At 34.8% G+C, this 72,089-nt stretch overlaps 3 protein-coding genes across 5 annotated transcripts; 2 read left to right on the forward strand and 1 right to left on the reverse strand.

The window, feature by feature from the left end:
* The first annotated feature begins 1,212 nt into the window (after positions 1–1,212).
* Positions 1,213–2,318, forward strand: LOC120151983 (dof zinc finger protein DOF5.4-like). 2 transcript variants are annotated; one of them, XM_039164285.1, is made up of 2 exons: positions 1,213–1,742; positions 1,785–2,318. In XM_039164285.1, the coding sequence occupies exons 1-2, from the start codon at positions 1,280–1,282 to the stop codon at positions 2,207–2,209; spliced, it is 888 nt and encodes a 295-aa protein (XP_039020216.1). In that variant the 5' UTR covers positions 1,213–1,279; the 3' UTR covers positions 2,210–2,318. The 2 variants fall into 2 exon arrangements, with proteins under 2 accessions (XP_039020216.1, XP_039020215.1); XM_039164284.1 differs by having other exon boundaries at positions 1,213–2,317.
* A 2,733-nt stretch (positions 2,319–5,051) lies between these two features.
* Positions 5,052–30,197, forward strand: LOC120151979 (protein MICROTUBULE BINDING PROTEIN 2C-like). Of its 2 annotated transcripts, XM_039164279.1 has the most exons (7): positions 5,052–5,062; positions 24,242–24,249; positions 27,688–27,963; positions 28,131–28,214; positions 28,663–28,986; positions 29,456–29,674; positions 29,769–30,197. In XM_039164279.1, exons 3-7 carry the CDS (start codon positions 27,757–27,759, stop codon positions 29,928–29,930), a joined length of 996 nt encoding a protein of 331 aa, XP_039020210.1. In that variant the 5' UTR covers positions 5,052–5,062; positions 24,242–24,249; positions 27,688–27,756; the 3' UTR covers positions 29,931–30,197. The 2 variants fall into 2 exon arrangements, with proteins under 2 accessions (XP_039020210.1, XP_039020211.1); XM_039164280.1 differs by lacking the exons at positions 5,052–5,062; positions 24,242–24,249 and having other exon boundaries at positions 27,687–27,963.
* Positions 30,198–31,964: 1,767 nt separating this feature from the next.
* LOC120151985 (cytosolic sulfotransferase 14-like) lies at positions 31,965–34,308 on the reverse strand. Its single transcript, XM_039164287.1, has 3 exons — positions 34,139–34,308; positions 32,542–32,995; positions 31,965–32,288 (listed from the first exon to the last, which is right to left on the reverse strand). The coding sequence occupies exons 1-3, from the start codon at positions 34,306–34,308 to the stop codon at positions 31,965–31,967; spliced, it is 948 nt and encodes a 315-aa protein (XP_039020218.1).
* Positions 34,309–72,089: the final 37,781 nt, after the last annotated feature.

Below are 72,089 nucleotides of genomic sequence, written 5' to 3' on the forward strand. Positions count from 1 at the left end.
AAATTTTCTTAGTGATGAAATATTGGTGGAACCATTAAATTTTGAGGTTGATAACAACGTTGTACATTGTAAGCACCATAAACTGTGGTTGAAGAACTTAGTTGATTACTACCCGCTACTGACCCAACTTCACTACTTCTAGGTTCAACAACATACAATGTAACATCATCTTATTGCAAAACACAAATGTAAGTAATGAATCGTTCAACATCTTCATTGTCGGTTAACAAATAAACTTTACATTTTCTCTGATAAGATAGCCTAAATCCACTTAGAGGTTCTAAATTCAATTTCTTTGCAACAAGTAACATTAGAGTTTCATAAGTTAACTTTTTTAATGACAGTTTTAGTTGAAGATTCATGGGTAAAGGCACATATTGTAAAATACCATGAACATTCTCCCATGACCCTCAAAAACACAAATCTATCCAAACATGATTAACATTAGATGATTTCATTCTACAAATTGTAAATTAATTTACTAAACAAACGAGTTATAAACTACATATCATCATTAACTTAGAGAAAACATACATTTATTAAGTTGATAGTTAATAATTTGGGAGAGAAATCATTGGAAAAATTATATAGAAATAAAATTATGTAAAAAAAATTAGAGATGGAGAATGATGTCATTGGATATAGAAACGGATGTCACCGGAGAGAGTGATAGATGGAGATGAAATGAGTTGCGATTTAGGGATTTAGGTTATGAGTTGTTGTTGCTGCGTAGTTATATACCCAAAACATTTGTGTTGTGAAACTAAAACCTGTTGCGAAATTAAATTCGTGTTGCGAATTCGAAAATCAAATTGCGAATTTGAAATTAAGTGTTGCGAATTTGGAAATTGCGTTACGAATTTGACTTATGTGTTGCGATTTACATGAAAACTGGGTTGCGAAATTGGAGTTCGCGTTACGAATTTATTGGTCATTTTCGTAAATAAAAAAATAATTAAAATTATATATTATAAGACATTTTCGATCACGGAAATTATTTTCTCTTTCAAAAAAATACGTATACGTATGGATCACATATATTCATCATACACACGTAATCTCAATCCTGATGCCCAATTTCGTACTTTCCTAACTGTACCATGCAATTCACGTAATTTATTTTTTCGAAAAGGGTTATTTTAGTAATTGACATTTGTTACTAAAGGATATGCAAAGCGATATTTACGGGACGATCTTCATTCTTCACCGAGTTAACCAGAAACTTTGCTCTTGATTTGTTTTCTTTTTAAAATTTTGGAGCGAAAAATTGTTGCGAGTAATGCAAGAAATCCACTCGATCGAAGGTGGCTGCATACTTAGCGGCAGCCACGGCGGCGGAGATAGAAGGCTACGGCCGCACAACCACCAAACACTCAATTGTCCACGTTGCGACTCCCTCAACACAAAATTCTGTTACTATAACAACTACAACTTCTCTCAGCCACGTCATTTCTGCAAGAGCTGCCGTCGTTACTGGACGAAAGGTGGCATCCTCCGTAACGTCCCCGTGGGCGGTGGTTGCCGCAAGGCCAAGCGGACGAAAACCAAAGCTTCATCGGAAACTACAACGGCTGCCTCCTCGGCTTTGCCGCACCCGGAGCAACAACACCGTGAGCAAGCTAAAGCGAATTCTCATTCTAGCAGCGAGAGCTCGAGTCTCACCGCAACAAATTCCAACGTTGCAGTGACTAACAACAACAAAAGAAACATTAACAACAACGGTTATGGTGGTGGCACAGCGGAGGCGGCGTCGGCGGTAACATCTCATGCTAACTTGATAAATGTAAGTGAGCCGAAGTTTTATGGAACCCCTAATAATTTAGGGTTCGAGCCAGGATTGCTGGAACAAGGATCGGACTGCGGAATATTTTCAGGAATTGGGGGTTTTACGAGCTTGATTACTTCATCCAACGATGAAACGTTGTCTTTTGGTTTCGACAAGGTATTAAATGATGAAGGACAGTGGCAGCAACAGCAGCAGCAAAAGATGATGAGTATGGGAGGGGAGGAAATCACGGGGGGATTGCTTGATCAGACGGTGCAGGTTGAACTATCAAATATGGCTAGTTCGGGGAATGGAGTTGGAGCGTTGGAATTGCAAGGGAATGGAGATCAAGGGTTGTTTGATCTTGGTAACGATGTTGATAAGACATATTGGAGTCAAGCTCGGTGGACTGATCAAGATATTCCTACTCTCTATCTCCCGTAAATTATTTCTGATCCCTTTTTCTTTTTTCCCCTTCAATTATTTATTTCAACTACAAAGCTTAAAGAATAATAAAAGAACGCCTCAAGGGTTAAGGCTGGATTTAACCTTATTTTTTCTTTATTAATTGTGATAATATCATCAAAGTGTGTAATTTATAGAGTTATATGGGTATATGAATGTAACTGTCTCTCCTTTTTGTAAATTTTTAAATATTTTCTTCCATTTTTATAGTATTGAAGTTTTATTTGGGTGGTTTCTCTCGAACGAGTTTGATTCTTTCTTGTGTTTACATGCTCTGCTTCATTTCTTCTGTTGTCTACATGTTATTACTATGATTTTTTTACTATTTTGATGTATCTGAATTCTAAGTTAAATTGATCACCGAATTGAGAAAAATAGTGTCTGTTGTTTTTCTTTCAATAGTTTTATTTGTAGCTTTGTGCTTGGTATTAATGGTAGTCCTCATCATCACTAATCTCAGTTTTAATTAATTAATTAATATATTAGTATATTAATGGAGAGGAAGAGATAGGATAGGATAGGATAGGATAGGAACTGTTGAGAGCGTACGACTACTCCTATGGTCCTTTTGTATGAAAGATAGAATTGGTAGGGAAGAAGTTGTTTTTGGCGGGTCCTGGAAGAGTTAGTGACTAGTCCCATGCGTGATTATGACTCCACCATGGGCGGTGATGAGACACCCGGCCAGGTTGACCACCTCGACCCCCGACAGAGCGGAGGGCCGGTTTATCCTTCCTTCACCCGTCTTTGTAGTGTTCGTCCGGCAAAATCGTTCAGGTAGGGCAGTGATTTTTTTTTTCAAGTGTGGTCAAAATTTTTTTTATTTTCTCAAATAGGGAGAAAGCTATAGTGCTACCGGAAGATGGCCAATATAACATCTTTTTGAAAGACGACCGAATGACACGGCATCTTTCCTGTAGAAGTATAGAAGTATAGAAGACACGTTGTAATTTCGGTGTGTTCTCCGATGTACTGTAGACAACATTATTTGAGAAGATCATCCCTGGCGGGCACTATTTTGACAAATATTTTTACGCACCTCCCTACTTGGCCGATTTTGCCTGTTCGTCCTGGTATGTAGTGATATTATCATCGTTATTTTGTGATTCAATAGATACGGAACTAGAATTAAATATTAGCACAAGTTAAAATATTATATTATTTAATAAAAATATAAATATTTATTAAGTATTTAAACTCGAAATTTAGTATGAACCAAACGACCTGATTAAGTAATTGTTGTTATCCTTAAGGTGTTCAAACACGTATGTAAAGGTATGAATGTTCATTGTCAAATAGTTGAAATTATTTATACAAATATTGTTTTGTATTCGCTTTAAATAAAAAAAACTCAAAACTCAAAAGATAAATTCTAATTTGTCTAATATTTAAATTTACAATGATTTAAATTGTAATTAGATCAAAAATTTGAGAGTTTGGCTCCTACATGATTAAATATTTAATATTTTTTTATATTTTTTAAATTTAAATATTTATTTTTATATGAACAAAAAAATTATTAAACTAAAAACATATTGAATATATAAATTTTAACGAGGTCGGGATCCCTTAGCCCTAAGGAGCTCCGTCCCTGGATTCAATATATTTGATGATGGTGGTGTTGATGAATGAATGAGGTCAGTTCCTGGATTCAATATATTTGATGATGATGGGTCTGGCCATGGGGAGAAGTGGTATGAGTTCTCATTTCGCCACCTCCAGATGAGTCATGAATCAGTTGTGTTCTAAACTGTGATGAGTCATCCCACACGCCATTTTGCAAGCCATTTTGATTTTTTGAGTACAAGATTTATTATGGGAAAGTGAATTTCCCATGTCACAGTGTCGCATTGCATCTTAATTATAATTCAATGCCCTGTCGATGAAAGCTTGCTTGATTGATGATGCACTAGAATGGGATGGGGTTTCAGTGGTTTCTTTGCATGGTTTTGAACCATTGGACTTTTGGGTAAGGTGTAGAAGTAGTGGGGTTTAGATTAGGTGAGGATTTTTGACTTGGTCCCATATGGGTATGGAAATCGACATCTTTGCAATGTTAGACTTGAGGGGTTGAGTTTTGGGCTGCTATCTCCTTACCAAAACAAGGATAAGAAGATTGCCTTTGCCACGAAGTCTGAACTTAGGGAGGGTTATCATTCGTCAACTTGGCTAGAAGGAGTTTAGGCTGGACCACCACTGGTCCTGGACCTGCTCCTCTGCTGTCCTTCAAGTTTGGCCTAATGTTGCTGCTCATTGGTCCTGTGATCGGTTTAAGTTTACAGCTCAAAATTACATTTGCTTATTCGAAACTGCATTTGTCCAATGATTGGTCTATTCGTTTAAGCTCGAAGGATCATATTCAATTTAAGAAGAACTTCGAACATAAATTTTCATTATAGTATATTTATAATATATGTTTTTTCTCTCAAATCTCAATTAATTGTACTCTTTATCATACATGAATAATTTTGCATTATATGTTATTGTCCTTTGATGTAGTACAATACAACATTAGTGTACCATCAATCTCAGGGTTGTGTAAATTTAATTTTAGAAAAAGGACAAGAAATTAAAACGTTGGCCATTGCTATGAAACGCCCTGATAGGGAAACATGACCGAGTTTGGCTTGACAGTTTATAATCATGTGAGCTGCCATTGCCAATCTGCCATTTTTTGTTTTAACCAGATACCCCCAACCAGCAGGATATAGACGTCCTTCAGGAGCAGCAAAAGTCTACTGTCAACTGATAAATGGAGGAGATTTTCCGTTCGAGTTTCGACCTGGCTCGACTTCAGAATAGTCAGAATTTGGGGTTTATTTCTCTCTCTCTTTGAATCATTGATTTTTCACAAGGTCAAAGATTTCTCCATTTTTCTTAATAGATATTCTTTGAGTTTGCTATTATTGGTGAAGTAGTGAAGGTGAAATATCTGAGTAAGCAGTCAATTGAAGACCAACATGGATTGTTTGGCGCTGGTCATGTACATTGCCTCGATAGCCAAAGGGAAGGATCATTTAGAGATTTCTCTCAACACCGTGGCCATAGATAGCGACTGAAAGCTAGCACCTCAAAACTGTGCCACATGGAGGTGGTCCTTCACTCAATGACTCCTTCCTACATGGTCTTGGTCACTGATTTTGATGTGCCAGAAGTTAGTAAGCATCCCCACTTGATGGATCATAGTGAATATACTGTGTCTGATGCAACTGATCCCATGTCTCCTGATTCAATTTCTTACACAGATGGCATAAACTTGAACTGGTTTCATTTTCTTTTCATCAAATTTAAAGAATTTTGATCATCAACTTGTTGACGTTACAGATTTGCAGCTGAGACCAGCAAATGCTCAATTCTACAGGGGTAATTTTTTCTCTTTTAAAAATCGGGTTTTGATATTGGACGAGTTGTTTTTTCATTAAAAGTTTTAGGGTCAGGTCGAGGTTGGATTTAAGTAAAACTCGCTCCATCCCGCCTAGATAAATTCAAGGCTAAATTGTTCTGTATTTTTATCGATAAAAACCGGGTTGCTGTTGGTGTGAGCACAAAACCGCCCTTTCCGATTTTCGTCCCTATTCAAATGAGGAGAGGATGAATATAATCATTTGCTTTCTGGGAAAACAATTGTGAATCTCACAATATCCCAATGTGTACTAAGGTCTGAAAGTAAAGAGGCGGTGTTTATTTGCTTGTCAAAGGCGACACAAGTTACCTCATCTTAGCTGGACATGTGAGAGGAAAGCATAGTTATGGCATGAAAATGAAAGGAAGAAGCAATGGACTTTGGGACAATGAACTCTTCCATATGGAATGCCGTAAGCAGCAAGGGATTTTCAGCCTTGCTTATGAACGTCTGTCTATGTCCATTTCCGTCATAATCGAGCATGACTGCCGGTTTTCTTAAGTCACCTCCTGACTCAAAAGCACCATTGATGAAAGCCTGGAGAATGATCCTCCTAATACCTACGTAGCTGGGTAATCAAACCCATTGAATAAAATCAAGGACATTATTGATTCTCAGGTAAAACTTGTCAAGCAAATCTGGAACAGCAGATGAGAAACGTAGCAGTCGCTGACAGTACAAAGAGACAAAAGACAATCTTTGCCTTTTTTGATTTTTGCACCCAACTTACTGAATGATAATGTTGGAAGGTAAAAGAACACTTTGTATGACAATTGAAAAGCACCATTGATAAATTCATCATTCAATATCACACCATTGTTGAAAAGCATGATGTTTTTGGAATCCTGCGTAGTACACACATGGAAATTGAATGTCATATTAGATTTACTGTTGTAGGAAAGAAGCAATGGAAGAGTCCCACACAGCAGTGAAAACAGGTTCTCCAACTTTGGTGCTTCCTACTTCCTAGGCCGTCTCGGGTCAGCTTCCGCCATTCTTACTGGGCTGCCATCCCATTCTGATGCCAATCTGTTTCGTAAAACGCCAAACAATCAGCCATTGATGTTTTTCGGGATAACTGAGAAGCACAATGAAAAATCATGTACAGAGAACAGGTTACATGGGAAAAGCAAATGAATGGGAGCTGGCAGTGCTACTACTTGACCGCAGAGAAATGCTACCGGTACATGGTATCGGTCCTGAAAGATGATTTGCTGCAAAGGAACCACAATCGCATTGAGCAATTTCATTGACAATGATTTGACTCGAACCTGTTAGGCTTCTCGTCGTGCTATCTTCAATCCCCGGTAAGTCCTCAGTTTTATGAGGCTGTTGACACCTTGAACCTTGCATAAATTCCTCTAGGCTACTCATGGTATTGAAAGATGAATGTTGATTCCACTCTCTGCTTTACTATTTGAAGAGACCTTGCATAAATGGTTATTGTCATCAATTGTCTTAGTCACAGATGCTTTCATTGGCTTCAATGTAATTGGATCTTCTTCACCATCCTTCATTAAGTCCTCAAGAGCATGTCTTTTCCTTGCATAATTCTGAAAATCCCGTTCAATCTCACCGGAAATAGATGTCATTATCCCAAGAGATTTTCCGGATTTTTCACTATCACTATTCACATCTGTATGATACTTGGAATGGAAAACCTCATACTTCAATCGACTCCGTGAAAGAACTTCCCTGTCAATGAAAATATCCCTGATCGACTGATAATCACTCTCATGAATAAATACAACCACCTCCGGCGCATGGGATGCAGGAAAGGTCTCACTCGTATCACAAACTTTGTTTTCTTCCTTACTAGGACTTGCAGTATACAATGCCCCCTGTATCGGATTCTTCCAAGCCATGAAATCATTAACTCCATAAATTCAAATCGATTTTGTTTAAAAAATTTCAAATTCAAATCGGGTTATAAAGTAGAATAACTCGAAAATTTTGGTAACTAGTGGATTAGTTTTCAAGTTTAAGTCGAGTCCCTTAATTTGTATAATATATGTATATCACATATGAAAAACTATGAAGAAATATCTATGTATTGTATATGATTATAGAAAACGATTTAAGTTATAATAAAATGGTACAATAATATTATAAATATTTATAATTAAATTTAAATGGTTGAATTTCTCAAATAATGCAATGGAAAAAATTATTTGCTCGAATAATGCACTCTACAAATTATTTCGTGAAATAGGGTGAATGCTACAGTGAACCCCGAAGACGCATTGGAGTCCAAGCGTCTTACCTTTCCCGACCAGCCAGCAACTGGTGACGTCAAAGCCCCTTGAAGACGCATGGCAATCCATGCGTCTTCCCCCCCGGCATGTGTTTTCCTCACGTGCATGGGCCATGAACGATCGATGAAAACCCTCGAAGTCGTATCCCCCTCCATGCGTCTTCCCCATCCCATGCATGTGCCCGTATTAGCGAAGAGAACCCCTTGAAGGCCCATGGCTTTCCATGCGTTTTTCCCATCCCCTACATCTGCCTCTTCCCCCTCTCTGAACGCTTGTGGCCCCTTGCATGGTATGCCCGTGAAGCCTCTGCATACATGGCAGCAGTAACAGAGGGGAGAGAGTAGGGGGAGGGGGTCGGTTCCTACGTAGGTGCATCTCCAGCATGCGTCTTATGGGTCCCCTGGCGTGGCCGACAAAGTCGCATGGCATTGAAATGATAAAAGTGTAACCCATACTCTTGCCCTCCTATCCTATCCTAACCTATACCCTATAAGAACAAGTTGAACATTAAAAAAATTCTTTATACTATATATATATCTAAGAATGAAATCGGGGCAATTACAATTTAGAAAATTGATACAGGGAGCAGAAGCAATTGCAATTCAGAAAATTGATAAAGGAAACATAAGTAATTGCAAAGAAGATTAACAAAGTGAGCATTTAAGAAAATTTGGTGTGCTTTTTCTTTTGTTATTCTAATTTGAGTATGTTTTATATGGTAAATTTGTTTAAATTTATGTTATTTTGTATGAAATTAGTTTAATAGTTTATTGATTTTTTTTGTAAGAACGAAGGTAAACTAAGTTTGAAGAAATTTTATTTGATGTATTTTATAATTATTTTTATAAATATTTGTTAATGTTACGATTGTTGTTATGTTTATTTTTATATTGTTGTTATATATATTATATTTTATTCTATTCTAAATACAAATTTTGATGTTGTTGAGAAAATGAGCAACAACTTTTTCACGATTGTCCATTATAGTGGACATATTATGGAAAATGAGGTCGGAGATGTTTTCCAGTCTGAAAGACCTATAAATATGATGTTCAAAAGATATATCACATTTGTAGAAATAAAAAGCAGAGGAAATAAAGCAGAGGATATAAAGGAAAATCCGAGCTACAGTTGATGGTTTGAAGTACAGGTTCATGGTACGTCTCAATCCAGTTAGATATGTTGCAGTACCAGTTGAAGAAGATGATGATATTGAAACCATGATTGTATTACATGAGTCAACAAATATTTCAATTATTGAGTTATTTGTTGATGTGCGTAACATATCTGATGTTCATGGGTCATCAAGAAATGTAGCTGGAAATTCATCTCAAATGACTTTCGGAAGTGAATTTGAGGACCCAATATACAGATCGATAAACAATTTAATGGCGTTATTGGAAAGTGTTGAGTTAATCGAATGACGAAATTGGCCAAGAGGGGGGTGAATTGGCAATAAAAATTTTGTGGAAGCTTTTTGCAGAAAATTGAAAGTAATTGCACAGCGATTTACAGTGGTTCGACTTTCTCAAACAAAGTCTACGTCCACTACCTTAGCTATCCACACTAAGGATTTTCCAACAAATTCACTAATTTGTTCTTTCTTTTGAGGCCAAAGAGATAACCTTACAATTCCCTCAAGAGTATACCCCAACTCTTGAGAACACTCTTTTCTCAAAGAGAAGATTACAAATTTGCAAACTTACAAGAAAACCTCACAAGGTAAGATGTTTGCACAATTCTAGAACAAAGAAAAGAACACTCAAAGATGAATACAACTGAGCACAAAAAGTGTTCTTGAAAGCAAAATGAATATTGAATGAAAATGAGCTTGAAATGCTCAAACTTGAGGTTTGATGCTTTCTCTTTGATTCTCTCTTGATTCTAGTTGCTTGATGTTTCTTGTATTTGATCAATGGCTTCTAAGCTTGCTTAAATACACCTTGGATCACTTCTGAACGTTGGGGATAATTAGAGAAGATATTATAGCCGTTTTAGTGTGAAAACATTTAATAAAACAGCTTGGACAGTGGGGGGAATCGGTTCCCTCTCATAGGGAATCGGTTCCCTAAGTGTAAAATTCAAATATTTCGACCGTTGAACAAGGGGGAATCGGTACCCCCTTGGGGGGAATCGGTTCCCTCCGAGCATTCTGGAAATCTCGGAGCCAAACCATTCAGGGGGGAATCGGTTCCTCCTATGGGGGGGAATCGGTTCCCTCTGAGTATTCTGGAATTTTTGGCTTTGAATTGGTTCGAAATACTTTGTAAAATATTTTGAAATTGTTTTATGATTAAAACTTAATTTTACACTTAAGTAAGGATCAAAAATGATTTTTGAAATATTTGGAGTAATATTTTGATATTCGAATAGTTATATCGAATATACTTAGAAAATCATTTGGAAAATCTTAAAATTCATTTAACTTAATTTGTTATATCAAAATCTTAAAATGTTTCAACAATCTCCCCCTTTTTGATATAACAAAACATTTTAAGATTTTTGAAATCAAGTTTTGAAATTACTCCCCCTTACTTTAACACTTCTTCAATTTATCATGTAAAACATTAAACACTTATTCTTCTCCCCCTTTTTGTTAAATCAAAAAGACATTGTAAAACAAGGTTTTGAAAATCATTTAGCCAATTGATTTATTAATTATAAGCTTAAGCTGCTAAGATCACAATCAAAAGAGAGGTTAGCCATTAGTTTCATAAATCAATATTCATAAATAATGTGATATGGCAAAATTGGTCATATTGCTAATGATAATGTAAATAATGCAGAAATGTATAAAACACACCAAACATATAAGTTCACACCATTCATATATCCAAAATCCACAAAATCAAACAAATCAAAATGTTGAAACAATATTCATTTTGTTCAAAGTTTTAAAGCTAAACATAAAATCAAGCATCCGGATCGGTAGGAGGAAAACGGGCTCGCATAGCGGCCATCTCGTGTGTGAGTTCATTGATACGAGCGTTGGTTGATTCATTGTTTGCACGCATCTCCCGAAGAATCTCTAATTGTTGAGCTCCCATTGTGGATAAATGAGACTCTATAGAGGAAAAACGCGAGTCCATGGTAGCGTATCGGAAATCGAATGTCTCCATAAAGGATTGAAAATATGGAGGCATTTGATGCGTTTGTTGAGCTTGCTCCTCGGGCTGCTCTTCGGGTTGTTCAGGTTCTTCTTCAGCTTCATCAATATCCCTCATTAATTGTTCAAACTCGGGATCTTCGTCAGCCTCGGGTGGAGCTTGTGAAGAACTAGCTCCCGGAGTAGAAGAACGAACCCATTCACCGGTTTCTTTGTCCTTTACCCATCCCGCTCTCGTTAAGGAAAGAAGATTTATTTGTTTCTTAAGAGGAAAAACGGCATCTAGACCGACTCTAAGCCCAGCTTTGGAAAACAGATTACTCAAAAAGCAACCGTAAACTAGAGATGAACAGTGTTTCTTGTTAGGAACAAGATTTACGGTTTCAACAATTTCAGCAAAAATAATCTGAGGTAGGTTAATTTTAATACGGTTTTCGAAACAATGTAACCACCAAAGATCCAAAGCTCTAAGAGTAGAATAACGACCTCCGGATGGTCGAAACCACCAAGAAATCATTAGATGAAGAAAACGCTCATGTAGGTCTAAGACACTCGCACTATCTCTTCTTTTATAACGAGAACCTAAGATTTGTTTTTCATTCGAAATACCATCATTATCTAATCCAAAAGTATTGGCTATATATGCCGGGTCAATATATAAGAATTGTCCTAGAAGGTAGGAACGAATTCCTATGGTTTCGGTTTCAGCTTGGTTTTTAACGCATACGGCATTAGAGTAGAATATACGAACAAGTTGATGGTAAACGATGGGTTCAAGATCAAATAGTTTATCAAATTTCCATTCTTGTAAAATGGGAAGATATTTAAAATTGATAGCTAACATAGCTTGACGAGAAGGAATACGTTCTTCCCGGATTTTGTAAGAATCGAAATACTGATAATACCAATATCGGTGATTTCTAGACCCAGGATGATTGAAACACGAATTTTGGATAGTCAAGTTAGGATCAGTGGGATTGGGATTAGAAATTGGAATAGAATGAGGATTTGGAGGTGGATTTGGTTGACGACTGGAACGACTAGATGAAGACCTAGGACGTTTAGGATTTGACATGGTGAAGGAAATCGGAATAGATATAATAACCTGCAATTTTAAAACAAGTGTATGCAATTCAATTAATCCCAAAACTCAAATGAGTCCTCAATATTTCAAGATTCTCTAAATCAATCCTAATGGGCAAAGTTTTTGAAAAGCTTTTGAAAAATATGGTTTTGAGACACAATATATGTGTAACAACAATATAATTTGATCAAAACACAATAATAACAATTTTTTTTTTATTTCGAAAATTTTAAAAATTTGAAAAATTCTTGTGTTTTTGATGAAATTAGTTGTAACATCTAGTTTCTAATCACTAAATAATCAATGCCCGATCACTATTTCAACCTAGAACTAATTGAAACTATCATATGTTCAAAAATAATGAAATAAAGAGTTTAGAAAAATTTACCTTGAAATATGAAGATTGAGGGGATTTAGATGTTGTTTGCACGATTTTAATGATTCCAACAGGTTTGGAAGATGATTTATGAAGCAAATTCCGATTAATATCGTTGATTTGAGGTAAAAATGGAGATTTGAGGGGTTTAGAGGGTGAGAACGGCGGAGAGAGAGAGAGGAAGAGGGTTTTTGAGAGTTTGGGGTGATTCTGCCCGATTTTAGCAGAACCCCAGGGGGGTATCGATTCCCCTGTGGGGGGAATCGGTTCCCCTTCAAAGGGGGAATCGGTTCCCTCATTGGGGGGATCGATTCCCTCTGCACCAAAATGCTAAAATCCGATTTTTTAAGCACAAAATGCTAAATTAATCTTTTCTAGTGGTATTGGCAACTCATATATCAAACATTAATTATGTTCAAATAATTAAAATAGTCTTTAATTGTTTTTGAACATAAAATTAATTTTCATTAAGAATCACAAACTCCCCCTAACTAATAGCAAGAATGCAATCAAAAATTATTATTATAAGCATTTTTCAAGATTTATTAAAAGTGCTACAATTATTTTAAACACTAAGTGAAGATAGGTTGGTCAAACCTAATTCTCTCCTAAGTGTCCAAAATCTTTCCTTGTCTAAGGGTTTTGTAAAGTTATCCGCTAATTGGTGCAAAGTATCAACAAATTCTAGAACTACATCTTCCTTAGTGACATGGTCTCTAATGAAGTGATGTCTTATTTCAATGTGCTTAGTTCTAGAGTGTTGGATGGGATTTTTAGTGAGACAAATAGCACTAGTATTGTCACACTTGATAGGAATGGTACCTACTTCAATTCCATAATCAAAAAGTTGTTGTTTCATCCATAAAACTTGTGCACAGCAACTACCGGCTGAAATGTATTCTGCTTCAGTGGTAGATAATGCAACACAATTTTGTTTCTTTGAAAACCAAGAAATCAACATATTTCCAAGGAATTGACAAGTACCGGAGGTGCTTTTCCTATCTAATTTGCATCCTCCATAATCCGCATCAGAAAAAGCATGCAAGCTAAAGCTAGAGTCTCTAGGATACCAAAGTCCTAAACTAGGAGTGTCCTTAAGGTATCTAAAGATTCTCTTAACAGCTAGTAAATGTGATTCCTTAGGACATGATTGAAATCTAGCACATAAGCAAACACTAAACATAATGTCCGGTCTACTTGCAGTTAGATAAAGCAAAGAGCCAATCATTGACCTATATAATTTAACATCTACACATTTACCTCCTTCATCCAAGTCAAGCTTTGTTGAAGAGCTCATTGGAGTGTTATGAGGTTTCCCATTTTCCAGTCCAAACTTCTTGAGCATATCTTTGACGTACTTAGCTTGATTAATGAAGATGCCATCTTTCTTTGCTTGATTTGGAGTCCCAAGAAAAATGAGAGCTCCCCCATCATGCTCATCTCAAACTCACTTTGCATTAGCTTAGAAAATTCTTGACAAAGAACATCATTAGTAGAACCAAATATTATATCATCACATAAATTTGAACTACTAATAAATCTTTACCTTTTCTCTTTAAAAACAATGTAGTGTCAACCTTTCCTTTTAAAAAACCTTTTTCAATTAAAAAATTTGACAATCTTTCATACCAAGCTCTAGGAGCTTGTTTTAAACCATAAAGAGCTTTTGTCAATTTTAAAACATGATCCGGAAAATTTGAATCTTCAAAACCTGGAGGTTGTTCCACGTACACTTCTTCTTTTATAAAACCATTTAAAAATGCACTTTTAACATCCATTTGATATAATTTAAATTCATTGAAACATGCAAATGCTAATAACATTCTAATTGCTTCCATCCTAGCTACGGGAGCGTATGTTTCATCATAGTCTATGCCTTCTTCTTGAGTATAGCCTTGAGCAACAAGTCTAGCCTTGTTCCTCACTATATTACCACTTTCATCAAGTTTATTTCTAAAAACCCATCTAGTACCTACAGTAGATTTATCACTAGGCCTTTCAACTAATGTCCATACTTTACTTCTCTCAAATTGATTTAATTCTTCTTGCATAGCCATAATCCAATGTTCATCTTTTAATGCTTCTTTGATGTTCTTAGGCTCTATGCATGAAATAAATGCAACATAATTACAGATATTTCTAAGAGAAGATCGAGTAGTTACCCCTTTTGATGGATCACCTATAATTTCACCATCTTTGACATAGTTGTACTCTCTTGGAAAAGATACTTCCCTTTCTTCAATGGTTGGATTCTCGAGGGGATCATGAGTTTCCTCATCTTTGTTTCTTCCTTTGATGATGATTCTCCAACGTCATATCTAACGTCATTTGCTTGTACAATACCTACATCATCATTAACAGAAGAATCCTTCCTCGGAAGGGGATTATCATCGAAAACAACATGTATAGACTCTTCTACAACTAAAGTTCTTTTATTAAATACACGATAAGCTTTAGAGTTTAAGGAATAACCCAGAAAAATTCCTTCATCACTTTTAGCATCAAATTTACCAAGATTTTCTTTACCGTTGTTTAAAACAAAACATTTACATCCAAAAGGATGAAAATAGCTAATGTTAGGCTTTTTATTTTGAGAATTTCATATGGAGTTTTCTTTAAAATTGGCCTAATCATTACTCGATTTATAACATAACAAGCGGTATTTGTGGCTTCCGCCCAAAAATATTTTGGCAAATTATTTTCACAAAGCATGGTTCTAGCCATTTCTTCTAAAGTTCGATTTTTCCTCTCAACAACTCCATTTTGTTGAGGGGTTCTAGGTGCTGAAAAATTGTGGCTAATACCATTAGAATTACAAAACTCAATAAATCCAAGATTTTCAAATTCAGTTCCATGATCACTTCTAACACTAGTGATAGAGTATCCTTTTTCATTTTGGATTATTTTGAAAATGTGATGAAATTTTCTAATGCTTCATCTTTAGTACTTAAGAATAGAACCCAAGTGTATCTAGAATAGTCATCTATCAAGACAAATGCATATTGTTTTCCTCCCAAGCTAGTAGTTCTAGTTGGCCCAAAAAGATCTAAATGGATCAATTGTAATACTCTACTAGTTGATACATCATTAATAGATTTAAAAGAAACTCGTTTTTGTTTTCCTTTAGCACAAGCATCACAGATTTTATCATTATCAAATTTAAGCTTAGGCAACCCTCGAACTAAATCACCTTGAATTAGCCGTTGCAGAACACTCATACTAGCATGACCTAGTCTCCTATGCCATAACCAACTATCATGCTCATCCTTAGCAACTAGGCATAAATTAGTCATATCAATAGAATCTAAATGCACCATGTAAATGTTTCCTATTCTATGACCAATAAGCATAATCCGATTAGATGCAATGTCAATGACTTTACAACCATTAATTTCAAATAAGACATTGAATCCTTTGTCGCATAATTGACTAATACTCAATAGATTATGCTTTAATCCATTCACATATAAAACATTTTTAATTTGTATGGAAGAGGTATTACCTATTGTACCAATACCTTCAATGTGACCTTTTGAATTGTCTCCAAAAGTCACTTCTCCTCCATTTTTGGCGTTAAGCTCAATGAACCGGCTTTTGTCTCCGGTCATATGTCTTGAGCATCCACTATCAAGGTACCATGAGTTTGAATTTGTTTCCCGTGCCTTGTAGCAATGCTCCTTTCCCTACAAACATAGATTAATTTTTGATTTTTGGTACCCAAATTCTTTTGGGTCCATATTCATTAGTTTCCAAAATCCTAGTTCCCTTAGGTATCCATTTTTGTAGGACATCTTATCTTTAGTAGTAATGAGTCCTTTAGGAACCCATATACTTCTAAATATTTTACCATTTAAGGTTCGTTGAGGATTTCTATGATTGTAGTTTCTAAAATCTTTTCTAACAAAGTTGGATTTTGAATTTTCTCCTTTTTCAAAATGTTTTGTTCCAACTTTTTTAAAAGAGATTTTAAGATCATCAATTTTCTTTTGATGATCATCATTGACCTTTGAAAGTAAATTTTGCAAATCTAAATTTTTCTTTTCAAACTCTTCTAGTTTGATTTGCAAATCTTTAATTTTACTTTCAAGATCATTGTTGGTTTTGGATATGAGTTTATTTTCATTTTTCAATTTTGAAACATCATTTTTATATTTTAAAAATAATTTCTCATAATCCGAAGCCAACCCATTATTCCTCTAATAGCTCATCATAAGATAAATCATCAAAATCAGATGAGTTAGAGGTTACCTTAGAATCTTCCCCGAATGCCATCAAGCACAAGTTTGCTACTTCTTGTTCCTCTTCATCGGAACCTTCTTCATCGCTCCATGTAGCCACATGAGCCTTGTGCTTATTCTTTGATTGACCCTTTTTCTTCAATTGTGGGCAATCATATTTGACATGCCCCGGCTTTTTGCATTCATAGCAAATGATTGGGTCCTTCTCTTTTGGTTCATTTTTGAGGCCTTCGTTTCGTTTGAATTTTCTTCCTTGGTAAGGTCTCATCATTTTTCTGAACCGTTTGGCAAACAATGCCATTTCCTCGTCATCATCATCATTAGAATCACTCTCATCTTTTGTGGATTTGAGAGCAACTCCAATGTTTTTCTTCTTCTCCTTCTCCTTTGGTGTCTCTTCAACTTTATCAAGGTCCACCTCATCTTCAAGCATCATCTCATGAGTGAGGAGTGAACCGATAAGTTCTTCAAGAGTTAAGGACGATAGGTCCTTAGACTCGATGATTGCCGTCTTCTTTGATTGCCATGATTTTGGGAGGGAGTAGACTAACTTCCTCACAAGCTTTTCATTTGAGATGATCTCTCCATATGATTTGAGACCATTGACAATCGTTGAAAATCTATCCGTCATAGCTTTGATGTCTTCATTTGGTTTCATCCTGAAATTTTCATAGCTATGCGTTAGAATACTAATTTTTGATTTCTTTACCTCATCTGTACCTTCATGTGTGACTTGAAGTTTGTCCCATATTTCTTTGGCGGTTGTACACGATGAAACTCTTCTGTATTCATCTGGTCCAAGAGCACAAAAAATAATATGGATGGCTTTGGAGTTGAGCTGGAACATTCTTGTCTCTCCTTCACTCCACAACCTTGGATGAGTGAGAGGTTTAATGTATCCTTCTTCTACAGCATTCCATGCTCCCATGTCACTTGCTTGAATGAAGTACATCATTCTATTCTTCCAATAGGCATAGTTAGCTCCATTGAAGAAAGGAGGCTTGTTGACGGGCATCGAATCGAGACCGGAGTCGAAGTTTGAAGTGGAGGCCATTGATGACTTTGTAATCGATGTAACTCTTCCCGGATCGACTCAAGAGGCGATTAAACCTTCAAATGAGTTAGGCTCTGATGCCAATTGTTGAGTTAATCGAATGACGAAATTGGCCAAGAGGGGGGTGAATTGGCAATAAAAATTTTGTGGAAGCTTTTGCAGAAAATTGAAAGTAATTGCACAGCGATTTACAGTGGTTCGACTTTCTCAAACAAAGTCTACGTCCACTACCTTAGCTATCCACACTAAGGATTTTCCAACAAATTCACTAATTTGTTCTTTCTTTTGAGGCCAAAGAGATAACCTTACAATTCCCTCAAGAGTATACCCCAACTCTTGAGAACACTCTTTTCTCAAAGAGAAGATTACAAATTTGCAAACTTACAAGAAAACCTCACAAGGTAAGATGTTTGCACAATTCTAGAACAAAGAAAAGAACACTCAAAGATGAATACAACTGAGCACAAAAAGTGTTCTTGAAAGCAAAATGAATATTGAATGAAAATGAGCTTGAAATGCTCAAACTTGAGGTTTGATGCTTTCTCTTTGATTCTCTCTTGATTCTAGTTGCTTGATGTTTCTTGTATTTGATCAATGGCTTCTAAGCTTGCTTAAATACACCTTGGATCACTTCTGAACGTTGGGGATAATTAGAGAAGATATTATAGCCGTTTTAGTGTGAAAACATTTAATAAAACAGCTTGGACAGTGGGGGGAATCGGTTCCCTCTCATAGGGAATCGGTTCCCTAAGTGTAAAATTCAAATATTTCGACCGTTGAACAAGGGGGAATCGGTACCCCCTTGGGGGGAATCGGTTCCCTCCGAGCATTCTGGAAATCTCGGAGCCAAACCATTCAGGGGGGAATCGGTTCCTCCTATGGGGGGAATCGGTTCCCTCTGAGTATTCTGGAATTTTTGGCTTTGAATTGGTTCGAAATACTTTGTAAAATATTTTGAAATTGTTTTATGATTAAAACTTAATTTTACACTTAAGTAAGGATCAAAAATGATTTTTGAAATATTTGGAGTAATGTTTTGATATTCGAATAGTTATATCGAATATACTTAGAAAATCATTTGGAAAATCTTAAAATTCATTTAACTTAATTTGTTATATCAAAATCTTAAAATGTTTCAACAGAAAGTTAAAATGAAGTCGGTGAAACATCCACAGTAGCAGAGTTCGAGGAGAGAAACATATATAACTTGGAATTGATTGTTGATGTTAAAAATCGATGGGGAGAAATCCATGATGATTCCAGCGAAGATGAAGAAACTGAGGAATCCGTTTTACCCGACAATGATAATTTTGGCTGTGGTGGTGCACCTAACCTGGCCACTGATGAAGTTCTGACACTATATCAACCTACTCCTCACATGTACGAGATTGATTATAATGCTATGAGGGCACCAAAATTCCCAAGCATGCCACATATACCTCCATACCATATGGTTGAATCATTCGAAACTTCTGATGAATTTTCGGTTGGGATGCAATTGAGAGGAAAATATGAAGCTAATCTGGCGATTAAAGAGTATTGCATCAAATGTCATATTGATGCTCATATTACAGAGTCCAACCAAAAAGCCATATATGTGAAGTGTGTTAAATATGGCCCAGAGTGCAAATGGAAGATCAGAGTGTCCAAAATTCAAAGGCACGATGTTTGGGTCATCACAAGATACAATGATCATCACACATGTTTGCGGAACTCAATCGAACAAGACCACCGACTATTGAACTCTGATGTAATATGTGTTTAAGTGAAGCTGTTGGTTGACAATAATCCAAGAATCCCTTGTTCAGTCTGCATCTATTTGAAGCCAATTTGGATACCAAGTAAAATATGACAAGGTTTGGGATTCTTGGAGCATAGTGAACCATATCATACAATGAGCTACCACATTTGTTACAAGCAATGAAGCGATTCATCCCGGGAACCATAGTGAAGTCTCAAACTATGCCTGCATATGACGAAGAATGTCAACTTGTTCCAGGGAAGAGGATATTTCATAGACTCTTTTGGGCATTCAAGTCATGCATAGAAGGATTTCCATTTTGCAAATGTATGGTCTAAGTAGATGGTATGTGGTTGTATGGTCAATATAAACATGTATTGTTGATAGCAGTTGCGCAAGATGATGAACGAAATATCTTCCCAATTGCATTTGCCATTGTTGAAGGAGAGACAACAGAGGCATGAGATTTCTTTTTGACCAATCTACGTAAATATGTCGTTCGAGAAGATGGGGTTTGCTTGATATCCAATTGAGGAACATGCATTTTGGCGGCAATTGAACGACCAGGAAGTCATTAGATACCTCCGTATGCATATCCCACATTTTGTATCCTCCATATTGGTAAGAATAATATCGATCAGTTTCATAACGCCCGCATTCGTAGTGAGATAGTAAGCATGGGTAAGTTTTATTTTCAACATTTGTGTATTAATTTATGTGGTTTTTTAATTGAGCTTTAACACAATATATATATATTATGAAACAGGATACGAACTACGACGACCAAATTTTTACAAGAGATTGGAGAATTTGAAGGTATTTTATGATGATCAGCGTGTATGAAAATGGGCTTCGAAAATACAGCGAGAAAAATGGTCGCAAGCATACGATGAACGACGATACGGACACATGACCACAAACCTTGTTGAGGCCATTAATTTAGTACTAAAAGGTACACGCCATCTCCCAATAGCGAGTGTAGTGAAGGAGACATACTTTATGTTGGCTAAGGTTTGGTCCGATAAAGGCAAGGAGATTGAGTGTCTCATAAATAGAGGTCAAACTTGGGCTCCTATAGTGGTGGAAGCAATTGAAGCAAACGAGCGATTGGAAACCTCAATGCTTGTTCATAATTTTGACTGAAGTGGTCATACTTTTGTTGTGTTATGCATACGCCGCAACAAATGAGGAGAAGACCAAACATTTAGATTTGATTTATGACTCAAATGGTGTGATTGTGGTCACTTTCAAGTATGAAGATATCCATGTGCTCATGCACTCGATGCATGTATGTATGATGGTGTAAACACATACATTTATGTTGATGAGTGCTTTAACCTACATAGGATATTAAATGTCTACAACTATGCGTTCAGATAGATCCCAAATTAATCATATTGGCCGAAAAAAGATCATGACGAATGACTGCCAAATCCAATGCTTCGTAGAAGTTCAAAGGGTCGACCTGAGTCCAGTCGTATTCATACCAATATGGATTTTCATGCTAGAGAGAGAGGTCAACAAAAGAGATTATGTAGGGGTGAAGGTCATTCAAAAAAGAAATATCCTAATCAACCAAGATATAGGCCTTATCAGTAGTAATCGTATATGTATTTCTATGTATGTATATATTTAATTTTTTATAATAATTAACTTAATTTTATAATAATTTATGCATAATAATTTGTGTATATATTTGATTTTATAATAATTAACTTAATTTTATAATAATGTATTCAAAATAATTAACTTTATTTTTTAATATTTTTATATTAAATTATTAAATCTTTGATTTTAAGTCAAATTTATGTTTTATAACTAATAATTATTAAATCTTCGAATTTATGTTTTTTATTATAATTATTAAATCTATTTATAATAATAAAGTATATTGTATATTGAAATATATAGATGAGGATTTTATTGTTATTGTTATTTATAAGTCTTCGAATTTAATCAATTTGTTAAGGTAAACAAATTATAACTAATAATTATTAAATATTCGAATTTAAGTTAAGGTAAAAATTTTCAAAAAACAATATATTTACTCATGTTTATGATTGTTATTATATTTTATTGTTATTTATAAATATTCAAATTTAATCAATCTGGTAAGGTAAAAAATTTATAACTGATAATTATTAAATCTTCGAATTTAAGTTAAGGTAAAAAAATTCAAAAAAAATATTTACTCATGTTTACAAAATAAAATACTAGTATAATTTAAATATTTAACTGTAACATATAATAATAACATTTTTCATACTATTACTTTTTAAACAAATAACAATTGAGTTTATAATCGTTGTTGATGTCGGGGTATTGTCGAATGATAATGTCGGGGTGGACGTCTAATGCGTTGTGGTCGTTGCGGTTGCTTAGGAGTATGATACTCATCCTCCTCATTCATTGGGGGCATATCAACTGCTCTTGTAAATATATGTCCACCACTATGTTCTCTCATTCCACCAGTTTCCTCTTTCATCCCTCCTGGAAACGTAGACTGACAAATAGTTGTATTTGACATCATATATGTCATTTGGTCAAAGTCATATGTTGATTCAAACATGGGATAGTAGTTGGGTATATGAGGAGGCATCAACTCCGGTATGTATGCCGGAACAGAAGAATCATAAAACGGATATGTTGTTTCCGCTTCATGTTGTTGAGATGAGCTCTCACTTTCACTCCGTATAAATTTCTCGGCTCTACCAAATTTTCTCTTATATTTTTCAAACTCTTGCCTTTCTCCCAACGTCGTTAGGTACGACTTTCCATGCTCAAAATAATACTGAAGGTAAGCCGAAGTTTTAAAATTAAACTCATCATCTTCCATTGGAGTAATAGGTGGCACGGATGAAGCTATGTTGTTCTAATCATCATTGTAGTTTGCATGCTTTGCAACCCAATTCACGTTGTGCTTACCCCGTCCATCTAATATTTTCAAGGGGCAATGATCCCATGGAATAGGCGGAATAGGTTGGTAGCACTTGAACTGCCTCAACACTCAATCCGCAAACAATATCTCAACAAATGCAAAATGAATCAATGGTGTAACAACAACCCACGTTTCATAACCCCAACAAAACTTGTGGCGACACACACGCTAAAACTTCTTGCTCCAGGTACGACATCCAAATAAACTGTAAAATTAACATTTATGAAAATTAATTCATTACGTAAAATTATAAATAAAGAAATAAATATAAATAACTAAATAAAGTTAAATAAATTAATTTAAAATTAATTTAAATAGTATAATTATATTACATATTCTAAAATTTACCTTCTTTTTGTTATAAATGTCGATCTTTAACCGAAATTCTTTGATATTATTGTTAAATAGCCCCATCCTTTCTATTTTATATTCCGTCTGTAAATCAAAAAAATATCCGTCACTTATTTTTAATCATACTAAATAAATTCTAATTAAGAATTTAAATTAAAATACAAAAAAGAAATTTTACCTCATGGCAAGAGGAAAATCAATCGTTGTTCGACTAATCAGTGTTAAAAATGGAAGTCTGTGTCAAGCCCAAGATTATAACAACATCAAACATCCACCGATTTTCACGGTATTAGTATTCTTGATGATTACTGACGCCTTGCACATCTCACGGTACAAGAACGCCAATATCGCAGATCCCCAACTGTACTGACGCGTATTCTCAAAATTTCTCAAAAACGTGAGATACTACGTATGAACCAGACCATCATATTTATCCGGCATCAAAACTCCCCTAATCAACTGTAAGATATATGCTTGAGTTGCATATACAATTTCTTCTTCGATACTATTTTCTTGGAGTTGAAATTGATCCTCCAACCATGATAACCTCAAACCCCACCCTTTTAAATCTGGGTTTACTGCCTTCTGCTCAAGAAACTCATTGCAAAGTGTTACTACATTTTTATAATCATTTTTCATCACCACCGAAATCCCATTTGTTAGAACCTTGAGTTGTAAGGCCACATCTTCTAGGGTTATCGTGCATTCTCCGCACGTCAAATGAAATGTATGTGTTTCCGGCCTCCAACGTTCAATCAATGCACTTATCAAACCTTGGACCAACTTATACTCCCGTAAATATGTAACATAATAAAATCCAGCATCTTCCAAGTTATCTTCAATCAAAGGGTGTGGCTTAGCAGGAATACTAATATGATGACAGAGGACTCAGTGCTTGTCTTCCTACATTTATAATATTCATGAAATTAATATCAATTAATCATAAAATAAGCATTAATAATATTGATAATGTTTAATAAAAAATATAATGTTTTATTAAATAATAATAACACCATCGCTCCCAAATTGCTATAAATATGTTGAACGTCAAGATGAAGTAGTATTTTATTCTGCCATTTCAACGAGATAAATATGTACAACAAAATTTAATAACTTTAATAATTTAATAACACATAAAGTTGTTGCTGCTTGAAGGGAAATACTAAATAAAAAAATACTACTAACTACATCTAAGTATTCAACAAACATAAGAAACACAAACAACTAATTGAAACGAAATTAACAAACATAACAAATTTAAATTTATCGTCTATATTATTCATATTATTTTATAAATAATATAGATTTTTTAAAAAAAATTAACTAACTAACTAACCGGGTTAAATTTGTCGAATAATGTAGCATGAATCGAGATTCTCTTCTTCTTCTTTCTTTCTCTTTTCTCTTCATTCTTCCTCATTTCTCTTCTTTCTTCTCCTATGCTTTTTTCACTCCCGGTGTAACCCTCTCTCCCTCCCTACACCTCATATTTATATTTAAAACCCATCCCCAATGCTCCAACCACAACCCATAACCGTCCCTCCCTATTCCCACCATTATTGCTCTATTATTGCCGCAATAGTTGCAACATTATTTATGTCATGCATACAGATTCACGTGGTATTACACACCATTATTGCTGACATGCATGCAGAGGCTTCATGGGTGTACCATGTAGGGGGCCACAAGCGTTCAGCGAGGGGGAAGAGGATGGGAAAGACGTATGGAAAGCCATGTGTCTTCGAGGTGTTCTCTCCGCCAATGGGGGCACATGCATGGGATGGGGAAGACGCATGGAGGGGGATGTGACTTCGAGGGTTTTCATCGATCGTGCATGGCCCATGCACATGAGGAAAACGCATGCCAAGGGAAAGACGTATGGATTGCCATGCATCTTCGAGGGGCTTCAACGTCATCGGTGGCTGGCTGGTCGGGAAGGGTAAGATGCTTGGACTTCAATGCGTCTTTGGGGTTCACTGTAGCATTCACCCTATTTCACGAAATAATCTGTCGAGTGCATTATTCGAGCAAATAATTTTTTCCAGTGTATTATTTGAGAAATTCAGCCAATTTAAACAAAACCTCAAACAACTCGACTTGATCGAATGTTCATTTCCTATGAGTAAAATCCAATTACAACCATGAATTATAATCGGTTTAGAATTGTGACTAGAGAATATAATATATTGTACTCTAAATAAACAATATTTAAACACTTTTGATGATAATTCAATCTAGATTCGATCATAAAACCGAAGCATCTACACATAAAAAATAAACCTTACGTTACGCTTTGTAAGTTCAATAGTATTGTAATACCCTAATTTTGTCCAGACGATTTAAATCCATTGGAGGCGATCGAGTGTCAATTTAAAGACGTTCACACATGTTCGTTAAATTAGTGTGAGTGGCTCACTTGGGAAAAATGAGTTTTAGGCTTTGAGAAATGTCGAACATTTATTTGGGTTCGGTAACCATACATTTTTATGATTGAATTTTAAAGCTGAAACATAGTATACCCAAATTAAGTACCAGATTCAAATATTAATTTACAGGCCATTATATAAAATACAACCGAAATTAAATTCTCATACCCATTCTAAACTAAACCCAATACATTTCAACTCTCAAACTCAATCAGCCACTGCCACCTCCTGGATTCCCTTCTAACAGGTTCCATGCATACGCACAACTAGCCCTCTTCAATGTTTCAAGTAACAAACTCGACAAAGCCTCTAACGTCCCAATCAAGCTCACCAAATCCACGTTAGCAACCAATAACAAACCAGTGGCCACGTCAACAAAAGCAGACAAAGAAAAACAGAAGAATAAGAATCTTATTTTGTTTTTTGATTGGATTGTAAATAAAAAAGAGGTTTCTATAAAACCCAAAGGGATGTAACAGTGAGGGTCTCTGGCGATTTGTAAAAACAAATCAAGCAATCAATGTAAGGGGTTCTTACCCATTTTCAAAAGGAAAATACAAAGCAATACAAAGCAGCAGAAAAACAGAGAAAGCAATAGATATAAAAGTATTTTCGAAGTATTCTTCTTCGGTTTCTTTTTGTTTTCCAGTTTTTTTGTGTGCTTGTGTTATTTCGAAACTAAAAAAAGGGAAAAGAGAGTCGGTTGAGTTTACTTTTGGTTGTTAGTTTGTAGCTGGGGTAGGCGTCTTCACGGCTTCCATCAGTACCGTTAAAGGTCATGGGTTTAATATATTTTTAAAAAAGCTATAATATAAATATTTTCAAAAACTATATATTATATATATGTTTTTCAAAATTTTATAAAAAACTATATATATATATACTAAATAAAACCCCGGACAAAAATGAGTGGCTACACCGACGCTATCAACTCATATCAAAACTCATCAAATTCGAGTCAAATTATTATCCTTAGATATATATTTCAAAATTTAATGTATCTTAAAACACCCACTCAACATCTCTACAAAATTATTGTAACAACATAAATCTCAGTAGTTGCATAGATCACAAAAAAAATACATTTCTCTAAATTAATTATCACATTATTTTAAAAATTAAAATTTATTCTATATTTATAAAAACATCAAACCTATCATCAAGAATATGTTACTCCGTAATTTTTTTACTTAAACAAACTCAATTATCAAATAATTTTTAATATTTAGAATTATAATAAAATTAAAATCCATCTTAATGACTGATTAGCATGGTTATCAAAATCGGACCGGATCGGTCGGTTCAACTGGTTGAACCGTGAATCGGTGGCCTGTCTGGTCCGGTTACCTCACAAAACCGGTCTGGCAATTAATCGGTTGAAAACCGGTAGAATCGACTGAAAATCGGTAAAATCAGGATGAACCGGCTGAAAACCGGCAAAACCGATTTGAACCGCCGGTTCACTTTTTTTCTTTTTTTTTAAAAAAATAAACCAAACGACATCGTTTGTTCAACGAGCCAAGTCAAATTCGAGTATTGTTAAGCTCAACTCGACTAAAAAACTCATGAGCTAAAAATTATCAAGTTCAACTCGAACTCAAAATATAATATTAAAACTTGAACTTGAACTTGAAAAGACTCGAACTCAAAAAAAATTTAAAAGTTCGATTGAAGCCTAAAATTTGAGCTCAATTGAAGCGAAAGAATAGTTTGCTCTGGCTCACCAAAAGGCTTCATGATTTTGAATGTCAAATTACCTCTATTATTTATAGAAGTAAGTTAGAATGCTCTTCTATGTTTCTTAGTCATGTGGGATTGTTTTGTTCTCATATTTTTACTCTTTAAACTTTTGGGATGCTCTTCTATGTTTTTTAGCCATGTGAGATTATTTTTTTTTAAAAAAATTAAACCAAATGACATCATTTGTTATAATTTTTTTAAGCCCCAATTTTTTTTGATTATAGTTATATAATTATATTTATTATTTAATATGTTTTACCTTAAATATTATGTTGTAGTTGATTTGAATCATTTTGTTTAACTTGATTTTATGGTTTTTAATTTATATATGTTATGACTTGTAATATTTTTATACTTTTTAATATTGTAAACTTAAAAAAAGTGTTATATATATATATTAATATTGCTTTGAATATTATGTAAATTAAAAAAATTTATTTTATTTAAAATCCGATTTAACTACAGTTGAACCCGATTAAATCAATGAACAAGTATCTTTATCGGTTCAATTTCTGGTCCGATTTTAAAAATATTGATGATTAGAGTAAAAAGTGCCCATTTGGACTGAAAAGGGATCAATCTAGAATTAAAAAATATATATGCAAGGGCCACACAAGGACAAGTAGCATAAAGGGTACTTTTGTAATCTCGTAAACCACCTTCCAAATAGCAGAAAGTTCCGTTGTCAATAAGAGGAAACGGGCAAAATCGATTTTTTTTTTTTGAAAGCAGAGTCATCTTTAACTTCTCTTCTTCACTCATTTTCTCAAATTTGAATTTTCTCTTTGTTTTTCCTTTTGGAAGGAAGAAGAAAATGTTTGAGCCGCAACGCTTCGTGGATTTACAAGAGAATTCGAGTTTCGGGGACCCCAAATCCTGGCTTTCCGGCGATAATCACAACATCATGAACGGCGGCAACTCGTCCCGAGCTCAGTCCTCACTCACTTACTCTAATGCCAATTTGGATCGCGTCCTTTACAACGATCTCGTCGAGATGATCCCTCTCGTTCAGTCCCTCATTGTAATCTTCCCCTCTCTTCACTTTTTTTTGCCTTAATTTTGAAATTAATGAACATGAGGAATCTGGCGAGAAAAGAAGAATTATTTTGTTTACCCTTCCGTTAATTAAAAATGAGAAAATGGGTTTCTTTTTAAATTTAATTATTTGTTAACCATTTGTTTGATCAGGAGCAGAAAGCAAACAATTCATTTACAAGGCGTGGTTCGATGATATACACCAAAACCCCTTCCAGGGAATCCCTATCTCGAAAAGTGAGAATAGATATATTTTATATAATACATAATCTGTGGAATTGTGTATTACTTGCCTAACCTTTCCTTATAGGCTTATACTGTTAATGAATTAGAGTTTGCCAGTTTTATGATTTACTGATTGTTTATGTTTCTTTGTGTTCACAGATTGAATCCATTTGTATGTTTTACTGCATTAGTGTTTCATAAACCTTAGTTAGGCATAGCCAATTGGAATTGTTGTTTTCAGTATTAACATAATGTCTCGTTACACTCGTGATGTGGTAGGATATTTGACATTTGTGTTTTGTTGGGAAAATTTGTGAAGTAAGTTCATAGTAGGATTGTGTAAAATACTGTAGCCAATAGGTTTGGTTAACGTGATCTTTATGTGCACTTGTTTTTACTATCAATTTTTTTCTCGTATTTTATTTTAATGTTCTATAATTTTGTTCTTTCATTCACAAAGGTTAGCGACATAAAAGGGAGGATGAGAAAGAAAAAAGATCAAGCGGACAAGAGTGGTAATAATAATCAGGATGGTGACAACTACTCAATAGTTTCTTCAGAGGCTTTGGCTACAGAAAAAGTAAATGAAGAGTTAATTTCGTTGAGGGAACAACTGGAGGATCTGCAACGAAAGTTGTTCGAGAAGGATGAGCTTTTGAAATCAGCAGAGATTTCAAAGAATGAGATCAATGATGTTCACACGGAACTTGATAGACTGAAGCGACATGCCGTGGAGAAGGACTCTCTAATCAAATCTATTCAGCTGCAACTCTCTGATGCCAAGGTATACATATGTCATGTCTTTTTTGCTGTAAATATTACTTTAAAAAGATTCATCTAATATTCATTGTTATTACCTTTTCAATATTTATCCTTGATACTTTGATGGGAAGAGTGAGACCTGTTTGTGTATTTGGAGCTTATAAAGTTCCGATGAGGAATCATTTCATAATTGAAATAAATAGAATCAGTGTCAACTACTCAAAATACTTGTATTGGTGGAAGATGTTGCAGATTTTTGTAATTTTCTTTTAAATTGGTTATCTAATGTGAGTATTTATCCACTGATTTTGAAATACCAGTATCATCCATTATGAAAGGTTGCAGCATATCTGGTTCTCATTTTTCAATTTCCGTTTTGTAGTTTCGTCTATCAACGAGTCAGTTGATTACTCATATGTGTACATTAAACATATTCATTGTGAACTGCCTCTTGTTCCCATATCAGTATTGATAATTATGGTTTTGCTCAGATTAAACTTGCAGACAAGCAGGCTGCCCTGGAAAAGGCGCGGTGGGAAGCAATGACATCGAAGCAACAGGTGGAGAAGCTGCAGAATAATATTGACTCTATGCGAGGAGAATTTTCAACGTTTATGACGTTTATAAATGGTTTGACAAAGAATAATCCCACTACAGATGCTGATGATTATGAGCTAGAACCATACCATTTGGATCCTCTCCCTTATATAGTATGTTCCCTATCCTATGCCTATATCAAACTACTATAACTTGATTTATTCATTGTTCATCTAGTAACGAGGAATCGGATTTTGGTATAAACAGGATGATCTTGATGACAAGGAGATGCTGAAAATGGAAGAAGCAAAGCAAGCTTATCTTGTTGCACTTGCTGCTACAAAAGAGAAGCAAGATGAAGAATCCATGACAGCTGCAGCCAGTGCAAGGTTATGTCTTCAATCTTTCCTTTTCAGATCAGAAAAATGAGGAATGAAGCAATAGCAATCCATGTATACATGTCATGTCATGTGTTTTGTTTCGCATTAGCTGTGTAGAACATAAACACGACACAAATGTGTATGAAACATGTCATGTCAATTACGTTACAATTGTTTAAATGTCTCATGTCATGTTGTGCCTTATTATGCTGGTTTCATGTTTTTGTTAAACGTGTCTTGGTCAGAACTGACGGCTCTTTGGTTGAAGCGTTCCACGCGAGCTCATTGATGATGTATTTGCAGTATTGATTTCGTAGTGTAGCATTAATTTACACTGTATCTTATCTCCTCCCTCTTCTTCGCCCTGTCTGTTGTACTTGTTACGGGACGATAATGGTAAATATAATATACGAGACAATAACGGTAAATATAAGTGTATAGTATATGTATACAGTGGCGGATGCACATCTTTGTTAAGGTAGGTACGTGTCCACTCTAAAATTCGAATTTCTTTCAATTAATGATTTATTTTATTGATTGTCTATTCTTAAATTTTATGTGTCGACTTCATACAAAAATTTTGTTTGACTAATATATATTTATCCACCTTCAAAAATATTTCTAGATCTGCTGTTGTATGCATAGGGTCTCCGTTTGCATTAATCTACAAGATATTGACCGTTTTGATTCACAGGTCTATACTCATAAAATAAGTATATTTTAAAAACAATTACGTCGTCGCATGTATTGATTGATTTCTGGAATTTTTATACTTTCGTTGCATTCAAAGACATTTATGATGTATTTGAGACATTATTCGTATTTGAATATTACGTAAGGACTTTATTTTCTGAATTATTGTTGGAGTTATATTTTAATATACTAATTAAATGGTCGCGATGATTTATTATTTTTTTAAAATGGGTCAATTAAAATAATGTTACATATCATACATTTTTCATAAGAAAATTGGTTTATAATTAATTAACTAATACTTATAAATATATTATATAAAGTGAGTCATAATATATGATGATTTATAAGAATGTCATTGTCTTTTATTAATGTGATCACTTGATGAGTTTTATCGAATTTACATCTTACGTACGTTTATCAACAGATGATTTTATTTAAGTTATATATAATAATTAATTCTTTTACTCGTATCGTGCACAGATTATTAAATGTAAAAATTAAACTATATTAAATATCTAAATTTAATTATTCGACTATTGACTAATTATAATGGAATGCTGAAATCAGATCTGGTAAGCAACGGAATTAAATAAGAGGTAATTCTAGCAATTATTGCAAACCAAATCTAATTACTGAATCTTTTGAGATAATACTAATTAAATAGAAAATGATTTGATAATTAATTTATCCTAGGTTTGTTTTACTGACATTTCCCATGCGCGGGCCACAAAACGACAACATCATTTAAAAAACACAAACAATTTTCTATTTTTTTTATTTTTTATAATAAAAAATTATAAAACAATTTTGTGGTTTGTCAAATGGAGGATTTCAATAGTTTAATCTATTATTTTTTATATTTTCTCCAATCTCACTAAAAGATAGTGACAGATTCACTAAAGATATAAAGTGGGTATGCGCCCACCATAAAATCTAAATTTTCTTTTTAATAATTATCTATTTTAATAGTTGTATCCATTTTGAAATTTTATTTGTATTTATACTATATAAATTTTTTTATGTGATTATTATATATATATATTCACCTTAAAAATATTTATAGATTAGTAACGTTAAGGAGAGAGATTGTTAACTAGACACCTTCACTATCATTGTTCACCACATGCATGATCCGTATATAAATAAAAAAAATTAGCTGACCCTATTCCCATATGTAATGGGGTAAGAGAAGGTAGGATAGTAGGTTTCCCTCAACGCTAGGTTGAGAGCAGCTTCCGTGGCGACAAATATAAAAGATTTTCTTTAATACTTGTTTCTTCAATCGAAGTGAACAAAAATAACATGAGAAACGACACTACAAAGCTGAGAATAGAAGATGAAACAAACCAAATCAAAGACAACAAAGCCTAGACCTTGAAATCAGAAACTAGTTGCCCAATACCAACCCAGAACCATGTAACTTGTCAGCTATGATTGCATTCAAACGTTGTATCATCTCCTCTGTTAAATAATTCTTCCCATCACCAACTTCTCCCTTCCTGATTAAATGGCGATTATCAAACCTAATATATCTGTTAAACTTTAGCACACTTGTTTTGTTCACTTCCAAATTGCTCAAATTCTCAAAGCTGCACAGTTTCAATATTTCTTCAACCACTCCTTCGCTCTCTTCCTCCAATGAAAAAGGGTATCCTATAACTTCACCTAATCTCTTAATAACAGCAAATGACTCATTCTTCAAATCTTCATACTTCAAGAACAATATCTTTTCTGGGGTTTCCAAACTTACTTTCTAATACCCTAAACATGGTCCTAATAGGGTCCGTAATCGGATATCCCTTGGCAAAAAAACTCAAATGCTTCCTCCAATGACAAGGGTGGAAATTGTTTAGGCCTTAGCTTGTTCATAAATAGTCATTTCGAAACAAGCACGTCCTTGGGGTCCCTGTAGATGTAAATCACCCTGATACTTTGATCATGTGTCATGGACTTTGGTAACAAACTGAAAGGGACATGGGTTGAGAGGAGTCGTGGGAAGGCAACCGTTCAAGGTCTTGTAAAGACCGATGGTTTCCGTCTATGAAAGTATCCAAGAAAGGGACGCAATCGTGAGGGCTAGTGGTGTGTAGAGGGTGGTCGGAGAAACAGTAGTGGGTGCGGTTGACTGTGGCGAATATCTGTAACTTGAGCCAAGTGGTGCCGGTTTTCGGGGACGTGGCTAAGAAAATATCGGTGGGTCGAGGCGTAAACTGGTCTTGGATCCACATTAAACCCTTCAAGGTTGGTTTAGGGGCTAGCCAAACCCCTTGGTAATGAACCAGATGCTCAGTCATCCAGCCTTTGGCTTTGGGAAGCTTGAGGAGTGTTTCTTCATATCTTTCATCAGAGTTTTCGATGGAATTTGAATGTTTCTGGTCATTGTGGGTGGTGGAGATGTGGTCACACACAAGGCCGGTCCTGACATTTTAAGGGCCCTAAGCAAAATAAGAGATAAGGGCCCTTAAAAAATAACTTAAAATTCAAGAATAAATTTCGGTAAATGCCAAATATATTTTTTCATTAAAAATTATATGAGTAGATTCTATTACATTAATCAACATTATTTTACCAAATATATAAAGAGACATCTCAATTTTTCACTCAATTTACTCCTATTATGTCTTCAATCATCTCTTAGAATCGTTTCTCTCAATCGAAAATTGACGCCTCTCACCTACAAAACAACATACACAAATTCTCATAAGAAACGATTTCTTCTAGTAATTTGAGATGCAAAGTTATTGATAATAACATCAACATCAATGTTTCGTATCATCTCATTTTCAATAGCTAATGTTGCTAAACCATTCAACCTTTCTTGTGACATTGATGACTTTAACTTATTTGAATCATACAAAAATCCAAAAATACTTTCAAATGTCTTCAATTATTCAAATATATTCTTCAAAGAAGTAATTGCAATATCTACCACAACAAAAAAATAATTGACTCTAAATGACTCTTGATATAGTTTTTCATTAGATCCTCGAAATGCAAGATTATGTTTAGCAAGATAATGTTTAGCAAGATATTTCACAACTGAGAATATTCTTTGTAACACTTGTCTCCAACACTCTTTCTCTTTCATAATCTCTTCTTGCAAATTTTTATCGATTGTTTGATTTTTATCCAATCTTACTCTCAATTCATTCCAAGTATTCATATTAGTCATATGTTCAACACTATTTTCATATTGTTTAAGCCTTTGGCTAATATGTTTCCAATCACTTAAGCCATCATTTGCTAACAAACTTACATTACTAATCGATTTGAACAACTTGCAACAAAAACAATATACTTTGTCAACATTTTTGGAATAAACTAACCATTTTCTATCACTAGTCTCACCATTGCTCAACTTTTTAGAATAACATTCATATGAAAAATGTCTATAATATTTATCAACAGGAAATTCAAGATCCATTTCTCTTATAGGCCTTTTTTCAACTAATATATCCCTCGCATTATTGTCAAGATTCTCCCAATTTATAGGATCATATATATTCAAATGATGAAGTGTTTTAACCAATGCCTAAATTTTTAACATTTTCATCAATTGACACATCATTAAAGTCAATTGGATCATTCACTTCATCATTCACATTTTCAGAATTTCCAATATGCAAATTTCCAGTTGATTGATTCAAAGTTTCTTGAGAATCAGCCTTTTTAAACACAAATTTATCAAGAGCACCTTTTTGTGACTTCTTTAACTCCTCCTCTCGCTTCATTTTTTTTCTTTTTTCATTTTCAGAAAAATGTTTTTTAGGCAACATCTCATCAAAGAGTCAAACACAAACCAATTCTAATAAATAACTATAAGAAAAGAACAATTGCACATGGATTCTTCAATTAGAATTGTAACCCATTGGAGTAAGATAAAATCCCAAATTCCTAATTTGATAATTGACATTGTTGACATAAATATTAATAGTTATAACATGAACACGAAAATAAAAACATCAAAAAGTATATTAAAGATATAAGGGTTGGAATAAAATAAACTAAAACATGAAGTTTAATTCAAAATAAAATAGAAATAAATAGGCTGATGACTACATCTAAAACCCCAAAACTAACCTCGAATCTAACCCAAAAAAGACTCGGCCCTTCGAATACCTCGTACTCCTGCAACCCTCGACGGCGGAGCAGCATCTACTCACCCCTAAAACCACAGGACCTACCTCTCAAAACCTAGATCTAGGTATAAAACCAACATGCAAGAACCCTAGAACGTTTAAGGTATTCGGCCTCCTTCCCTATGACCTAACCGCCGGCCCCAACTCCGGTGAGACCCCTCTTTTCTCAGGTGTATTCTAGGCTTATTTATTTTTTTATATTTATTATTTCGAATATATGTATGAATCGTTACTATGCTCGACAAGGAAAAATATGTTATGTATTCAAACTAAAAAAACATAATCTCTCGATGAATTAGAAGTGAACCAATTAGAAAAAAAAACATACATTCGAACAGAATAAAAAAAAAGAATAATATGTAACCTTTGGAGTTTGTTGTTTCTTGAATATGAGTGTTTACAATGTATTTTTGCTAAGATTTTTCCCTTGGTTCAATCTGTTTTTTCTCTTCCCGTTCAACTCCTCCCACCTCTCGTTGTTACACCCCTTTTATTTATTATCCTTAGGTAAGATGATAAGGTCTATTGAGTATGATTCCATTTTTCTCTGATTTGGTGAAAAAATCCCCACTTTTCGAGATTTATTTTTGTTTTTTAATCCTTAGTGGTTTAGGTAAAAGTTTGAGTGGGATTATGGGAATAGTGGAGGCATGGGCTACTTGACTTTAAGTGGGAGCTGAGATGTTGTAGCATGTGCAATGGGAAAGTGCTTCACGTAGGGTCATGGGATATAGAATAAAATAAGAAAAATGGTGCTTACATTGATCTATTTTTATTATTAGATTAACTATATAATTATTCGTTAAATTATGTAAAAAATATTTTTTAAATTATTATTATTTTTAAGAATAAGCCCCTTCCAAACCTAGGCCTTAGGCGGTCGTACTCCCCGCCTAGGCTCACGGCCGGCCCTGGTCACACAGTGGAGAGGGTAGAGAAGCAACCATGGAGGAACAAGTAAAGGGTGGAAAAAAGGGTGTAAATTTTCTGATAACAAATGGATCTATAAGTAGCCTTAAAGAGCAAGGGTTAATTAATCCTGTAAGCACCATTTATTTTTTTATTATACCCTACCACTACAATGCCTCCATCAAGCTCCCACCATCCTATGTTTCATGCCTCTACCAACCTTGCACCATTCCATGTTTTCTTCTTCCACTACCTTCCACCATTCTATGTTTCCTTCTTCCACCCACAACAATTATTTTCTTATTTTATATATACGTAATAGGGTATAAAAGCCAGGAAGAAAATGTAAAAGAGGAGGGAGCTTTCCCCTAAGAAATATGAAAAAAAATGTGACATTTTGGCTCATTTTCATTTTTATTTTGTCTCCATTTTCCTCTTTTTTGTGGTTCAATGTGGTCTATAGGGGATGGGTTATTGTCGGTCGGTTAAGCTACACCCACCGGAGAGGGTGTCACTGGGGTAGTCGGGACGTTGGCCGGCGATTTTGAGCTTTGAAGCTTGGTAAGCTTCTTGGTTGTTTATGTAAAACATGGGGGAAGTATTTGGTTTTATGAAAAAGAGGTAAATTGCGTATTTGGTCCCCTATTATTAGTAGTTTTCTATTTTGTTCACTTAGTTTTAGGGTCAAATCTCAGTCTAGGTCCTCCTAGTTTCAGCGTGTTTACGTTTTGGTTACTATCAGGGTAAAATTATCTTTAAGCTCCCCTTATTTTAGCTTCTTTTGCACTCTAGTCAATTACTTTGTTGTTTATTTCGAATATGCATATTGATTTTAATAATTTTTGAATTTAGTCACTGTTTATTTCCTATTTAACTACGAACTTTTATTTTCTTACATTTTAGTCAATGTAATTAGATTTTATGCAATTAGGTCCTTGTACTTATTTTATTTTTATTTGTTATTTATATTGTTTTTACTGTTTTTAATATTTTTATTTTTATTTTTTATTTTAATTAAGTTTATTACTATTTAATTCGCTTTATAGTTTTATTTTTTAGATGTAATTTTAATTTAGATTAATATTTAAATCAAGTTTAGTAATTAGGATTTCACCTTAGTTTTAATTAGGGAATGATTTGATTCGAGTTTTCGCATAAAATGCCCGATTACTCGAATCGATTGTTCGACCCTTAAAATTCATTACTAATTAATATTTTCTAAAAATACTTTAGGTTTTATAATTTAGATAATAATTAGTTTTTAATTAGCCCATAACTTTAGAATTTGTCAATTTAGGTCCTTAAACTTTTAAATCTTTTAGAACTCGATGTTTAGATCTTGACATTTTTAGTCTCGAACTTCAATTAGTGTTTTAATATTGACATAATTAAATAGGTTAAATAGAGCATCCACTTTAGCATAGATTTCAAACTAGTATTTTAATTTAGGGGATAATTCGAGTTGGCCCTCGCGTAAACGCTCGAGGGACCATCTCAGTTATTTGATTCAATAATTAATTAAAATGAAATAGGATTAATATTAGTCTACGTTTTAGACTTGAGCCCCTATGTTCCTTAATTTTTATAATTTAATATTTTAAGCTAGAAAAAGCATTAATTTACTTTTAGTTTAATTATGATGAATAAAATTTTGTCTGATTTTATTTTATTTTAACTCTAAGGCACTGTTCAATTATTTAAGGAATTAATAGTATATGTCCCACGATCACGCTGAGGGGTTGACTACTGGTGATTCCCTAAATAGGTCGACATCCTTTTCAAAACCGCATCATGTTTTCTAAAAACGAGGCAATGTTCGGTTATTAGACACAATAGTTGATCTCCCCCATTTACGCTCGGGGGGAATGTTATCGGTCTCAATAAACGTATACCCTTTTCAAACTCTGTATCCTTAATAATTTTTTAAATTAAATAAAGATCGAACTCAAAATTTCTGATCTTAAATATAGGGTAATCAACTAGGTACCAATATTTGGGCGCTTGTGGGGTGCTAATCATTCCCCATGCATAACCGACTCCCGAACCTGATTTTTGGATTTTCATATACCTCAAAACTCATTATTTTATTAAAATAAAATGTTTTATTAACATCACCCAATTTTTATGGTATTCCAATCTCGCCTTAAATGATTGGTGGCAACTCCTCACATTTTCAAAATATTTTCAAAGAGAAAACCCCCGAGTCGGTATCGGTGTTTCTCCGCCCGGGCGAAAAATGGTGTCTACATCTTAGCTACTCTGTTGGGGACTTTTTTTGTTTTTAAACAAATTGAGAGTCGAGCCACGAGTTGGTTACCCTGTATTACTATTTAGAAATTACAAGTTCGATCTTATTTAATTTACTATTCATTATATTATTTCAAAAAAGAAAAAAAACATATTTATCTCTGGTTAATGCTTACATTTTTGTGAATGTTTAAGATTGTTGCATATCAAACTCTAAAACCGAGCTCAAACCTGGTTTACATAAGTAGGGAGAAACGTCACACCTCACGATGAGCATTGGGCTTCCTTGTGTAGGTCTGACAAAGTATCTCTGGAAAACATCATAAGTTGCCTATACGGATATCAGTTCTGAGATACGTTTTTAATGGTGTGATCCCCTGAGCTAAACTCGATTCACAAGTTTATAATGGGCCAGAATCTGGGGAAACCTTAGCATATGGAAAGATAGCTTGGGAACCTATGCTAGAACCTAGTCTCATATAGAGAATTTAGTAAGCCTACCCCGCTAGAGCCATGTGGATAGCCTAGGAGAACTATAACACATGCGGTAAGGATTATTAATTTTCTTTGTAGGCCTTTTTTCAGTCTCAACTTTGAGTCATATTTATTTATTTTTACTAAGACTACATTTTCGGACTAATCATTTCAACTAACTTGATTATTTTTGTTTTGTTTCTACTAACATTAGTTTCCTTTTGTCTGCTATTATTGCATTTTTGCATGAACATGACATATCATTCAAATGTATTGATCCTTAAATAACTGATCATTTAGAAGGTTCTTGAAAAATAATGCCAAATCAATGCCTTTCTCTGGGATCGGTAGGATTTCGAAGATGCTCCACGTAGATCAAATAGCTAGAAGGAGTCTACCTACCAAGAAGACGAGCCAGACTGTTGAAAACATTTTGATGTTTCGATATACCAAATTAAGAAAAATAATTTTAAGATTTTACAAAATATTTTTTCAAGTATATTCGATATAATTATTCGAATATCAAAATATTACTCCAAGTTTTTCAAAGTTCAATTTCAATCCTTACTAAAGTGTAAAGTTGTGTTTTATATATTTTTGAAATAATTTTCACAAAGTATTTTGAACCAAAAATGAGCCTAAAATAATTTTTTTTAGGTAAGTGTATCAATGCCTAAATCAATGCATTGATGTACCCTTGTTTTAATTTAACATCGAATAACTTTTGTGTACCGATGCACATACCATGTATCGATGTACTCCATGTATTATTAAAACATCGAATTGATTTTATGAACCGATGCACAAGCCGGGCATCGATTTACCCCGGCTATTTTAAAACATCGAAGCAGATTTGTGCACCGATGCACTTGGTTAGCCAACGGTCAAAATATTTGAATTTTACACTTGATGTATTGATGCACCTTGACTATGCATCGATGCACACATGCTCCCGACTGATTTTATTAATTATTTTCACACTTAAACAGCTCCATTGACTCCACTAACCATCCCCAACGTTCAGAATCAATTGAAGAAGTATTTAAACAAGCTTAGAAGCCATTGATCAACAACAAGAATCAAGAGATAATCAAAGAGAGAGCATCAAACCTCAAGTTTGAGCATTTTCAAGCCTATTTCATTCAATATTCATTTTTTCTTTCAAGAATACTTATTGTGCTCAATTGTATTATTCTTGAGTGTTCTTTCTTTGTTCTAGAATTTGCAAACACATTTGCTTGTGAGGTTTTCATTAAGTTTGCAAATTTGTAATATTCTCTTTGAGAAAGAGTCTTCTCAAGAATTGGGGTATATTCTTGAGAGAATAAATTAGTGAATTTGTTCGAAAATCCTTAGTGTGGATAGCTAAGGTAGTGGACGTAAACTTTGGTTGAGAAAGTCGAACTACTCTAAATCGTTGTGCAATACTTTCAATTTTCTGCAAAAGCTTCCACCAAATTTTAATTGCCAATTCACCCCCTCTTGGCCAATTCCATCGATTGATTAACTCAATAATTGGTATTAGAGCCTCACTCATTTGAAGGTTTAATCGCCTCTTGAGTCGATTCAGGAAGAGTTACATTGATATTCAAGTCATCAATGGCCGACGTTTTAAACTCCGACTTCGTTCTCGATTCAATGCCCGTCAACAAGCCTCCTTTCTTCAATATAGCTAACTATGCTTATTGGAAGAATAGAATTATGTACTTCATTCAAGCAAGTGACATGGGAGCATGAAATGTCATAGAAGATGAATACACCAAACCTTATACTCACCCAAGATTGTGGAGTGAAGGAGAGACAATAATGTTCCAGCTCAACTCCAAAGCCATCCATATTATTTTTTGTGCTCTTGGACCAGATGAATATGAAAGAGTTTCATCTTGTACAACCGCCAAAGAAATATGGGACAAACTATAAGTCACTCATGAAGGCACCGACGAGGTAAAAGAATCTAAAATTAGTCTTCTAACTCATAGCTATGAAAATTTCAGGATGAAACCGGATGAAGACATAAAAGCTATGAGGGATAGATTTCCACGATTGTCAATGGTCTCAAATCATATGGAGAGATCATTCCAAATGAAAAGCTTGTGAGGAAGTTGGTTTACTCACTTCCAAAATCGTGGCAATCAAAGAAGATGGTTATCATCGAGGCTAAGAACTTAAAGTCCTTAACCCTTGAAGAACTAATCGGTTCACTCCTCACTCATGAAATGATGCTTCAAGATGAGGTAGACCTCGATAAGACTGATGAGACACCAAAGGAGAAGGAGAAGAAGAAGAAGAAGAACGTTGGAGTTGCTCTCAAATCCATAAAAGATGAGAGTAATTCGGATGAAGATGACGATGACGAGGAAATGGAATTATTTGCCAAAAGGTTCAGAAAATTAATGAGGCCCAACCGAGGAAGAAAATTCAAACGAAATGAAGGCTTCAAAAACTGAACCAAAGGAGCATGACTTGATCATTTGCTACGAATGCAAAAAGTGGGGCATGTCAAATACGATTGCCCTCAATTAAAGAAAAATGGTCAATCCAAGAAGAAGAACAAGGCTCATGTGGCTTAGAGCAATGAAGAAGGTTCTGATGAAGAGGAACAAGAAGTAGCAAACTTGTGCTTGATGGCATTCGGGGAAGATTCTCAGGTAACCTCTAGCTATTTAATTTTGAATATTATTCGTTGATGAGCTATTAGAGGAATATAATGGGTTCGCTTCGGATTATGAGAAATTATTTTAAAGTATAAAAATGATATTTCGAAATTGAAAAATGAAAATATTCTCATATCCAAGACTAACAATGATCTTGAAAGTAAAATAAAAAATTTGCAAATCAAACTAGAAGAGTTTGAAAAAAAATTTGATTTGCAAAATTTACTTTCAAAGCTCAATGATGATCATCAAAAGAAAATTGATGATCTTAAAGCTTCTTTTGATAAAGTTGGAACAAAACGTTTGAAAATGGAGAAAATTCAAAATCCAACTTTGTTAGAAAAAGTTTTAAAAACTACAATCATAGAGGTCCCGGTCCCCGAAAAATCTCTAATGAAAAAATCGTTAGAAGTATATGGGTTCCTAAAGAACTCAGTACTACTAAAGATAAGGATATCTACACAAATGGATACCTAAGGGGACTAGGATTTTGGAAACTAATGAATATGGACCAAAAGAATTTGGGTACCAAAAATCAAAAATTAATCTATGTTTGTAGGAAAATGAGCATTACTACAAGGCACGGGAAAAAAAATTCAAACTCATGGTACCTTGATAAGGATGCTCAAGACACATGACCGGAGCCAAAAGTCGATTCATAGAGCTCAACGCCAAAAATGGAGGAGAGGTGACTTTGGTGATAACTCAAAAGGTCACATGAAGGTATAGACACTAGGTAATACCTCTTCCATACAAATTAAGAATATTTTATATGTAAAGGATTAAAGCATAATCTATGAGTATTAGTCAATTGTGCGATAAGGGATTCAATGTCATGTTTGATATTAATGGTTGTAAAGTCATTAACATTGCATCTAATCGGATTATACTTGTGGTCATAGAATATGAAACATTACATGGTGCATTTAGATTCTATATATATGACTAATTTATGCCTAGTTGCTAAAGATGAGCATGATAGTTGGTTATGGCATAGGAGACTAGGACATGTGTACGTGTGTTTTGCAACGACTAATTCAAGGAGACTTAGAGGGTTGCCAAAGCTAAAATTTGATAATGATAAAATATGTGATGCTTATGCTAAAGGAAAACAAAAACGAGTTTCTTTTAAATCTATTAATGACGTATCCACTAGTAGAGTATACAATTGATCTATTAGATCTTTTGGGTCATCTAGGACTACTAGCTTGGGTGGAAAACAATATGCATTTGTCTTGGTAGATGACTATTCTAGATATACTTGGGTTCTATTTTAAGTACTAAAGATGAAGCATTAGAAAAATTCATCATGTTTTCAAAAGTAATCCAAAATGAAAAAAGTTACTCTATAACTAGTGTTAGGAGTGATCATGGAACTGAATTTGAAAATCTTGGATTTACTGAATTTTGTAATTCTAACGGTATTAGCCATAATTTTTCAGCACCTAGAACCCCTCAACAAAATGGAGTTGTTGAAAGGAAAAATCGAACTTTAGAAGAAATGGCTAGAATCATGCTTTGTGAAAACAATTTGCCAAAATATTTTTGGGCGGAAGCCACAAATACCGCTGTTATGTTATTAATCGAGTAATGATTAAGCATATTTTGAAGAAAACTCCATATGAACTTTTTAAAAATAAAAAGCCTAACTTTAGATATTTTCATCCTCTGGATGTAAATGTTTGTTTAAACAACGGTAAATACAATATTGGCAAATTTGATGCTAAAAGTGATGAAGGAATTTTTGGTTTCTTTAAATTCTAAAGCTTATCGAGTATTTAATAAAATAACTTTAGTTGTAGAAGAGTCTATACATGTTGTTTTCGATGATAATCCCCTTCCGAGGAAGGATTCTTGTGTGAATGATGATATATACATTATAAACATAAATGACATTGGACATGACGTTGGAGAATCATCATCAAAGAAAGAAACAAAATATGAGGAAACTCAAGATCCTCTCGAGAATCCAATCATTGAAGAAAGGGAAGTCTCTTACCCAAGGCAATACAACTATATCAAGGATGGTAAATAATAGGTGATATCCAAAGGGGTAACAAATCGATCTTCTCTTAGAAATTTTGTAATATGTGGCATTTATCTCATGCATAGAGCCTAAAATATTAAAGAAGCATTAAATGATGAAATTGGATTATGGCTATACAAGAAGAGTTAAATCAATTTGAGAGAAGCAAAGTATGAACATTAGTTGAAAGGCCTAGTAATAAGTCTATGTAGGTACTAGATGGGTATTTAGAAATAAGCTTGATGAAAGTGGTAATTTAGTGAGAAACAATGCTAGACTTGTTGCTCAAGGTTATACTCAAGAAGAAGGCATAGACTATGATGAAACATACGCTCCCGTAGCTGGGACGGAAGCAGTTAGAATGTTTTAGCATTGCATGTTTTAATGAATTTAAATTATATCAAATGGATGTTAAAAGTGCATTTTTAAATGGTCTAAAAAGAACAAGTGTATGTGGAACAACTCTTGGTTTTGAAGATTCAAAATTTCCAAATCATGTTCTTAAATTGACAAAAACTCTTTATGGTTTAAAACAAGCTCCTAGAGCTTGGTATGGAAGATTGTCAAACTTTTTAATTGAAAAAGGTTGTTCAAAAGGGAAGGTTGACACTACATTGTTTTAAAGCATAAAGGTAAATATTTATTAGTAGTTCAAATTTATGTTGATGATAATATTTGGTTCTAATGATGTTCTTTGCAAGAATTTTCTAAGCTAATGCAAAGTGAGTCGAGATGAGCATGATGGGGGAGCTCTCATTTTTCTTGGGACTCCAAATCAAGCAAAGAAAAGATGGCATCTTCATCAATCAAGCTAAGTACGTCAAAGATATGCTCAAGAAGTTGGACTGGAAATGGGAAGCCTCATGCCACTCCAATGAGCTTATCAACAAAGCTTAACAAAGATGAAGGAGGTAAATGTAGATGTTAAATTGTATAGGTCAATGATTGGCTTTGCTTTATTTAACCGCAAGTAGACCGGAATTTATTGTTTGCTTATGTGCTAGATTTCAATTATGTCCTAAGGAATCACATTTACTAGCTGTTAAGAGAATATTTAGATACCTTAAGGACACTCCTAGTTTAGGACTTTAGTATCTAGAGACTCTAGCTTTAGCTTGCATGCCTTCTCTGATGCGGATTATGGAGGTTGCAATTAGATAGGAAAAGCACCTCCAGTACTTGCCAATTCCTTGAAAATATGCTGATTTCTTGGTTTTCAAAGAAACAAAATTGTGTTGCATTATCTACCACTAAAACGGAATACATTTCAGTCGGTAGTTGTTGTGCACAAGTTTTATGGATGAAACAACAACTTTTTATTATGGAATTGAAGTAGGTACCATTCCTATCAAGTGGTGACAATCTAGTGTTATTTGTCTCACTAAAAATCCTATCAACACTCTAAAACTAAGCACATTGAAATTAGACATCACTTCATTAGAGACCATATCTCTAAGGAAGATGTGTTCTAGAATTGTTTACACCAATTAGCAGATATCTTTACAAAACCTTTAGACAAATAAAAATTTTGGACACTTAGGAGAGAATTAGATTTAACCGACCTATCTTCACTTAGTGTTTAAAATAAGTTTATCACTTCTAAATTAGATTTGAAAATGTTTATATAATAATATTGTTTAATTGTATTATTTATTAGTTAGGGGGAGTTTATGATTCTTAGTGAAAATTAATTTTATGTTCAAATGTAGTTAAGGATAAATTGATTGATTGAACATGATTAATTTTCAATATATGAGTTGTCAATATCACTATAGCTAAATTATTTAGCATTTTAAGTGTTTAAAATGGATTTTTGACATTTTTGTGCATAATGCATCTATACACTATGAAGCTGCATCGATGCATCCTTTGAATGTGCATCAATACATCATGAAGATGCACCGATACATCATGAAGATGCACCGATGCACTCCTTGAATGTGCATCGATGCACTCTGCCATGCATCGATGCATCCGTTGGGTTTTGGGATAAAATGTTTGTTTTCCTTCATTTTCTCAAACCCCTAAAACACCTCTCAAACTGTCGTTCGTCCTCTCTCTCTACTCTACTCTCAAATTTGACTAAAAAACAACTGTTTCAAGTCGGATTCTTTGTGTATTACATCTCCAAATCCTGCTAATATCATTGAATCGTGCACAACATCTCATTCTCACAATCCGATTTTTTCAAGGTATTTTTCTAAAAACCCTATTTTATCAAATTTTGATTTAGAACTAGTTTAGATTAGTTCTAGGATGAACATTATATTGGGCATTGATGATATTATGATTCTAAACTATATTTTACAATCAATTCATCAAAAACAAACGATTTTCAAAAAAGTTCTTTGAATTTCGAAATTAAAAAAATATTAATTAGTTTCGAAAATTATTGATTTTTTTTTTATTAATTGTGTTTTCATGAAAACTATGCGTATTATGATTTTTCAATATTATTTCAAATAGTTTTCAAAATCTTGCCATTAGGATTCGGTTTAGAGAACCTTGAATTTTGCGGACTCAATTGAGTTTTGGGATGATTATATTGCAAATGTTTTAAATTTGCAGGTTACCATCCAATTTGATTCTTAAGCCATGTCCAACCCCCTAAACTCCTAGGTCCTCTTCAAGTCATTCTAACCGACCTCCTAATCCTATTCCTCCTCAACCTCAAAATCCAAACGATCCCAATATGACTATTCTAAACTCTTGTTTTAAATGCATGGTATCATAGAGAAGAACTACATAGGTACATGGATTCTTTCCGAACATACAAAATCCGGGAAGAATGTTTCCCTCTGTTCAAGCTATGGTAGATATCAACTTTGAATACCTACCAACTCTCACTTCTGGAAGTTTAAACTATTTCTCCTTAAACTAATTGTCTATCATCAGTTAGTCCACATTTCTACTCTAATGTGGTTTGTGTCCAAAATGCGCGTCGAAGTGCCCCATAGAAATTAGATCATATCTTTTAGGACAATATATTTATCTTGATCTGAAACGACCACTACTCACTTTGGACTAGATAACGATGGTTTATATAATGAGAAAGAGACTGTGGCATATTCCTATCTTCTTAATGCTAGTGTTAGTACTTTACGATCTCATCACAATCGATTCCTTCATTTGACGATCAGCATAATAGAAAGAAAATTTGCCACAAATCATTTTTAGTGAACTAGTATACACCATAATGTAGTCCCATCCAAACATGTAGAAACTTTAGTTTATGGGTGTCTACTTAGTAATTTTTTTATCAAACTTGGTCTTAGAGTTTCTCTTGACAATCTCATCCCTCTTCAAAATCAAATCAATCTCACTTCCTTAAAGAAAGCTGATGAAATAGGATGAGGAAACTGGCCAATGGGTTTATCGACCCAATAAGCAATCTTCAGAAGCCAGTTCTTCATGTGCTCCTCCTTATCCGCCACCGGAACGGCACAGCATAAGAGACAAATGCCTCCAATTTTTAACATTATGGAGTCATTCGATCTCAGGTTTGCCTCCATGGAATCTCAATTGACTGAGTTTCAACGGGAGATGCATGAACTTATGGATTATCTCACTCTTAAAGTGCGAGCACATTATCCTCCTCCTCCCGACTCTCCGATGGAATAGATATTACTTGCCATGCTTTCTGGTTTTAGAACTTAGATTAATAAACATTTTGTTGTTCTTGGATTGTTTTTTTTGGATAATTATTTGTTTGGATTTGTGTTTTGCTTGCTTGGATGCTTGAACTTATATTTATAAATATCTGGTTTTGGACTTATTAGATTGTTGCATCATTTTGCATATGACCAATTTTTACCATTTCACATTTTGATTATGAATATTGATGGAACTAATGGCTAATATCTCTTTTGATTGTGATCTTAGCAGCTTAAACTTTAAATTAATAAATCAATTAGCTTATAATTCAAATTCTTGTTTAAAAATGTTTTAGGTTCTTTTGATTTAACAAAAAGGGGAGAAATATAGTAAGGGGGAGTATTTTTGAAAATTGGTTTCAAAAGATATTTTTATCTTAAAATTACTCAAATATTTTTATATCAAAAAGGGGTAGATTGTTTGAAACCATTTGATGTTCGATATAACAGATTAAGATAAATAATTTTTAAGATTTTTACAAAAAGAATTTTTTCAAGTATATTCGATATAATTATTCGAATATTAAAATATTACTCCAAGCCTTTCAAAGTTCATTTCAATCCTTACTAAAGTGTAAAGTTGTGTTTTATATATTTTTGAAACAATTTTCACAAAGTATTTCGAACCAAAACGAGCCTAAAATCATTTTTAGGTAAGTGTACCGATGCATAAATCAATGCATCGATGCACACACACTCCTAACTGACGTTATTAATTATTTTCACACTTAAACGACTCCATGACTCCACTAACCATCCACAACATTCAGAATAAATTGAAGGAGTATTTAAACAAGCTTAGAAGCCATTGATCAACAACAAAAAACAAGAATCAAAGAGAATCAAAGAGAAAGCATCAACCTCAAGTTTGAGCATTTTCAAGCCTATTTCATTCAATATTCATTTTTGCTTTCAAGAACACTTATTGTGCTCAATTGTATTATTCTTGAGTAATCTTCTTTGTTCTAGAATTGTGCAAACACATTTGCCTTGAGGTTTTCATTAAGTTTGCAAATTTGTAATATTCTCTTTGAGAAAGAGTGTTCTCAAGAATTAGGGTATATTCTTGAGAGAGTGTAAGGTTATCTCTTGGCCTCAAAGAAAGAACAAATTAGTGAATTTGTTGGAAATCCTTAGTGTGGATAGCTAAGGTAGTGGACGTAGACTTTGGTTGAGAAAGTCGAACCACTCTAAATCGCTGTGCAATTACTTTTCAATTTTCTGCAAAAGCTTCCACCAAATTTTTAATTGGTCAATTCACCCCCTTATTGGCCAATTCTATCAATCGATTAACTCAATACAGACATCTACCTGCTGAGGTAACAAGTTGGACTGAGACGATTTGACGCTAAAGCCAATAATTGAAGATCACGAACCAGCTCGAAAGATTCTGGAAGTAGTAGATCGAGTAGCGTCAAGAAAGAGTCTACCTACTGAGTAGTCAAACGTATACCTGCTGAGGTAACAAGTTAGACTCGAGATGGTTCGACGATGAAGTCAACATTGAATTTGTTGGAAAATCCTTGTGGATAGCTAAGGTAGTGGACGTAGACTTTGGTTGAGAAAGTCGAACCACTCTAAATCGCCGTGCAATTACTTTCAATTTTCTGCAAAAGCTTCCACCAAATTTTTAATTGTCATTCACCCCCTTTGGCCAATTCTATCAATCGATTAACTCAATACAGACTCTGCCTGCTGAGGTAACAAGTTGACTCGAGACGATTTGACGCTAACCAATAATTGAAGATCACGAACCAGCTCGAAAGATTTCTGGAAGTAGTAGATCAAGTAGCGTCAAGAAAGATTCTACCTACTGAGTAGTCAACGTATACCTACTGAGGTAACAGTTAGACTCGAGATGGTTCGACGATGAAGTCAACAATTGAAGATCATGAACCAGCTCGAAAGATCTCTGGAAGTAGAATATAAAGTAGAAGCTTTGAAGATGATGCAGAACCATGATGCTCGTAGGAGTTAGGCGACTTACAGATGTACCAGATCTTCACTTCCCCAGTATACCGAGACATTGTCAGTTTTTTTCGTGAATTGTTCTATGAACAATTATTTTGGGATCAATTTCTTGTTGCATTTGCATATCGCATTTTGCACTCCCATTTTTGCATCTTTGTATTTGTATGTACATCTTTGCATCTTTTGCATTAGTATATACACATTGTGCATTACATGGTATATATTGCATCTCAACATTTGCATTAATCACGGATCCCGAGTGTAATTCGCGAAAAATATTGTGATAAAGGTTTTGAGGTGAGATGAAGTCACCCCATTCGTTCCTAGAAAAGAATTGAAAGTTATGGACATGACGCTATCATCATCTAAAGATCAAGGCACCTTACTGAGAACAGTGGGGCATTGAAGTGCAGGGTTCAAAATTTAATCAATTCAGAGATATGGACATTCGAAAGATAAAAGGGCATTCTAATGAAAACCGAGAAAAATCACTGCAACCACTAGAAACTTTTGATGCACTCGTATATTGTCTTGTTTGAATTATTTTCTTTCTATTTTTGTTAAAAAGGTTGTAAGTTACTTGTCAATTGAACATTTTAAGTAAAATGCTACCTTCTGAGGTTATGAGCAATGAATAATTTTCAGACTCGAAATTATTTAAATATCCACTAGATTAAAACTCTTTTAAGAATCGGAGTTATAGATCTTTGAAAAAATGACAAGATTGAAAATTGATAAAACAAGGACCTTTGACCTTACCACAGATGATACATTTGAACCCCATATCGTTCTCTTACAGGGACCACTTTAGCCTTCCCCTCTCATGAGAAAATGATCAAAAGGCTTGGCATTCTGGTAAGAATAGGAGCGAACAACAGGGGTATCTCTTGTGTATGACATTGCAAAACTCCCTACACTACACTTCTATTGAAGATTCAGTGATGATACTAATCTTCGCAAATGAACGGTGGAGAAGATGATTTAGTTTAGGTTAGTTTGTTTGGGAACTGATGTAACATCCCAAACTACGGGCTAGTGACTAAATTGTAAAAATTCAGAATTTGTTGATTAAAGTGGAAAATTTGAATAGTTCAATGATTTATTTAGAAATAATTTCTGAAAGTTTTTAGTAATTATTAAAGGAATTAAAGGGCAAAATGGTCATTTGACAGGAAAAATATTTTCTTTCCTTAATAAATATGATTCACATGGGGGTGGGGGAAGAGTTATCTTAAAACTCTTTCTTCTTTCTTCTTCTTCTTCTTCCTCCCGTATCTCCAAGCTCAAAGGTAAGTTTCTTATTTCTTGATTATTTGTTGATTAAAAGGTTGGGTTATGATCATTAGATGATAATTAAGCTTAAGGAAAACTTAATTTGTTCTAAAACAACAAGATGAAAGGTATATGAGAGATTAAAGATTTTGAGTTCTTGAATGAAATCTTGGAATATAGTTCCTTATTAGAAGTGGAAGTCAAATTTGACTTGTCATAAGTGGAATTAAGAAGTATGAAGTGTTAGAATTGAATTTAGAACATATTGAAAATTGGGTATGATTCTTGAAGTTCATAAAGTGAAGAATATTTTGATGTTTAAGATGAGATAAATGTATATAAATTAGTTTAAGTATGTGTATTTGAGTTAAAAATATAAAAGGGGATGAAATATGAAGAATTGAAGTTGGAAATAGTGAATTTTCGTATTTAAACAGTAAAATTCTGGGTTTTTACAAATTATGCAGGAGGTACAAATACCCTATGGGGGGTATCGATACCCCCTAAAAGAAAAATAGAATTTTTGGTTCATTAAACTAGCTTAAGTTATTGATATCAAGTTATAAGGTTTAGGCTTCTGATAATCGTCTCGAAAATTATGTTTATGTAGATATTTAGCCTAAACAAGTTCCGGAACAATCAAAGAATTAGGATCGAATCAAAGCAAGGATAAGGTGAGTGCAAATTTAATGGTACTTATGTTATCGAACAAACATTGGTTTGCGATGAGCCAATGATGAAGTTACTATGGTAAGAAGTGACTCCTTAAATGTTATTTGAATTTTGATTTATATGATGTTTATGTGGCATGAGTGTATGTGATATATATTATTGTATATGTTACATGAATTGTATGAATACATGAGTAAATGGAAATGAGTATAAGTAATATGTAATAATGAATTGCATGAATAAAGAAAAATATGACATAAGTTATTTGGCATTGATATACGAAATATATGTAAGTATGTATATGAATATATGTATAAGTTTATATGCTATGTGATTATATGCAATATGTGATATATGTTATATGATATGATATGTGAGTTTACATGAACAAATAAGAAATGATATAAGTTATATGAAATGATTTACGTGAATACATGCACTTGTGATACATGTGATATGATATGAGACATATGGTTACACATACATGTGATATAATTTTGATTTACATGTGGTATGTGACAGAAGAGAAAGAACAAGTTATATGAAATGAACAAATGATAATGCCCATTTTATATGAAACAAGAGCTATAGGTATAGTTGGCATGCCAAGAGTCGAGGGCCTACGTGGTCCTTCGGGACATATATGTAATTCCGTGGAACATGTATGTGGTACTTCGATACACTTATTTGGTCCATTGTATTATGTATATGGTTCTTAAGGAGTGGTCCTTCGAGACATATGTGATATGTGGTCATTCGGGACATAGTAGTCATTCGGGACATTTCTATGTGGTCCTTCGGGACAAATATTCAGTGCCCCTAGTGGGAATTTATACGAGCTGTGGTGACAGCATTTGTGCACAACATCAATTTACTCACATACCTTAAGTTCTCAACAGTGTACATGGGCTAATAAAGAGATTAAACAAATATACTGAATGTGATATGTATATGTGATTTGTTATATGGAATAAATTACATGATTCATGTATTGGTTATATGAAAAGATATATGTTTTTAGTTATATGAATTGTATTACATGAATTATATGATGTTAAGCGTATTTCTTTATGAAATGGTATATGATGTGTATATATTATAAGTATATGATTATATGATAAAAGGTATTAATGATAATAATAGGATAATGCTAAGAAAGAAGATAATCATATATATGCATGTGTGGATTTGATATATGAAATGTTTTATGGTTTTTATTATATGTTTTATATGCATCACTAAGTCAACGACTTAGTGTGTGATTATTTCACTCATAGGTTCCGAGAAGAAGAAGATTGATAAAAGTTATGCAAGACATGTCAGATTCTCCTTTCCAAAGATCATATCAGAAAAGAAGTTAATAGTATGTATTTTGTAATACTTATAGTGGTTGGCATGTAAACAAAGACTTGAATCTGATATGTTTTAATCGGTTTTGTAAAATCATATGATTGAATTTTGTAATGTTTTAAATGTGTATATGTAAATGTTAATTTTATAAGGATGAAACCTTAGATTTTTATGAATTTATATGTATTTTTTGAAAGTACTGTAGCAGGGTATCGGTACCTGTAGCAGAGGTATCGATACCCCTGAAGCAATCTGATTTTTTTTTAGAATTCGGTATTGTTCACGGCACTGTACATTATTGTTTATAGTATTGTTCATTATTGTTCACAATACTATTCATACCGTATAGTACTGTTCATAAATACATTTTTGACTTGAATTTTTATACTGAAACACAATTTAATAGAATATTGTGGTATTTTCTTAAAATGAGTTCAAATGCTTTGATATTTTGTAAGAATATCATTTTTAAAAGTTAATATGACATCTCGGACTCGTATCCGGGTCGGGTACGAGTTGGGGTGTTACAACTTAACTCTAAATGTGGGATTTTCTGACCATCAAAGACACCTAGACTATAACAGGTTCTTCTCGATGAGCTTAAGAAATTCTAAATCTGAATGCTCAAAAGGCTAATAAATTATTACTATATATTATACAATAAAGCTGAGCTATTCCACTAAAACAATTGGTTCTAGAGGCAACTCAAAATCCATGTCTTTATGAATAGATTACATTCGAACCATGACATTATTCAGGTACTCGATAGTTCAGTGTTTGCTCAATTGTAATTGTCAAGTCAAATATATTGGGATAAGATGAACCCTTCAGCTAGACCAATGAGGGTGATTATAAGGTATATACAATAAAGTTGAATTCAACTAGCCAAGAAATGGTAAATTAAATCAAATTGATATAATAATGAGTTTCGATGAAAATGGATTAAGGGAATCGAGGAACACTTATTATAGTCAACCTCACGCAAGCACGCATGAATTTTATGTTTAGACTGATATCCCTGCACTACCTTTGTTAAAGGAGGTCTATGAAGCTTGAACAAATGAAAGATTTCAGGGAACCGAAACAGAAGTGTTCTAGAAATTATAATGATTGATTATGCTAGTTGCGCCATTTTGTCTGCATCTGATTAAAATGCCAAGCCAAAGAAGAGAGGCGTGTTGTAAGGTTCACAGGGACCAAAAAAGAAATAACATTTCGATGAATGAAACCTTAGAAATTTTAAGGAGCTAACCTGAAACTAACCCATCAATTTTGACACTTGTCAAAGAGGTATAACTTTGAAAGATTAAAAGAGTTGTTGATTCTCTTGATATTTACTGAACTCATGTTATGTGATTTGCTTCAATTGTGAGCCTAAAAGAATGACGTTTTTCTTAAACAAACTTTTCATATTTTAAAAAAAACATTTTCAAATAGGACAATCTCTCTGGAGAGTTTAGCATGGAAATTGACAGAGGTCCCTCAGATCTAGAAGCTCAGAATCAGAAATTGGGGTAAAGAATTTGAATTTTAAGGAGCCAGGAAAGCATATGTTTGCAAAGAAATGTGATGGTACACCCTGGTGTGAGAGAAGAATGAAGACGAATAGATCAAGAAGAAAACCAAGATTGTTTGAGCACATTTTCACTGCTATTAATCAAGAAGAACATGCATTATACATACATGAATTTGTATCTTTGCATCAAACATCCATCATCAGGATAGTTACATCCAGATACATTTTACAGATCTTTCAGGAGAAGATGAGATTAAAAGAAAACAAAACGTCCTCAACAAGAGGGAACAATCATCTTTATATTCAACATTTCCAATATAAATTTTATCTCGCTTGAGACAATCTCATTTAATACAGAGGATTTATCTCACTTGAGATTGTTTTTCTTAAAACAGACTTTGTCTCACTTGAGACAGTTTTTACTCAAAATAAAAAGATTTATTTCACTCAAGATTATTTTTCTTAAAACAAGATTTGTCTCGCTTGAGATGGTTTTTACTCAAAAGAAGACATTTCATTTCACTCAAGATTGTTTTTAAAAAGATTTTATCTCGCTTGAGATAGTTTCCCTCTAAACAAAAGATTTTGTCTCGCTTAAGATAGTTTTCCTCGAAACAAAAGATTTTATCTCGCTTGAGATAGTTTCCCTCGAAACATAAGATTTTGTCTCGCTTGAGATAGTTTCCCTCGAAACATAAGATTTTATCTCGCTTGAGATAGTTTACCTCGAAACAGAAGATTTTATCTCGCTTGAGATAGTTTCCCTCGAAACAAAAGATTTTATCTCACTTGAGATAGTTTCCCTCAAAACATAAGATTTTATCTCGCTTGAGATAGTTTCCCTCGAAACAAAATATTTTGTCTCGCTTGAGATAGTTTCCCTCGAAACATAAGATTTTATCTCGCTTGAGATAGTTTCCCTCGAAACAAAAGATTTTATCTCGCTTGAGATAATTTCCCTCGAAACAGAAGATTTTGTCTCGCTTGAGATAGTTTCCCTCGAAACAAAAGATTTTATCTCGCTTGAGATAGTTTCCCTCGAAACAGAAGATTTTATCTCACTTAAGATAGTTTCGATCGAAACAAAAGATTTAAAGAAACTAAGCTTGATTTTCAAGGGTTTCTTGATGAGTAAGTCCTTATGGCCATCAATAAGTCTTTCGAACATGATGCGTGAGTCTTTCGGGCCATTTGTAAGTCTTTCGAGCAAGATGGTAAGACCTTCAGGCCATCCATAAGACCTTCGGGCATGGTGTTTTCAACATTTCTAATACTCAATTCATCACATATGGAGTTAAATCAACAACACCTCACTCGAGGGACCAACATTGTCAGTAGAGAATTTATAACGAAGAGCTTGTTCAACATTTTCTTGATTCATGACATCTCAAATAAGCAACGCCTCGCTAGAGGGATCAGCATTTCCAGTGGAAAGACCAGGATGAGAAGAACCCATAACCAGAAGAACTGAAGATGAAGACTCAACCAAGAAAACGAAGCAAAGATGACATCATTTGCAGCAAGGACCCGATGAATTTCGCAGGAACAGAAGAATTGACATTCCTAGTGAAGAGTTTGCAGCGTGATAAGAAGAAACCAATAAGAAAAATAGTGTTTTTATTATCTTTGTTTCATTTTCATTTCACAGCAATGAGCAAAGAGGGCAGCTGTAAGCACCATTTATTTTTTTATTATACCCTACCACTACAATGCCTCCACCAAGCTCCCACCATCCCATGTTTCATGCCTCTACCAACCTTCCACCATTCCATGTTTCCTTGTTCCACTACCTTCCACCATTCCATGTTTCATTCTTCCCCCACAATAATTATTTTCTAATTATATATATGTGTAATAGGCTATAAAAGTCAAGGAGAAAATGTAAAAGATGAGGGAGATTTCTCCTGAGAAATATGAAAAAAAAATGTGACATTTTTTGCTCATTTTTATTTTGTCTCCATTTTCCTCCTTTTCTTTGTCGTTCAATGTGGTCCATAAGGGGTGGGTTATTGCCGGTCGGTTGAGCTACCCCCACCGGAGAGGGTTTCACCGGGGTAGTCGGGACGTTGGCCGACAGTGTTGAGCTTTGAAACTTGGTAAACTTCTTGGCTGTTTACGTAAAACGTGGGGGAAGTATTTGGTTTGATGGAAAAGGTGTAAATCGCGTACTTGGTCCCCTATTTTTAGTAGTTTTATGTTCTGTTCACTTAGTTTTAGGGTCAAATCTTAATCTAGGTCCTCCTAGTTTCAGCATGTTTACGTTTTGGTCACTATCATGGTAAAATTATCTTTATGGTCCCCTTATTTTAGCTTCTTTTGTACTCTGGTCAATTACTTTGTTATTTATTTCGAATATGCATATTGATTTTAATAATTTTCGAATTTAGTCACTGTTTATTTCTTATTTAACTATGAACTATTATTTTCTTACATTTTAGTCAATGTAATTAGATTTTATGCAATTAGGTCCTTGTACTTATTTTATTTTTATTTGTTATTTATGTTGTTTTTACTATTTTTATTTTTTTATTTGTTATTTTAATTATTTTAATTAAGTTTATTACTACTTAATTCGTTTCATAGTTTTATTTTTTAGATGTAATTTTAATTTAGATTAATATTCAAATCAAGTTTAGTAATTAGGATTTGACCTTAGTTTTAAAAAGGGAATGATTCGATTTGAGTTTTCGCATAAAATGCCCGATTACTCGAATCGATTTTTCGAAACTTAAAATTTATTAATAATTAGTATTTTCTAAAAATACTTTAGGTTTAATAATTTAGATAATAATTAGGTTTTAATTAGCCTCTAACTTTAGAATTTGTCAATTTAGGTCTTTAAACTTTTAAATCTTTTAGAACTCGATTTTTAGATCTTGACATTTTTAGTCTCAAACTTCAATTAGTGTTTTAATATTAACATAATTAAACATGTTAAATAGAGCCTCCACTTTAGCATAGATTTCAAACTAGTCTTTTAATTTAGGGGATAATTTGAGTTGGCCCTCTCGTAAACGCTCGAGGGACTATCTCAGTTATTCAATTCAATAATTAATTAAAATGAAATAGGATTAATATTAGCCTACGTTTTAGACTTGAGCCCCTAGGTTCCTTAATTTTCATAATTTGACACTTTAAGCTAGAAAAAGCCTTAATTTACTTTTAGTTTAATTAGGATGAATAAAATTTTGTCTTATTGTATTTTATTTTAACTCTAAGGCACTGTTCACTTATTTAATGAATTAATAGTATATCTCTCGCGATCACGCTCAAGGGGTGACTACTGATGATTCCCTAAATAGGTCGACATCCTTTTCAAAACCGCATCATGTTTTCTAAAAATAAGGCAATGTTCGGTTATTAGACACAATAGTTGATCTCCCGCATTTACGCTCGGGGGCGAATGATATCGGTCTCAATAAACGAATACCCTTTTCAAACTCTGCATCCTTAATGTTTTTTAAATTAAATAAAGATCAAACTCAAAATTTCTGATCTTAAATATAGGGTAATTAACTAGGTACCAATTTTTGGGCGCTTGTGGGAGTGTTAATCATTCCCCATGCGTAACCGACTCCCGAACCTGATTTATTGATTTTTACAGACCCCAAAACTCAATATTTTATTAAAATAAAATGTTTTATTAAAATCACACAGTTTTTACGGTGTTTCAATCTCACCTTAAATGATTGGTGGCGACTCCTCGCATTTTTAAAATATTTTCAAAAAGAAAACTCTCGAGTCGGTATCGGTCTTTCCCCGCCCTGGCGAAAAACGGTGTCAACAAATCAATGTGATTTTAGTGAGCGAAATTATTTGCTTATAAATAACATTTCTTTTATAAATATTTTTTTAATAAATTAGTGCCATTAAAAGATAATATATGTTCAAAATATTTGTCAGTCATTAATAACACTTACCTTACAAATATAATTGTTTGGACTCAAAACTTTTAAGGAGAATAACACTCAATTTTACCATTGAAATAACTTGATAAATTCATTTTCTTTTTTTAAATAAGGTTAAAAAAAGTGTTATTCGTCCTTAAAGTCTAAGATTCGAGCAGCTGTATCAAAGTATGTGTACATTATCAGTATACATTATTAATGGTTAATGATTAAGAAATATTTTAAACATATACTAATATTACCCTTGTAATCATCTTAGATTATATATATATATATATATTAATTAAATTAATATAAAATTTTAAAATTTAATAATCAACTGAAATAATCAATACAATTAATTTTATAATTAGAAAATTTTGTCTAAATTGTGTAATTATAAAAAAAAAAGTAAAACCAATGAATTGATTTAGTCTATTGTTTGGGTTTAAAGTTTAAACTAAAAAATTTGTTGAACTGTGAGTCTTAAGATCAAATTTTAAAAGAAAAAAAGAGAAAGTAAGTCCTAAGATCCAACCCTACAAATTATTGAGAAAACAAAAACAAATAGAAAACTATAAAAAAGGAAAACAAGATATGTTTGTGCCTTGTCATCTCAATGTCATGTAATAAGTAGAGGCATTGAAAGGAACAAAAGTGTGAGGAAAATAATTGGCTTAGCTTTTTAATCTCTCATTTCTTAGTTTTAAAACCGGGCTACCTTCGAAAAATATCTTCTATTTGCGTTCTAAGTTCTAATATTAAAATATAATAAAATTCCTATCGATCAAAAGATGAAATTTCACGGGAATTCTAGAACCTCCTAAAGCCGACACTTAAAATCCCTTCATTTTCCCAACATTTCCTTGGGACCCAACATTATTATTGGAATGTTATTTCAACTTCATAAGTTTTAGGATGTGATAGTAGTATTTCAGTAGTTTAATTTATTATTCTTTAGATTTTCTTTAATTTCATTGAAGGGAAGTGGTGGATCATCATAATTTTTTTTGAATAATTATTTATTTTAATAATTGTGTTCATCTTAAAATTTTATATGTATTTATTTGTATAAAAATTTTATATAATTATTATATATGTATATTTACTTAAAAAATTATTTCTGAATTCGTAACTGCTAAAGAAATATTGTTAACTGGACACCTTTACTTTCACCACATGTCATGATCCGTATATAAATAATTGGTGACAAATATAAAGGATTTTCTTTAATACTTGTTTCTTCAATCGAAGTAAACAAAGATAACACGAGAGACGACACTACAAAGCTGGGAATAGAAGATGAAACAAACCAAATCAAAGACAACGAAGCCTGGACCTTGAAATCAGAAACTAGTTGCCCAATACCAACCCAGAACCGTGTAATTTGTCAGCTGTGATTGCATTCAAACGTTGTATCATATCCTCTGTTAAATAATTTTTCCCATCACCAACTTCTCCCTTCCTGAAGAAATGGCGATTATCAACCATAATATCTCTGCTGAACTTTAGCACACTTGTTTTGTTCACTTCCAAATCGCTCAAATTCTCAAAGCTACACAGTTTCAACATTTCTTCAACCACTCCTTCACTCTCTTCCTCCAATGAAAAAGGGTAGCCTGTAAATTCACCTAACCTCTTAACAACAGCAAAGGGCTCCATCTTCAAATCTTCATACTTCAAGAACAATATCTTTTCTGGGGTTTCCAAACTTGCTTTCCAATACCCTAAAACATGGTCCCAGTAGGGTCCGTAATGGGATATCCCTTGGCAAAACAATCCAAATGCTTCCTCCAATGAAAAGGGTGGCAATTGTTTAGGCCTTAGCTTGTTCATAAACAGCCATTTCGAAACAAGCACGTCTTTGGGGTCCCTGCAGATGTAAACCAGCCTGCAACTTTGATCATCTGTCATGGACTTTGGTAACAAACTGAAAGGGAGATGGTTGATAGGAGACGTGGTGAAGGCAACCCATCAAGGTCTTGTAAAGACCGATGGTTTCCGTCTACGAAAATATCCAAGAAAGGGAAGCAATCGTGAGGGCCAGTGGTGAGCAGAGTGTGCTCGGAGAAACCGTAGCGGGTGCGGTTGACGGTGGCGAAAATAAGTGCCTTGAGCCAAGTGGTGTCGGTTTTCGGGGACGTGGCTACGAAAATATCGGTGGGTCGAGGCTTGAAGTGGTCTTGGATCCACAGTAAACCCTTCAAGGCTGTTCTAGGGGTTAGCCAAAACCCTTGGTAATGAACCAGATGCTCAGTCATCCAGCCTTTGCCATTGGGAAACTTAGCGAGTGTTTCTTCATAACTTTCATTGGTTTCTTCAACCAGATTTGAATATTTTCGCTCATTGTGGGTATTGGAGACGATGTTAAACTGTGGAGGGGGGTAGAAAAACAGCCATGGAGGAACAAGTTAAAAGATGAATTAAACACTACAGGTTTAGTCTCAGTGTTATTGGCGAGACAGTGCTACACCAATTTATAGAAGAGAAAATAACCTCAGTGACCAAAAATCCCATATAATATACGATTTTAACCAATTTATTCCGGATTTGCCAAAATGACCAACAAAATCGCAATGCGATCGCTAATTCGCAACGCGATCTCCATTATCGCAAATTCGCGTTGCATTTTCGCAATGCGATAGTTGAAAATCGCGTTGCGATGGTCTACAGTATCGTTGCGATTTTCCCAATTCGCAATGCGAATAAGTAAATCGCAACGCGAATTGGGAAAATCGCAATGCGAATAAGTAAATCGCAACGCGAATTGGGAAAATCGCAATGCGATACTGACTATCGCAATGCGATAATAAAAAATCGCAACGAGATACTTACTTTCGCAACGCGATACTGACTTTCGCAACGCGATAATACATAATCGCAATGCGATTTTCAAAGCGTCATTAGTATCCTGGCCAAGTATTTTATTTTTAAATTCCAAACATGAATATTAATATATTGGAACACTGAACTGTCCACAGTATATCCCGTAATCGCAACTCATAACCTAAAACCTAAAATCACAACTCAGTCTCATCTCTATCTCTCACTCTCTCACCCATCTCCGACGAAATCCGTCCCCATCTCCGGCGAAATCCGTCTATCTCCATCTCTCAGAGCCACCCTCACAATCAGAAATGGAAAATCAACCAAATCAACCAACGAGGGTTAGTTTTTTTAATTATTTTCTTTTTGAAATTTTTGCATTATTATTAGGTTTTTCATATTGAAATTGATGATAAGTTTACTGGTAATTTCAATAATAGATTAACCATTTCACTTAGATTTCTTATTAAATCAACCAAGAATCGCAACGCGAAATGCAAATCGCAACGCGATTTTAGTTTCGCGTTGCGATAGTCATTTTCGTGTTGCGATTTTCATTTTCAGAAACTATTCTTCTTCTGCAAATTGAAACTTGAATGAATTGCATTACTTCAACCAAAAAACAAAGACAAATACGAAATTCACAGTGTTGCATATTTAAGTAATTATTGTTTTTGGTATATCTTCACAATGTAGTTTTTGGTATATCTAATTTAGTATGTTTATTGTTTTTGTAGAACTTTTATTCGGCTCAATTGACCTTGAGAAATAAAGTCAGCCTGGCCAAAACAATTGCGTCGAAGCTTTCACCTGCACAAAGAAAAATGTTTGAGGATACATGCTTCGGGCCATGGCTGAAAGTACAACATCCCGGTGGAGATGCGATGTTGACACACCTGTTTCTTCAAACCATGACTAGCGATCTACCAGAGAATATACAACGTCGTGATGAAGAGATATGGTTTGATTTTCCACCGGCGTATACGTGTTTTGGGCGGGAGGAGTTTTGCTTAATCACCGGTCTACGCTTCGGACACGATGATGTAGGTCGGTACACTAGACACATTACCCGCCCATCATGGCTATCCCGGGTTTTTCCTGAGCTGGAGAGGCCGAGTCTACACGTAGAAGACCTGACAAGATTTTTGAATAATAAAGATGGTTTTACTCGGATGGATGACGTCGACGTTGTCCGAGTATGCCTTCTAATTCTTTTGCATGCCGGCTTTTTAGGCAGAGAGGCCAGACAACCTATTCCAAATGATCTAATCAAATTGGTAGAAGACCTAAATGCGTGGAACATGTTTCCGTGGGGCTCGTATTTATGGAAAGCTACATGGAATAAGTTATCGTCTGCCTTGGATGATCGAAAAGTTTGCATGGCGATGGTTCCAAATACACTTTGACAGGCTTATTTGGGCCTTTAAGGTAAGAATTTTTATATGATGTTTCCAAAATTATAAGTAATTATTTAACAATTACTAATGTTGTTATTATATTGTTTGTAGATTTGGATATTTGAGGCCTTTCCCGCCATGAAGACATATGCAATAAAAACTTCAAATGATATTCCCAGGGCTATTTCCTGGAAGAGGAAACGGACCTTGCAATGGGAAGATTTACTACGGTATACGACAATAAATAATGTAAGTTAACATAAATACTATCATATGTTTATAAACAAGTTATTACTAGTACACGTTTAACTTTGTTTGAGCTTTTATATTGTTAGGAGGCCAACACTCCTCTACAGAGGCTGACACCCACGGAAGCTGAGCTTGCCACTGATTGGTGGCAAGCTAGTAAGCGTTTTTTGATGGAACGGTTGATGAGCAGCCTCCACTTCGGGAGCCATCACCTCGCCCAGAGCTATCACCTCACCCAGAGCCATCATCTGATCGACCCGGCTATACACCTCCACAACGACAGCCATCACCTATTCTGTCACATCATCGAGCCTCTTCTCCACCATCACCGCAAGATAGGCGACCGGCAAAGATGCCACGACGTTTATCTCCCTGTTCTCCACCTCCACCTCAACGGGATGAGTTAGGGGAGTTACGTGATGAGGTCAATGCCTTGCGTGAGAAGGTCGGTACTTTACGCAAAGACGATGGTGCATGGCGTGTTGAGGTGTCTACATTACGCGGTGAGGTAGCCGCTCTATGTGAGATGGTAGCATCGTTGCAGAATGAGGTTCATACTCTACGCAACGAGGTAAGTTTAAGATTTTTCATACTCGTAATTCATTCGGTTGCTGCCAATACTGCTAAACTGTTTTTGTTAGTATTTGTTTTTGGTTTTGTTTTTGTCTTTTGGTTGAAGTAATGCAATCCATTCAAGTTTCAATTTGCAGAAGAAGAATAGTTTACTTTTGCAACACGAAAATGACTATCGCAACGCGGAAATGGCTATCGCAATGCGAAATGAAAATCGCAACGACAAAATCGCAATGCGAAATGAAATCGCAACGCGAAATGAAAATCGCAATGCGATTTGTGTTTCGCGTTGCGATTTCATTTCGCGTTGCGATTTTGTCGTTGTGATTTTCATTTCGCATTGCGATAGCCATTTCCGCGTTGCGATAGTCATTTCGCGTAGCGATTTTAAGTTTCGTGTTGCGAAAGTAAACTATTCTTCTTCTGGAATGTTTATATATGTTGTCCTTTTAAATGTTTATATAAGTGCTTACTTCTGGAATGTTATCTGAGCATTTTGTGAACTATGATAGAATAATGATTTGGGTGAATACAATGCTAGTTTGAAACATATTTGTCTTTGTTTAATATCATGTCTGTTTATTTACTGATTTATGTATTAATTTTTTTTAGCGGCCCGATAAGGTGGATGCTTTACGTCGGGTTTTCCTTGCACGACGGAGTTCACGCATCAGACGGCGTGGACGTACTATTACGTCTCCGTTCACCCCAATGGTGCGAAGACTCCGCAAGAAGAAGCCCGACTCACCGGTCATCCCTCAAGAGTCCCCTCCAATCGTTCAAGAGGCCCCTATTCTCCCTCAAGATTCCCCCCCACCGTTCAAGAGGCCACTGTCATCGTTGAAGAGGTCCCTCCCACCATTCCAGAGCCCGATTCACACGGGGTAATATATCGAAGTATTGAGAAACCCCCACCGGTTCCGGACATGATGGATGAGAGTTGGCTCTCGTATGAGTTACCGGCTAGTACCCTTCCGGTATCTGAAGTGGAGAGGAGACAACTACCGGAAACAATTGTGGATAATACCCTTTGGGCTAAGACCGCAGTTGATTTTTATCTACATGAGCGGAGCCAAGGGTGTTACACTGACATCAGCAAACTCAACGATGAAATGTTTTTGTTGCTTGATCGGTCTTGGTGGGGTGTGCTATTAGGGGTTGAAGACAGTGGCTATTTGGATGGGGAGGTAAGTCTTATATTTGTATTATATATGATTTTGATTAATTTGTTTAAAAATTAATGTAATTCACTAATATATGTATTTTTTTGTAAAACAGCATATCGATGTGTGGGTGTCACGTCTACTAATAATAAGGAAGCTTAGGAAAAATAAAAAAATTCGCTATATACAATAATGCCGACGGCTTTTCACGCAGTTCACTTGAAGAATCAACGAGATGAATCATTTTTGTTGGGCAATGGACAAGCTAAACTTTATCCTGCATGGTGGGAGGTCGATAAGGTTAGTGTTTATTTTTTAAATTTTTTAAAGGTGTTCATAAATAAGTGCGCAAATAAATGAATTATTACTTATGATCGCAGGTGTTTATCCCTGTTTTGGAACGTCGTCACTGGCTTCTCGTCCAACTTCAGCTCCCATCCCTGAAGATAATAGTGTATGACAGCATGATCAATTACATATCACTGTCTGATTTGAGAGATATTTTCAAGGGATGGAGCTCTCATTTGGCTAAATTCTTGGATGGGATTAAGTATTGGAGTCATTCTGGACACAAGAAGCCAAAGAAGTTCAATGTCACAGTTGTCAGAGACGAGACCGCGCCACAGCAATCGCCGGGAGCCAGAGGGGATTGTGGTCCTCTCGTATGCCTTTGCTTGGCGCGTTTGACGACCGGAAGCACAAAGTTTTTACCTCCCACCAATAGAGATAGAGCTGCAGTAGGCTTGTGGTTTCGGCATTATATGGCTAGAGCAATATATTCGAGACGTTGCCTACCTACATCCGCGTTATGAAAGTGTCCATTGTTAATTGGTAAGTCAAATGCAAGTTTTGTTAACATATATACTCCTTTTGGTTTGAAAATGTTTGGTTAAGTACCTAGAATTCAATAATTTGCTGTTTGTAGGTTTTAGATGTGTAGGAAGTCTTGTTTGAGCAAATGTTTGGTTTCTGCAGGTTAATCCTTAAGTGAGCTACGTGAAATGGATGTACGGGGTCACAAAGTTGTTGATTCATTGATTCAATAATTGATGAAGAAATAAGAATTATTATTATTTTTTGATTGTTTAATTGATTTGTAAAAGATGATTTGTAAATGTTGATTTGTTTAATTGATGTGTACATAATTTGTGTTGAAATGTAATAGTTGATTTGTTGATTTTCAATCTGCTTTATGTTGAAGGCAAAACAGACTATCGCAACGCGAAAATGGCTATCGCAACGAGGAAATCGCAATGCGAAATGAAAATCGCAATGCGAAATGAAAATCGCAACAAGAAAATCGCAATGCGATTTTCATTTCGCATTGCGATTTCCTCGTTGCGATAGCCATTTTCGCGTTGCGATAGCCATTTTCGCGTTGCGATAGCCATTTTCGCGTTGCGATAGTCAAATGAATGTCTAATAGAGAAAATTACCTCAGTGACCAAAACTTTTAAGTGATAACAACTGAACAGATCATAGTAATGTTCAAACTCAAGTACTAATACATGCCTAACTGAAAATGTTAAAAGTGCACACATAAAATACACATAATGCAAGTTTTGTTAACATATATACTCCTTTTGGTTTAAAAATGTTTGGTTAAGTACCTAGAATTCAATAATTGTTAAAAGTTTATGCATGTTAATCCTCGTTGCCTTTTTCATTTCGCATTGCGATTCTATCATTGCGATTTGCATTTCGCATTGCGATGGTCAAATGATTGCCTTTCGCAACGCGATTCTGACTTTCGCAACGAGATAATACAGAATCGCAATGCGAGTTTCAAAGTTCGCAACAGGTTTTAGTTTCGCAAGCCAAATTTTTTATGTATATATCTACGCAGCAGCAACAACTCATAACCTAAATCCCTAAATCGCAACTCATTCCATCTCCATCTATCACTCTCTCCGGCGACATCCGTTCCTATATCCAACGACATCCTTCCTCATCCGGCAACAGGTCTTAGTTTCGCATCTCGTTTGTTTAGTTACAACCATGAAATCATCTAATGTTGATCATGTTTGGATAGATTTGTGATTTGGAGGGTCATGGGAGAATGTTCATGGTGTTTTACAATATATGCCTTTACCCATGAATCTTCAACTAAAACTGTCATTAAAGAAGTTAACTTATGAAACCCTAATGTTACGTGTTTCAAAGAAATTGAATTTAGAGCCCCTAAGTGGATTTAGGCTATCTTATCAGAGAAATGGTAAAGTTTATTTGTTAACCGACAATGAAGATGTTGAACGATTCATTGCTTACATTAATGTTTCAAGTGATGATGTTACATTGTATGTTGTTGAACCTAGAAGTAGTATTGTTGGGTCAGTAGCGGGTAGTAATCAACTAAGTGGGTCTCAAAACCCACAGCCTTTCTCTAATCCAAATCCAAATCAACTTTCAGCACCAAATTTCGGTTTTCGTATTGACCAATTAGACGATGATGAGCCAAGAGAAAAAATTGTGAGTACTAGTCAGTATTCAAAATTTGATCTTGGTCAATACCCGGACTTTGATATTGGTCAATACACGGATTTTGATGATGTTTCAGAAGAAGAAACAGACCCTGCGTGTAATGATTTTGATATTGGTCAATAACCGAATTTTGATGATGAAACACCTGTTGCCGAGGAAGATGTTGTTGATGATAATGAGGAGGAAGTTACGACTGTGAATGAACATGTTGAACATCCATTTTGTAATTCATATAATCCTGAACAAGAAAAAGAAGAAGAAAAAGTCCCCGAAGAAAAGAAAATGCCACGGGAGTATAACTGGAATATGCCCGAATTACTTCAGTTACCGGAAGAAGAGTTGGCAAAGAAAGCAGTTGATTGTTACACAAAAGTTATTCGTATCAAGAAAGATGATTGTTTTGATACAAAGGAAGACTTGAAGATATCTTTGTATACGAAATGTGTGGAAGATGGCTATCAACTAAAAGTTAACAAATCAAGCAAAGATCGTTTCGAAAACAAGGTGTACGATTGACAAAAACTGTACGTGGCGTATGATTGCAAAGAGGATAAAAGATTGCGCAATGTTTCAAGTTAGGACTTTTATTGATAAACATACATGTTCAAGAACCCAAGTTTTTCCTCACCATAGATAGGCAAATAAAAAGGTGTTGGGTGGTTTTCTGGCTGAGTTAATGTTTTTGAATGGCAGGGTATATCGGGGACATGAAATTATGACTGACATGAATGCTCGGTTCAAGATTCGTATATCATATTCTCAAGCTTGGAGAGCCAAATGTTATGCCTTGGAATTGTTGAGGGGGTCGCCAGAAGCATCGTTTGCCCAACTGCCGGCTTATTGTCACAATTTAAAGCTGAAAAAATCCTGGGTCGGTAACTCATATCAAAACAGATAGAAATGGACGCTTTGAGTTGCTGTTTATCGCCATTGGTGCTGCGGTTAGTAAATCAATATAATTCTGTTGACTCATTTCTGTTAGTTACATGCATTTCACATTTAAATGATTATATTTCTTGTGTATATTATTTTGTAGATTCGTTCGTTTATTACTTGCATGCGCCCAGTTATTATAGTTGACGGAGCACATTTGAAAGGTCGATACCTTGGAGTAAACTTATTAGCAGTAGCCATGGATGCTAACAATGGGATATTGCCAATAGCTTACGGGGTTGGCAAATCTGAAACCTCTGATTCATGGACATGGTTTATGGGGCATCTTAGGGATTGCATAGGTCCTATTAGCAATCTGACAATCATATCCGATAGGGCAAACTCAATTGACAACGCTGTTAGAAGGTGTTTCCCAGATGTTTTTCATGGACTTTGTGGTGTTCATTTGTATAGAAATCTAAAATCAAGGTCTACTGGTATAAAAAAGCACAAATGGACATACTGGAAGGCTGTAAAGGCTTATCGGGAAGTGGATTTCAATAAGCATATAAACTGTTTAAGACGTGTTTTGCCTCAGTGTGCTCAAACACTAGAAGATGTCGGGTTTGAAAGATGGTCAAGAGTACATCAACTTGGAGCAAGATATGGTTTCATGACGTCTAATAGTGCAGAATCAATTAACGCTCTAAGTCGTCATTCCCAGAAATTACCCATTACTATGTTAATGGAGTTTTTTCGAGCCTCTATTCAACAGTGGTACTACAAGAAAAGAAACCATGCAGGTATTATTTCTTTGAATTCGTAACTTATCATATATTTTACTAAGTATTATTTATTTAAATTTACAGGAACATTGGAACATCGTGTTACACCATGGACTGAAAAAAAGATAACGAAACGTGTTGTGAAGTCAACGTCATGGAGAGTTGAACCATGTTCAAACACTTTGTTTGAAGTACTGGATAATAACTTAATTGGGCTTGTCGATCTAAATGCAAGGACGTGTAGTTGTATGAAATGGCAAACATTTGGTTATCCATGTGGCCATGTTATAAAAGTTGCTCTTCATCTAAACCAAGATGATTCAAGCACATACGCTATGGATTGCTACACTACAGAAGTATATCGACAGACTTATGCCGAGATTGTCTACCCTATTTCACATCCTTCTGAGTGGGACATACCAGATGACTTACAAACAGTTTTGCCACCAGCCATGGACAGAAGGCTACCTGGCCGACCAAAAAGTCACGATCGTATACCATCTAAGGGTGAAGAGAAGAAGAGATCGACATGTAGTCGGTGCAAGAAAAGTGGTCATACAAGGTTGACATGTGGATCACCAGTGCCATCACAATCATCTTTTCCTCTACCAAAATATGGATCATCATCAAAATCCAAAGCTCATATGGTGTCAAGAAAAAGGCAATCAAAATCGCAATCATCTTTAAAATCCCAATCACAACTGGCTTCACCTTTTGGGACTATTAACTTAGGTGATTTTTAAATGCAAACGTTGTATTATGTAGATTTTATGTGTGAACTTTTAACATTTTCAGTTAGGCATGTATTAGTAACTTGAGTTTGAAAATTGCTATGATCTGTTCCAGTTGTTATCACTTAATAGGCAATCATCTTAATGTCCATCGCAACGCGGAAATTACTATCGCAATGCGAAATGAAAATCGCAACGAGAGAATCGCAATGCGAAATGAAAATCGCAACGCGAATTTAATTTCGCGTTGCGATTTTCATTTTCGCGTTGCGATTCTCTCGTTGCGATTTCATTTCGCATTGCGATAGTACTTTTTGCCTTCAACATAATGCAGATTGAAATCAACAAAATCAACCATTACATTTCAATCAATTAAACAAGCACAAATAAGAATTATGTTAACATCAATTAAACAAATCAACTTTTACAAATCACCTTTTACAAATCAATTAAACAATCAAAAAATAAGCAATAATTATTAGAGAAAATAACACTTCTACTATTGAATCAACTTTTGCAGCCATACATCATTTTCACGCAGCTCACTTCTGAGATTAACCTGCATAAACCAAACATTTGCTCAAACAACACTTTCTTTACATCTAAAACCTACAAACAGCAAATTATTGAATTCTAGGTACTTAACCAAACATTTTCAAACCACAAGCCTATAAACATACCAATTGTTTATGGACATTTTTATAACGCGGATGCAGGTATGCAGCGTCTCGTATATATCGATCTAGCCATATAATGTCGAAACCACAAGCCTACTGCAGCTCTATCTATATCGGTGGGAGGTAGATACTTTATACTTCCTGTGATCAAACGGTCCAACGCCAAGCATACGAGAGGACCACAATCCCCTCTGGGTCCTTTCGTTTGTTGTGGTGCGGTCTCGTCTCTGCTAACTGTAATATTGAGCTTCTTTGGCTTCTTGTTTCCAGAACGAGTCCAATAATTTATCGCATCCAAGTATTTAGCCAAATAAGAGCTCCATCCCTTAATAATATCTCTTAAATCAGCCAATGATATGTAATTTATCATGCTGTCATATACTATTGCCTTAAGGGATGGGATCTGAAGCTCGACGAGAAGCCAATGGTTACGTTCCAAAACAGGGATAAACACCTGTAATCATAAGTAATAATTCATTCATTTGCGCACTTATTTATGAATACCTTTAAACTCAATCTAAAATAAACACTAACCTTATCGACCTCCCACCATGCAGGATAAATTTTAGCTTGTCCATTGCCCAACGCAAATGATTCATCTCGTTGATTCTTCAAGTGAACGGCGTTAAAAGACGTCGGCATAATTGTATACCGTATATTTCTTTTATTTTCCTTAAGTTTCCTAATTATTAGAAGACGTGACACCCACGCATCGATATGTTGTTTTATAAAAAAAGACATATATTAGTAACTTACATAAATTTACAAAAAAAATAATCAAATGAAAATATAAGAAAAATATAAGACTTACCCCTCCATCGAAATAGCCATTGTCTTCGACCCCTAATAATACGCCCCACCAAGACCGATCAAGCAACAAATAGATATCATCATTGAGCTTGCATATGTCAGTGAAACACCCCTGGCTTCGCTCATGTAGATAAAAATCAACTGCGGTCTTAGCCCAAAGGGTGTTATCCAGAATTGTGTCCGGTAGTTGTTTCCTCTCCTCTTCAGATACCGGTATGGTACTGGCCGGTAACTCATACGAGAGCCAACTTGAATCCATCATGTCCGGCACGTCAGAGGGTTTCTCAAGAATCCTACATATGACGCCACGTGAATCGGGCTCTTGAATGGTGGGAGGGACCTCTTCAACGATGACAGTGGCCTCTTGAACGGTGGGAGGGGACTCTCGAGGAATGATAGGGGCCTCTTCAACGATAGGAGTGGACTCTTGAGGGATGATAGGCGAGTCGGGCTTCTTCTTGCGGTGTCTTCGCACTATTGGGGTATACGGAGACTTAATAGCATGTGCACGCCGTCTGATGCGTGAACTCTGTCGTGCAAGAAAAACCCGACGTAAAGCATCCACCTTATCGGTCCGCTAAATAAAAATACAAATATCAGTAAATAAACAGACATGATATTTAAACAGTGAAAACAAAGATAAATATATTTCAAACTTTCAACCAAAAGACAAAACAAAGACAAATACTAACTTCACAGTGTTAAAGTAAAAAGTTTAGCAGTTTTGGCAGCAACCGAATAAATTTACTAAGCAATCTAAGTGAAATGGTTAATTTAAGTGAAATTACGAGTAAATTTATCATCAAGTTAAATATGGAAAATCTTAAACTTACCTCGTTGCGTAGAGTATGAACCTCATTCTGCAACGATACTACCATCTCATGTAGAGCGGCAACCTCACCACGTAAAGTAGACACCTCCACACGCCATGCACCATCGTTATCGCGTAGAGTACCGATCTCCTCACGCAAGGCATTGACCTCATCACATAACTCCCTTGACTCATCCCGTGGAGGTGGAGAACAGGGAGATAGAAGTCGTGGCATCTTTGTCGGTCGCCTATCATGAGGTGATGGTGGAGAAGAGACTCGATGATGTGACGGGATAGGTGATGGCTCTCGTTGTAGAGGTGTATAGTCGGGTCGATCAGGTGATGGCTCTGGGTGAGGTAATGGCTCTCGAAGTGGAGGAAGTGGAGGCTGCTCATCATTCGTGCCATCAAAAAAACGCTAACTAGCTTGCCACCAATCAGTGGCAAGCTCAGCCTCCGTGGGTGTCAGTCTCATTAATGGAGTGTTGGCCTCCTAAAATATAAAAACTAAAACAAAGTTAAACGTCTACTATTAATAACTTGTTTATATATGATAGTATTTGTGTTAACTTACATTATTTATTGTCGCATATGGTATTAAGTCTTCCCAATCCAACATACGTTTCCTCTTCCAGGAAATAACCCTAGGAATATCATCTGAGGATTTTAATGCATATGTCCGCATGCTGGGGAAAGCCTCGAATATCCAAATCTACAAACAATATAATAACAAACATTAGTAATTGTTAAATAATTAATTATAATTTTGAAAACATTATATAGAAATTCTTACCTTAAAGGCCCAAACAAAGCCTGACAAAGTGTATTTCGACCCATCACCCCGCAAACTTTTGCGGTCATCAAAGGCAGACGACAACTTAGTCCAGGTAGCTTTCCATATATACGAACCCCACGGAAACAGATTCCATGCATTTAGGTCCTCTACCAATAATATTAGCTCCTGAGGAATAGGTTGTCTGGCCTCTCTACCTAAAAAGCCGGCATACAAAAGTAGTAGAAGGTATACTCGGACAACATCGGCATCATTCATCCGAGTAAAACCATCTTTCTTATTAAACAATTTCTTCATGTCGTCGACGTGTAAGTTCGGCTTCTCTATTGACTCATCAGGAAAAACCCTGGATAACCATGATGGGCGGGTGATATGACGAGTGTACCGACCTACATCATCGTGTCCGAATCGTAGACCAGTGATTAAGCAGAACTCCTTCCGCCCAAAACAAGTATACGCCGGTGGAAAATGAAACCATATCTCTTCCTCACCACGTTGTATACTGTCGGGTAGATCGCTAGTCATGGTCTGAAGCCACAAATGGGTCAAATTAGCATCTCCACCCGGATGCTG

This window comes from Hibiscus syriacus, unplaced genomic scaffold, assembly GCF_006381635.1.
Source record: "Hibiscus syriacus cultivar Baekdansim isolate YM2019G1 unplaced genomic scaffold, ASM638163v2 tig00111073_pilon, whole genome shotgun sequence".
Lineage (NCBI taxonomy): Eukaryota > Viridiplantae > Streptophyta > Magnoliopsida > Malvales > Malvaceae > Hibiscus > Hibiscus syriacus.

What these genes read in the sequence shown, in the direction of transcription:
- LOC120151983 (XM_039164284.1), top strand. Translation starts at nt 1,280, where the DNA reads ATGCAAGAAATCCACTCGATCGAAGGTGGCTGCATACTTAGCGGCAGC.
- LOC120151979 (XM_039164279.1), top strand. Translation starts at nt 27,757, where the DNA reads ATGTTTGAGCCGCAACGCTTCGTGGATTTACAAGAGAATTCGAGTTTC. An exon ending in GGGAATCCCTATCTCGAAAA is followed by an intron (nt 28,215 to 28,662) that starts GTGAGAATAGAT and finishes TCATTCACAAAG; the next exon opens with GTTAGCGACATAAAAGGGAG. An exon ending in TGCAACTCTCTGATGCCAAG is followed by an intron (nt 28,987 to 29,455) that starts GTATACATATGT and finishes GGTTTTGCTCAG; the next exon opens with ATTAAACTTGCAGACAAGCA.
- LOC120151985 (XM_039164287.1), bottom strand. Translation starts at nt 34,308, where the DNA reads ATGAAGCGAGAGGAGGAGTTAAAGAAGTCACAAAAAGGTGCTCTTGAT. An exon ending in CCAATTGACTTTAATGATGT is followed by an intron (nt 32,996 to 34,138) that starts GTCAATTGATGA and finishes TTAAAATGTCAG; the next exon opens with GACCGGCCTTGTGTGTGACC. An exon ending in CTCAACCCATGTCCCTTTCA is followed by an intron (nt 32,289 to 32,541) that starts GTTTGTTACCAA and finishes TTGTTCTTGAAG; the next exon opens with TATGAAGATTTGAAGAATGA.